Source organism: Vidua macroura, chromosome 6 (assembly GCF_024509145.1).
Source record: "Vidua macroura isolate BioBank_ID:100142 chromosome 6, ASM2450914v1, whole genome shotgun sequence".
NCBI lineage: Eukaryota > Metazoa > Chordata > Aves > Passeriformes > Viduidae > Vidua > Vidua macroura.
In genome coordinates this window covers 45,422,316-45,492,918 of record NC_071576.1, presented here as the reverse complement: position 1 = coordinate 45,492,918, position 70,603 = coordinate 45,422,316, and the positions used below count along the sequence as shown (strand labels likewise).

The following is a 70,603-nucleotide window of genomic DNA, read 5'->3' as shown; positions in this document are numbered from 1 at the left end:
GGTCAGCCAGAAAAGTGTCTTTGCCAGCTTTCCTCATTTTCTTTTTTCAGTTTTTCATCTTGAAGCCATTGAAGACCAAGATCTCCAGTTCACACAATGCTTTTGGCATCAGCAGACTCCTCCTTGCCATGCATCAAGCAACCCGGCAGCAGCATGGCAGCTCTGCATCCTGACACAATCAAGAGTGAAAGTGAAGGGACATCGAGAAAAGCAAGCTGCATGTTTGGAGCCCTTGGCTTGCCTCTCCTAGCACTGTAAGACACAGAAGTTGAAAGTTAAGCTTTGAGTTACCCGCAATTTCCACTTTGGTGCATTATTTACTTTCCTGCAGCGCTTTTATAAGCCTGTTTATAAGACAATAGACAATGGGAGAAGTTGCTGAGGCTCCCAGTGGACATAAGCTGACAATAAACCCCTGTAACAGAGGTCAAATGTGTGTTCCCAGAATAGCAGAGGGCCACTTGCTGCCTGAGGAGTGTCACACTGCAAACGAACCGATACAGAAGAGAAGTCTGATTGTTTGAGCCACTGAGTCAGCTTGGCCCAAGAAGACTAATTTTCCAGAAGATCTGATCTCTTTACTTGCTGCAAGGATGTGACAACATGTCTCTCCCATTGGTAATGCTTGTGTGTATGCAAAGGTCCCTGTAGTCATAGATATAAAGATGTTTGAAAATATTTGAAGTGTAAAGAGGCAGCACTACTCTGAATGTCATGTTCTTGACCAGGTGCCCCCGTTGGTGGAAAGCCTCTCTCCAAGTGAGACATTAGAGTGAAACAGACAACAGTTTCATGTGGGTGGGATGGCTCTGCACAGTATTGAGGGAGTGAAGAAAATATAAAATGCTTTGTCCTATTTTTAAGAAGTTGTAACTTAGCTTTACTTTTCCCTCGTATGAAGTCTCCTTGGGCAGGAAAGCATTTTTCACACATGGTTTGCAAAAACAAACAAAAAAAAAATACGGCTGACCTAGTGGAGATTTCATCTTTTGCTGGCCACTCCACCTCCTTGCAGTTGCCAAAAAGAATTCAGAGCTTCTTTTTTTCCAGTGGCTGCAGATACACTGATTGTGCTCTGATAGCCAGAGGATGGTAGGATGGCTGACTGAATAGGACAACCCATTCGTCTTTGTATCAAAGACTAATTGCTGGCAGGCAGGCTGCTCAGATTGGGTTTCATGTTTTGGGGAGCCTGTCACACCAAGCTCTCCCTGGTGCTACAGGAGCTGTGCTGTCTGCAAGGTGTTTTGAGTAGCAATGTGAGCACATATGTGAGTACTGGGACGGATGGGATGGTCTGCACAGGCTGCATAAGCATTTTGGCAAACAGAAACTCTCTCCTTGAAAAAACATGGGTGTCAATCTACAGAAAATACATCTACAAAATGATCCAAAACTGGCTGTGGGACAGGCCAAGTCTCCTCTATGTGCCATCTCCACAGCAGCAGGGAAGTGAAGTTGCTAGCATGCAATGACAACAATTGTCCTATGTTTAATGCTTATTTTTACTTTTCTTACCTCAATTTTTCCTGGCATGTGAATGGCTGAAAGCAAAGGCACTGCACCCTGGTGTAGTGAGGGATATTACAGTGGGAACACATGCCAGGGTTACAATTAGATCCTAGGTGTCCCTTGATTGCACCACAACAATTTTGTGACAAACTATGTCTTACAAGCATCCAAAGCTCTGGGCCAGTAAATAGGTGTTGGTTTCTTTTCATTCTGGAACCCTTTAGTGAGCAGCAAGCAGTGGAGATTGGAAGCAGCTGCGCTGTAAAGGTCTTGTTGGTGGGCTAAATACATTCTCTTTTTCAAAATATGGTGTTGCTAAAGCCAGTGGAGTCATTTAAAGACCCTGAGACATGTAAACTAGGACCACATGGCCAAGCTAGCAGAGGACACTGCATCCTGGCCAATCCCTCATGCTGTTGCAAGGCTACATTCCATTCAACTTGCAGACTGTGCCTCTAGTTCATCAGGATGTGAAGAGTGACGGGGTAATGATACCTAGCAGAGAAACTGGAGGGATAGTGTCTCCAACCAAACGTGTGACTTCAGTATTTCCTAACCAAAATATTGGTTCTTCCTGGTTATTGAATTTCTGCAGCCAAATTCACAGCTCACCCATCCAGCTCAGTACACTGACCTCTTCACAGCAAATGGCTCATTTTGAGCAAAGCTCCTTGAGGGTTTTTTTAAAATTATTTTCAACTGTCTGGCTTAGAATATATAGGTAATAAAATAATGATTGCATACCTAGAAATATGTATTTGTTTGTGGAAATCTTCTTATACCTTCATGAATTCCATTGCCAGTGGTAAGTTTTGCCTAAAAAAAGGAAGCTAGCAGTGACAATCATGACTTGGACATCCCTTTGCTGGCATAGTAACACCCTGAAGGTCTTGCTGAAGGAACCATTTATTTAGGTCTTTTAAATTATCTACATGTCTGTTTGATGGGGTCATTCACTTTCTTGAAGGTTTTGCTGTCCAGACACATAACACACTTCTCCACTCTGTGCAATCCATGGGAGAGGAAAACTTTTATGATGCCATGCAGTCTAGTTACAGCAGGTAACTGACAAGTCTTCACATCCTCCTTAGTTTTTATGTCAAATCCTTCACAAAAATGCCAGAATTCTAGGAGGAGTGGGAAAAGTACCTGTTAGAAGGTCAAACAAAGTAAGTAAATTAGCATAGAAGGTAAATACCAACTGAAGATCCAGCTAAAACAATGTCCTGAAAAGGGGTTACCCATCTTCATATTGTCTGAGTTGGAAATAATATTGAGATGTTTCTTCTCCATTCCCTAGTAAAGAGGTAGCAATGAAAATGTTTTGCAGTTATTTAGACATTAATAACCTAGAGAATAATAGAATCGTAGAATGGCTTTTGTTGGAAGAGACCTTAAAGATCATCTAGTTCCAAATCCCCCTGCTGTGGACAGGGGCTCCTTCCACTAGAGCAGGGTGCTCAGAATCCATCTAACCTGGCCTTAAACACTTGTAGAGATGGAGCTGGAAGTGAAGCACCATCAACAACTTCTCCACAACTTCTCTGTGCTTTTCCAGTGTCTCACTATCCCCCAAGTAAACAATTTTTTGCTAATATCTAATGTAAACCTGCTCTCTTTAAGTTTGAAGTCATTACCCCTTGTCCTGTCTCTACATTCTCTTCTAGCAAGTCCCTTTCCATCTTTCCTGTAGGCTCCCTTCAGGTACTGGAAGGCTGAAATTATTCAACCCAAAGCCTTCTCCTTTTCAGATTGAACAACCCAAATTTTCTCAGCTTTTCCTCATAGGAGAGATCCTCCATCCCTCTAATAAACTTGGTGGCCCTCATTTGCACTTGTTTCAGTGAGTCCAAGTCCTTTCCTGTCCTGGGGACCCCAGAGCTGGATGCAACACTGCAGGTGAGGTCTCACCAGAGCAGAGGGGAAGAATCACCTGCCTCACCCTCCTGGCCATGATTATCTTGATGCATCCCAGAACACAATCCCTTCACCTGTGTCATTAATGAAGATATTAAATAACCTTGTCTCCATAGAGACCCCTGAGGGGCATTACTTGCCACTATGTCCATTGGGACTCTGAGCCATTGATGCAACCATACAGTCATCTTCTTATCCATCTAACAGTCCACTCATCAAATCCATCTTTCTCCAGTGTAAAGAGAAGGATGTTGTGGGGGACTGTATCAAAGGCTTTACAGAAACCCAGGTAAATGACACCTGTATCCCTTCCCTTGTCCAGTCACTCTCCATCATAGAAGGCCACTATGTTGGTCAGGCAGGAGTTCCCCTTGGAGAAGCCATGCTGGCTGTCTTGATCACCTCCCTGTTCCCCATGTACCTTAGCATTTTCAGCATGGAGTTTGGAATTTCTTTGCAACCATCTTGGAGGGGAGAGGTGAGCGAAGAAAAGAAAATCGGTAAAATCAGCACAGCATCATCTACTTTAGCCACAAGCATTACACTCGCAGGTCTCTCTTCTCACATCCAAAATGGACTCCACAGATATTTTTGTTTCTGGGACACTGCTGTGGACAGAAAGTGTCCCACCAAAGCTACTGATTCAGTTGCCTCGTTGGCTGAGCTGTCCTGTAAATGAGAAAAGCAAAATCTTCCTCTACCCCACCAACGCTTTATAAAGTTGCTCAGGAAAATGTGAAATGCAAGAGGCAGCAGCAGTCTCATGTTAACTCACAGACACAGATATTATACAACCTGAAGCTTTCCTTGCTACCCTCAATAATTGCTCCCTACACTCACACATCGAACATTGTTGCACACATGTGCAAAATCGAAGGTCATTTAGCCTTTATTTTATCAAAATGGAATGTTTGATTTGCAATCAGCTAGGAAAAAAGTAGTTGCTCCTGACAGTAGCAATTACTTCAAACCCAGATCACAGGACTCTGATATTCAGTCTCTTGGAGAAGAGGCAGAGGGGCCTGGTGTTAGTGAACGCCTTGCTGAAAACCAGCTTTGTCCACCACTGGTCAAGACTGAATATAAGTATGCCATTCAGCAGTGACCAGTGACCTCACCTTCAGCTGCCTATTTGAATTTTGCTTAAGAAAACACAATTCTTGGTTTGCTCAGTTTAGATGCTCCAGTACTTTTAATGTAAATTAGCTGATCTGTACCCATCTATGTCATATCATCCCAAAACCTCTGTAGCTAGTCATGATAAGGTGATCCTCCCCAGCTGATCAGACTAAGCTGTTCCTCTTTTCTTCTCCTCTATTAGTAGTGGAGAAAGTGAGGAAGATGATGGGTAAGGCTTTATTGCACTTATCAAGTGAATATGAAATATTATTTCTTGAGGAGTTTTGCAGTTTGAACATCCTAAGTTCTGGCCTAAGCTGGTTCTGCATTGCCTCTCATGGGAGTAGCTAAACCTTGATTAAAGCAGATTCTCCTTCCAGGAAACTGAGCTGGCAGCAAGTTTTCCACAGATGGAAACTGGAATGCTTCATGGTCCATGAGCCATGATATATTTGGGTGAACTTGTTCCTACTTGTTCTTTTGCAGCTGTCTTAAAATCGTCTAGTTGCCTGCTGTGTTAGTTAGCATTTGGCTGAAGGCATCAGCCCTTCTATTCTGTCCTCACCTGCATCTCACCATTGTCTGCTGGAAGTTATTATCCTTTTTGATGTCTGAACTGCCTGGGCGGTTGCTTTCTGAGCTACTTTCAGTTCCTTGCCAACCAATCTGAAGGGGCAGCATCCTGCAGCAGGAGAGTGGTTCAAGATAGTAAGTTGTCCAGCTGGCTCAGTTGCTTTTGGAAGATGTGTGATCATGCTGTAAATAGAACCATTTCCTGTGCTTTTCCTCCCAGACTTTATCTTGTTTATTCATGTGAAAGGTACCTGGGAATAGCTGTGCCTGGCCTTGGCTTTAATTTGTCTGTAATTCAGCAGTGTCATGTCTACATTGGTGCAATATCAGAGCTGGAGGAAATTCATGTGGGTGACCTATTCTTGATAGCCCTTTAAGTGTGGCCAGATGGAGCATGACCTGCTGGTGGCCACACATTGCACAGTGAGGAGCAAAAGTTACTGTGCGTGGCCCGGAATGTATCAGAACTCTCATCACAGCTTGCTTAATAGAGGGTTTGAAGCATAAGGCAGAGCAACCAGCTAAAGAGCTGTAGGGTGTTTCTTGGAGGTCTCTGGCACCCTGATCAAGTGAGGAGCTGCCCTCTGCCTCCTTTCTTCCAGAGATGTTTGGGGAGCCTTAGGTTAAGCAGATGAGCTACAAGCATGACCCTCTATGGCAGCATCTGCAGTGTGGCTGCATGAGCATGGAATTTCTGCTCTACTTTCTTGTGCCCAGTCATTGTGGCTTTGGAAAACTGCATTTGACTGTGCCAGTTCCCCATGTGTCACCTGTAGCACTTGGAGCAAGAAGTAGCCTTGCATAGCCATATCTAAGGCACCCACTTAATTAGCATCTTTCCCAGAAGGATCTCAAAACACTTAATACAGGGAAATTTTCTCAGGTTTTGCCAAAGAGCTGCCTAGAGCTAAAGGACAAAGTGATCTTTACAGGAACACTTTCAAACCAAGCTTCCTGAATGCTTTTCCAGGACCTGTTAAGGAATAGTGCTTGCATCCATCAGTCTCATCTAGTTCTAGTTCTTGTGGCCACTAAATATTTTTTCAGTGTGTGACTGAGAACCCTCCACTTTAGGACTTAGGAGAACACTTAACTCATTACTGCTTCCATGTCACTGTGTATCACCATTAAGTCAAGGCAGTACAGGAAGAAAATTTTCTGAGCCACTCAGATGGTTAAGTGGGAAGCTTCACCAAATATTTAACAGGGGCAACCCAAAGAGCCAAAGGATGGCCACCACCCACTTTGGGAGGCAGCAGTGGGGTAGTGAAATGCCCAGAGCTGCTGAAAGGTGCCCCAGTACTGAGGCAGTCAGGAATGCCTTCACCTTCACCCAATATTAGAGGCTCAGGGTTAGAAGCAGGCTGGTTTATGGGGGTGGTCCTTGTGAGCATGAGACACGAGATAGACTTGGAGCACTGTTTCCCATTTCATTACCACCTCATATAAAATGTTTTTAAAGAAAACCTAGTTTTCTCACAGCCATTTAATAAAGCTGTAGAAAGGAAGATAGAGTCCTGCAGCATGCTGGGGAGATGGGATTAGCTGATATCCAACCACTCCAGCAATCCACTTGGCTCAACACCTCTCACAGCCTTACATGATTTCCAGGGCCTGAAGATCTCCTGCAGCTAGACCTATCATAGAGGCTTGTCCCAGGTGATTGTAGCAAAACACAATTTCACTTTCTAGGATTAAACTCCACTATTTCCTTGGTCTTAAACAAGTTGCAGCTCTCTGAGGTCAGCAGCAACTCGGCCAGATCCTGCTTTCAATTGCATACAGATGTAAAATGCAGGGTAACGTGGTGCTCTGCTATTCCCCCTGGCTGAGCTGCTCTGCTGGATGCTGTGCCTTTCCCCACCCATTGGGAAGCCAGGCAGATTCCCTCAAAACAGCACAGTGACCCACTCCCCAGTGTTGCACTGGGACACTGTGCACCTCCATGCTGTCTGGCCCTTCCACGGCTGGGAAAGACTTTGGATGGAATTCATTCATTGCAATCAAACCCAACAAGTACTGGAAGAAAGTTCAAATGTATGTGAAATAGCTTGTCCAAAAAGCTGGCAAAGGCAGCTTATTTTTCCTGTCTTACAAGAAGTTATGCAATCAAGTGATTAATTACCCGTGGCACAGTCTGAGGGGTGAAAGATTAATATTCCTGGAGACTGCTGCTGTTGACCTTGTGTTATACCCAGCATGGGAATAGCCTGAGCTTCCCAGCAGAGTAAACCTTGCCCAATGGTGAGATTGTCTTCTCACTGTAGTTGAGTGAAGAGGTTGAAGTTTAATTTTTCTTCTAAATTCTGTCCATCCAGCAGGAAATAGTACCATCAAAAGTCTCACACCCATCTCCTGGAGAAAAAATAAAGCTCAAGTCTTTTATAATTCCAGGGCCGTGCCTCAGCCAGCTGCAGCAGTGGAGGGGGAGCCCAGCCTTGGACATGGGCGCAGTTGGGAAGTGTTGAAGCAGCATTGTATGTGTTAACCAGTGTCCAGACAACGCTGGGAACCATTGCAACTGGTTGCAGTTAGTCCTGGGGGGACGAACCTCAAATTCAGTCACAATTGTAAACACTGCTTCTTGCCTGCACAGAATACTCATCAATGCACATTGTAATATTACTTCTTTCCTGGGGGAAGAAATCCTGGGATGTGACAGAAGTTAAATCTGTGTGTCGTTGCAGCACTCATTCATTCATTGCTGCTTGTCATGTGCAGCCCAAGGGTGCCATGTTTCTGTGGCATAGGAGGATGTGCCTTCTCCAGCACATTGCTCATTCCACCTTTCTTCCTCTACGCAAGCCCATGTGCAGCAATCACTTTCTGCTGGAAATCCTGCACTGGCTTGCTGTCAGCAATCTTAGCTTACACCAAAAGTTATCTGGTACTTTTCCTAAAAGGTTGCTTTTCAGTAGCTTTTAACTTTGCCAAACTAAGTGTTCACATCAAGATGAAGTTATTTCACCAGGGAAGGGTGCAGTAAATTGTCAGTCATTTTAGTCACTTGATGTGCAAGGAATAGAGTAGCTTTCCCTATATACAAAACCTTGTCCACTTTGTTATTAAGTGTTTTCAACACCATTCTTTGGAGTATATCTTATCATATTCTGCCTCTCATGGCTAAATTTGCAGTGTAAAACACTCTTCTAAGAAAACAAATGTTCTTTATTCAATTCTAAGCTAATCTCAATATAGAAAGAGGGAGTAAAAAAAAGAGCTTGTACAATTTTTCTTTCTCAAGTAGTGGTTTCCATCAAAGTAGCTTGGCATGTGAAAGCTCCTAGTGAAGGAGAGAACCAAGTGTAAGAAGGGAAACCAGAAAAAACAGGGCAGGGGGCAAGGGGTTACTTCATGTGCATTAAATCAAACCTCCCATAATCTTTGGTCTTGTGAAAAGATCTATAGTGCTGGTGCCAAATAATTCCTCCCAGCAGGAAGACTGGACAGCAGAGGGGCTTCTGAGGCCAGTGGGTGCCTCTCAGCTCAAACAAATGGAAGGGATGAGGCCAAAACAGTGAGATGGTGAACGGAGGCTGGGTGGAGGGCTTAGAACAGTGTTAACAGCCTCCAAAAACACTGTAAAAGACCTGACTTGGTGCAAAGTGGAGCTCACAGCTCCTCAAGTAGTCAAGGATGGTGTTGATGGTATGACTTGCGTCTTACTGTCAGTCTAGGAGAGCTTGTGCCCATGACCTCTTATCCTGCCACTGGGCATCACTGGGAATAGTCTGTCTCCATCTTTCCTCCCCCATCAGATATTTATTCATACTGATAAGATCACCCTGAGCTTTCTCTTCTCTGGGCTCAGCAGCCACAGCTCTCACAGTCCCTCCTGCACATGATAGATGTTGCAATCCCTTAATCATCTTTAGATCTTTAGGGCTCTTTGCTGGGCTTGTTCCAGCACATCCATGTTTTGTACTGAGACACCCAGAACTGGACACAGCTCTCCAGGGTTGGCAGCGGTCATCATAATGAAGCCTAGGATGTTTTTGGCATCTTTGCCATGAGGCCATGTTGCTGGTTGACAGTCAGCTTGTTGTGCACCAGGACATTAAGGTCTGTTTCTGCAGAGCTGTTTTCCAGCTGGCTGATCATCTCCCAGTCCATACTTCTGCCTGAGGTTATCCTTCTCCATGTCCAAGATATCACATTCTCCTTTAAACATTGTGAGATTCCTGTTGACCCATACCTCCAGCCTCCTGAAGTCCCTCTGAATGGCACCACAGCCATGTGCTCTGATCCCATAACTTCAGCCAGATTTCAAGCCACCTCACTATCCATTTGTGTCATCCATATTCCATCAGTTTGTCTGTAAGGATGTTATAGGAGACAGTGTTGAAAACTTTGTTAAAATTGGCATAAATAACATTTACTGCACACCGAGTCACTCATCTCTTTGTGGAAGGCTATCATGATGGCCAGGAATGATTTCAGCATATCAAATTCACCAGAGCATGAGGTTTTGAGAAACTGGAGAAAGGGAACCGCACCTCATCTGCCTCCGGCTTTGGTTTTCATAATAGTTGGAGGGAAATTGGTGTTTTAGCTTTTGTTGTAACTAAGAATGTCTGTCTCCCTTCTGGGGAGTTTTGTAGGAAAGGCAGAATTTACTGTAAAAGCTTAGTTATGTGTGCTAGAATTTTAGTCTCTGCTTTGGCATGGATTTAGAAAAATAATAATAATTTAAAAATAAACCTAGCTATTGTATTTAACCTTGGCCCCTGCAGCCAGTGATATTTTGTAAGATGTTCCAGCTATCCAAAGACTCTTTTCACCGAAGCTTCCCTTCAGGAAACAAAATAAATTAATGATACAAACAGGAAGCAGCTGTCTTTTCCTAAATAATAATTAAAATGGGGTCCCCTTAGCAGAGAGAGGAATAAGTGGGAGAGAAAAGACCTGAAGTATTGTCAGTTTAATTTTGACCAGCCTTCAGAGGACAGGCTTAGAATAATGATACAACCTTTAAGGCTGGGAGGACTTATTTTTTTATGAGCCATTTTTGGATTTGAAAAACAGATAAAGGTCTTTGCAAGGGGCAGATGGGCAAGACAAAGGAATGCTGCTCTCTCAAGGCACACAATCTGTTCTCTTTCGGTAGTATTCAAATGGAAAGAAACATTAATCATTGTAATCATCGATGCTGTTCTTCAGCGGCTTTCATCTGCTATCAGCAATCACTAGGAAATTCCAGAGTGTTCCTGGATGTGCTTTTTTTTTTTGTTGGTGGTTTTTTTTTTTGTCTTTGTCCCAGACTGTTGACTTGACACAGTTCCTTGAAATTCTACTTTAAGAAGGAAGAAGGACAAGAGAGATGGAAATTCTCGTCTCCTTCCAGCTGGCTGGGATGAGGAGGTGGTGGCAAAGACTGTGGTGGCTCCTGCTGTGGCCCCAGAGCTTGGTCTGGTCAGGGCTTCCAGATGTGGAGGGCCCCTGCCCCTGTGGGCTTAGCAGCTGAGCCTGTGGGTGACCACAGAAACATATTGGCCAGAGAAAACTATGGCCAGCAAAAGCCACAAGCAGCACAAGAGCTGCCACTTTTTATCTGTCATTACTGCTGGGTGAAGCAGTACATTGATAGAACATGGCAGTGTTGGGGAAGGTGCATTTCTTAACAAGGTGAAATCACACTTTATTAAAAATTGGGTTTGTGTTTGCCCCATCTCAGGAAATAATGTTGGTGTGTAACCATGTGACATGACTTGGGATGCACCTACACTTGGTGTTCTGCCACTGGCTTGAGTAGGTGGGACTGGGTGACAAGTGGCTCTGGTTATAAAAGGAGTGGCTTAATGCCAGTTTTTATGGCTGCAACCAGAGAACCAATGCTAGAGAAAAAACTGTTCTATAAATCCAGTGAGTTAGCCAGTGTTACTCCCAAAATAGAGAGTGGGTGGAATAAACAAGGCTTAAGATTTATTTATAAGATTTCAAGAAAGAGCCTTCTGTCCACTCCCAAACACATCATGGAGTTGCTGGATACAGCAGGGATTTACAGGTGAAAAAAGAAGATGGCAGAAAATGGGTGACATGCCTTCTGACTCCTTCTGGTATTTGAGGGTACCATCAGACCTTAGATCTTTAGAGGCATGGAAACTCCAGAAAGGCCTTGTGCCAGACGCTTTTCTCCATGAATCAGAGTTGGCACCAATTTTGACTTAATTTTTTTTAAAACTGTTTGCTTGTAAAATGGGAGGGCAATAAGACATCTGGGCCTGAAGAAGATTTTGACATGGTCTGTTTACTCTGCATTTAGCTACCCTAATATCTATGCAACTTTTCTTCCATATTTTTCTCATTGTATCTTGTCCGAGAAGCTGGTATTCTCTGAGTGAAGTGAGCAGTAGTATATGTCCATTTTTAACTGGGCACAACAATCTCCTGCCAGTCATGTCTTTGACACTAAGGGGACAGAGCTAATCTTGTGGCAAAATTGCAAATGCTTCTTTTAGCAGCACAGAACTTAAAGGGTAAGAAAGTTCAGCCAGGACTGTCCGAGACAATTAACAGCCTTCACTAGTTCACAGGGAAAACTTTTCCATGGAAAAATTTATCTTGAATTACTTTCAGATAAAGATGGTATACTCACAGTCACCAGGGAAATTCCCATCGATGTTCCCTCTGTGAGAAGGAAAACCTGTTATGGGCCTCTGAAGGAAAACATCATATTTCAGCATGAGGTTTTTGCGATTCTCTAATGGCAATACAGTCCTGTCTTTGCTGTAATATCCCGTAGTAGTTAAGATACAGACTGCATCTTTCCTGCCATGAGGCACGCTGGAAGACTAACACAAGCCAGGGATTTTCCTTCAGGTGCTCAGAAGGAAGGCAGGTGAGCTGATGTGTTATGGGCAAGCACAGCTGTTAAGACAGTAAACTTCAAGGACAACAAAAGAAGGAGTTAATATTTCCCTATTGGTATGTCAGTGCCTCCACAGGGTCCCAAGAAACTCAGCAGCTGGCAATGTGGTTGCCTTTGGTTTTGCAGATGCTTGCACATGGCACCTGCACAAGTGAGATTCCTAGTAGTGGTAAACTTCTAAAATTTGGGAGGAATTTTCAAGAAAACACATTTTAATCAATGTTTATATTCACACAGCACATACACCAAAAAAAGAATAGTATTAAAAGGAAGACATATGTCGTTTGAGGCTTCTTGACTCCCAACAGTACACGTGCCCTCATTTTTAGTTTAAACTAAATGCATCTATTAAGGTACAGGAAACCTAATTTCACATCTGACTCTTCTCAGGCAGATGCTGGAATACCAGAAAAGGCAGCTAGGTCTTTATTACAATGTACAAATCGAGGGAAGTGAGAGGTATTATTCATGTGTGACCTGATGGCCATGCTGATTCACTCTTCCACTCCAAAGCCCTCCCTGTCCTTCCTATGCCTTGCAGTCCTTGGCGCCTGCCCTTAAAAGGGTCCTTATTTGGTGAAGAGGGCTACATATTTTGGCCTACTCTCTTTCCTCCCTGTTACAAGTTATTGCTGTGGAAATGGCTCACAAAGGGGTTGGGTTTTGTCATTTTTTTTCCTTAAACATTAGGGTCCAAGCTGCTAAGAATAGCTTTTGCCATTATTTGAGCAGCAGCAAAAAGTAATAGGAGTATCAATAATGTGAATCTCACCTGAGACAAGAATCCCACTACTCCCATTGTGATAGTAGTCCACCTTTGGAGATCTTCAAGTGGTGCTTGGCTAATTTTGAAACTTCCTCAGTGGGGATCCACAGTTGGTGTGACAAAAAGGATAGCAAAATTAGGACCATAATTCTGCATCAAATAATCCCTGCAGTGCTGCAAATATGCTGATACTTGGACATCATCAACCCCAGCAAATTTTGAACTGCAAGAGAGCTAGGGTTTTTGTTTCCACAACAGATGGCTTGCTATGAAATCCCAAAAATCTTCATGTATTCATCTCAGAAGATAGTTCTTGCTGTAGCCATGCATGCTTCTCCCTCTAACTGTCTGGGAGAGAGAAGACGGTCAGCAAGCTACAGGTATACATATTTTCTCATGTTCTTCCTTTTTTTTCAGACCATTTTTTCCTAATTCCCCTTCAGAAGTAACTGCTGTTCTTCCTTTTAGTTTACAGCAATTTCTCAAAGCCATAGTGAGAGACCCAGGACAGGAGAGCAGCTGAGAAGAGGTGAAGGGAAGGCTAACAAGGCCACTTGGTTGTTATTCAAAGACCCATCTTTCAAATACTGTTTTTCAGGGAAGAGAGGGGTGAGAAAGGCTCTGACTGTTATTGCTACAAATAAAGCCTTTAAAACATATCCCAAGTAGGATGAATAAAGTCCTAAAGCAGTTCATCTGAGATATGTGCAGATTTACATGTCTTGGCAGCTTCAGCAATTTTTAACACAGATGTCAATAAGGACTCAATTTCCATACCCAAATTTGGTACCAAGTGGTGACCATAGCAGAATTATAATTCACTGCAAACAAACAGCTGAGTTCAGAATAGTTTTGAAACTCTTTGTTAAGGTGGGAACAAACAGAGCATCAAGAAGGTGAGAGAGGTAGCAGTGACCAACATTGATATTATTGCCAAACACTTGATAGCCTCAAACCCTGAGAGCAAGCGCATTTCAGGCATACAAACCTTAAGTTGTTCAAAAAATCTGTCTGCCAGCAGTCAGGATCTTCAGCTGCTCAGTCAAATGCAACCTGGAAAAAGGTGTGCACAGTGCTTGAGCTGTGGTGAACAGTGGGTGAGGGTGCTTGAGGGTGATGAGCTTTGGGAAGGAACCATGCAAGAACCCATCTTGTCTGTATATGAAGTTACATAAGGACATAAAACCAGCTCCACTGGGTCAGACTAAAGGTCTGTCTAGCCTAACATCCAGACCCCAACAAAGCCCATGAGTGGAAGCCTAGGGAAAGTAAGAACAAGGGCAAGCATATACAATACATGTGTTGTCCCAGACTCCAGCTATTTTCAGCTCAGGAACTTCCTGAGCCAGATAGAGTTTCTGTGTGTTTAGTATCTCTCAGAGGATTTCTCTTCTGTGAACTTTCCTTGAATCCATGCAAGCTTCTCATATCCACAACATCCTTTGGAAAGAAGATTCACAGATCTACTGCCTGATGCATGACGGGCCATCTCCTTCTGTTTGTTTTTCAGCCTGACTCCTACTAACTTCCTGTAATGTCGCCTGTTCTTGTACAGGAAAGGACAGCAAAGCTTGACCCATCCCTGCTCCCAGGCCACTCACAAGCTCAGAAACCTCTCTCATATACCTCCCAGCCATTCCTTTTCCAACCTGAAGATACCTGGCTGAGTTGGGAAGGACACTAAACTGTAAAGTGGAACTTGTGAAGGACTTGGGCTATTTTATTTTCCAGTCTCATTTGTCTTCAGACACCAAAGGATCTTGTTGCATCTTGCAGATGTGAATGAAAGCCTCCAACTTGCTCAGGGCTTGAGTTCTAGCTCTAATGCTGCAAGCACCATGCACTGGCAGAGCTTTGAGAATATAAATAATAGCCTGCACTCAAATTCCAGGCAGGAACTGTTCCTAACCATGCCGTACACATACACAATACACATTTTCCATGGACCCATCCTCCCTTACACCTCCTCAGTTTTGCCAGCAACCCATACTCCCATCTTCTCTTCCAGGGGTCTTGTGAGGTTATTCATGTCTACAAGCTGCACTTTGTAGACAAAATTGTGGCATTTCTGGCAGTGACCAGCAACTTATCCTTTTCTGTCATTGTGCTGGCATGTAAATCCATGGTGAGTGCCCAGGGAAACCAAGAGCCTGCCACCTGCATAAACATTACAGAATACCTACCAAAAGCATAGTGTGCTCTCCCCTCTGTGTGTATGTCACAGTGACCTCTGAGCACACCATCTAAAATAACCCCATGCATGGAACCAAAAATAGAAAGAAAGGAAGGATGCATTTAATGTAAATGTACTCAGAAAGTCTGCAAGACAAATTGCTTGAAGTGGTTTGAAAGATGAAGAAATATGACTCACTTCCAGAAGGAACTGTTTTTGCTGGGCTGGACTGAGCATAGCATTGTGTCTTAGGCATGTACATGGTTGCCGTGGGGGCTTTACTGACATCCACAGGGACAGGTTGGACACCCAAGAAACCGTGTGATGGACATGCAGAGCAGGTGTGCTTCATGAACAGGAACATGAGGGAGCTCTGCAAGCAGAGGATGCACTTGTTTATCTGCAGTGCAGATTTACACATAGTATTTCCAACCAGTGGTACTAACTTAAGGATTCTTGTCATGCTCTTGACAGAAAAAATTCTGCAAAGCACCTTTGTCTAGGCAAGCAGAAACCGCCTGAATGGTTCAGAGCAGTGCTGCATTTAATTAAACGCTGTAGAGGAAGAGGTAAACGTGTTCAGAGACTAACAAGCTGCTAGCAGAAGTCTCCTCTGCCCCCTAAGTTATCATCACTTAGCTCCCCTGAAGCATGAGGGTTTAGTGTTGTTTATCAACACTTCCCCTGCGAAACACAGCTCTGTGTACCCTTATTTGTCACACAGGCAGCATTCTCTTCCCAGTGTTTTTCTTTCACTAACTCCTTGCAGCAACGAGCGATTACACTGAATTAATCTGTGGCTGTTGACGACATTGAGTATTTTATTTCAGACCATCTCTCCTCTCCATGCGTCACTGCCTGCTGAAACCAGGGTTGCTGTTGCATGTAGGAGAGCGGAGAGAAGTTCTTCGTGTGAAGCTCCATGGAATGTCCCTGCCTCACTGTGCCAAGGGGACAGCAGGGACAGGTCCTTCTTCCCTGGCCAAGCATGCGGTTCTGGAAGCCTGTTTTGGCTCAGGTGCGTGTCTGAGCAGGACCCAGCTATTGTTAATTGCCGGCTGCCTTGAAACAGACCAGATTCTGAATTTTCCAAAGTCGTGCTTCCATCCATATCCATTGAGTACAGGAATGCAAATTCATCTGGAAACTGCTTTTCCCTTTTAAGTGAGCACATTTTTGAGCTGGTTAGGTATTTCCCATCTTTAGATGGGAAATTTTTTCCATGGACTCCCCAGGCAGCGCCAGGAGTTTTAGTGAAAGCCTAAATCCATCAGCGCACCAGGAAGTGCAGGAAGCCAAACACCTAAGCTTCTCATCCCATTTTCAGCAGAGGGGTCAGATCTGTTTCTGCCCTGTGGAGCGACGACCGATTTACCGTCATGGCTTCGGTGCCGAGACAGGAAAGCGCTCGCAGACGGACTCCATCCCCGGCGCCCCCATCCCTCGTAGGGATCCCCGCCCTGGCGCAGGCGCAGCCACCGAGCTGCAGGCGCTGCCTGTCTGAGCACGGGGGTTTTTCCTTTCCCTCTGCCACCTCTGATGATGGGTGAGCCAGGCTGTCCCGCACATGCCGGGGCCGGTGGCAGGGTGGCACAAAGCCGGCACTGTGCACGCTCGCCGCCCTAAGAGGCGAGCTAATTGTCTTTCCCAGCTCGGAGCAACAATTTGCTGGCAGCCAGACTTATGGCATTATATAACTGGAGATAGTCCGACTTGTAAACGGATCTCCAGAACACGTCTCCCCTTATTTTGGAAAAACAATAAACTCGGGGCTGGCTGACACCTTGATGCTGCTTGCAGGGTCTCTCCCTTAAAGGAAGGAATTCGTCCAGAGTATCACCTCCTCTTATCCGAGGCAATGGGAAGTCAACAGGGGAATCCCAGGAAAGGCAGGAGCTTTAAAAATAAATCTGGAGATCTGCAGGGCTCCTTCAACTGCACCTTATGCAATGCAGCAGGCTTTCCTCCGGCTGGGAAAGGAGCAGTGCAGGGAAGGCTTTCGATAACAAACCTGGAGGAGCTCAAGAGGAGGAATTTGATTTCCGTGATCACTTTCCCTCCTCTCCCTGCCCAGCTCTATCCTATGCTAACCGGCTGGCCATAAGCAGGTGAGAGAAAGACAAAAGCTATCCTCACCTACTTCCATTTGCATTTCTATGCATGACTTCCAGGATGGTGAGAAATGCCCAAAGGCATCTCCTCTCATTGCCAGAGTTGAAGCTAAAGGGCATCATGTTGTCACGGTCACTTATGCTTCTTAGGTTCCTTTTCCTCCCCCATTGTGGTTGCTCTGGACTAGTGCCTGTATCTTCCTTGGGGAAAGTAAAGAAACTGCTCTCCTTCTGAGTTTCATCTTTCTATGCTTCTGCGCATCGTGATATTGGTGGACAAAATATATACTCTGAAAAACTGTTTTTCACTGACTGCAGGAAGCAAATTAATCTTCAAGTTAACGTCAGTGGTGGGCTCCCCAAACAGCTGTTTTGCTGACTGAGCCTGAAACAGGGAATGAAGATGAGGCGTCATTATTTATTGGGCTGGAAACTCTGAATTTTCTGTGTAAAGACTAAAAAGGTTGAGAGAAAAGGGCTGCTGGAGCCTGGTCAGAGCCTGCCTGAAAGCAGGTGTCTGTGTAAGGACTGCACCTGAGCATCCCAGCACCAGAAAAGGACTATGTACTTTGTAATGATTCCTCCTTGTCACATCTTTCCCCTGCTCTCGATGCTAAAGCCTATCTCTACTGTTTCTCTCTTCTGCCTCACTTTCCCTGGTCCTCCAAAGCTCTGATCATCACATCCCTCCCCCAGAAAGAGGACAGAAAAATACTGGGAGTCTGCTGCTCTATTATAACTTGGCAGCTGCTAGCTCTGCGCGTCCATCTTCCTCCACTCTTCTCTCCCCCACTGTTTGATTCAATTTCATAAATAAATACCCTGCGTATTGACGTCAGCGTAGGCCTTGAAAAATAATACTCCTGCCGCTTTCTCTGCTACACATGGGGAACAGAGGGGACAGGGAGGAGGAAGAGAAGCAACAACGTCTTGCAAGATGAAGTCTTAATATTCTCTTAATTGCCTTCCTCCCTTTTCAGCTATGCCCCAGCTGCGAAGAAAACAAAGATTACCACTATCAGTGTGCCCTTCTGGCTTGAGACAGGACAATCAAGTATCCAAAATTCCTGTTCCTTGTGATTTTTTTTTTTTAATTTTTTTTTTTTTTTTTTTTTTTTTTTTTTTTTGGGAGTGGGGATAATGGGGAGAAATCTGTCCTAGAAGCTAGAAAACACCATAGGTCTCTGTGCTTCTCACATGGAGCTTAAGAAAAGTGTGCCCAAAATGCTGTCACCTTGGTGAAATAAAGGAGTTGGTTCCTCCATCCTGGGAGAGAAGAAAGAAGACAGGGTTGCCATTGGAATAGGTGTGATCATAGGTGGCTTCATCTGGCAATTAGGAAGTGTTTTCTCCCAGCCAGAAGTGATAAGTCACCATGGCCCTGCCAGTAGAGGCAATGAGACAAGAAACTTGGATGCTCTGGGGGAAAACATCTATTAATAAATTATTTTTCAAAATAGTATTTGTTTGCAATGACAAGCTTTGTAATAAGTTCTGGACTGCCTTTCTAAATCAGTTGCTTTCAAGTTTGACACAGCTGAAGGATGTGGTTGTGTACAGAAGGAGCACGACCTTCATTTAAACAAGCTGGTGAGGGGACAGGGAGGCAAAGAGCTTGTGCCAGTGCTTCTCCCATCGAACAGCATACAAATATATTGTTTTACATTGTAATCATTGGTATTGTTTCACCTCACAGACTTAAAATTGTGAACTATGCTCTTTATAAAGCTGGCCAGCAAAGAAACACAAGCATGTTCGAGAACAAGATGCAAAAGCATTAAAAAGTCAGCAGAAGCTGAATTAATTCCTAGTAATTTTGAAAAGTGAAACAGGTATTTTACTGCTGGTGACAGGGTGCAAGTTCTGCACTTACCTTGGTTGCTCTACCTGTGAGTTACTCAGGTATTAGAATAGTGTCTTTTTCCATCTAAAACTGTGATATCCTTAATACTTTCTGGTCAAAGCTGTGTGTCATGTTGCCCTTTGCAGAACACACATGAAGATGGATGTTCTACCATGAGGCTCTCCTCTGATCACTGTTGCATGCTGTGCCTATCCTGAAAACCCCAATCCAGAGCTGCAAGCAGCCAGATGAAGACCAGAACAGCCCATTTTGCATGTCAAGTTTGACCTCCCATGCTGCCTAAGTCAAAAAACACCCTAGTTCAGAAATCTCCTGCCTTCAGGCTCTTGCTGGTCCCTGAGCCAGAGCCTGGCAGGTTGGAAACCTCAACTTTCAGTCTGCTGTTGGCAGGTACAAGAATAAGGCAGGGAAAGAGGCTCTTGCAGGGCTCTCTGCAAACTCTGACATGATTTTAATGAGCAAGTGCATTCCTTGGGTCGTGCACAGCTGGGAGTGCAGCAGCAAAGCAGGCCAAGATTCCAGATTCCTGTGCCTTTCCAGCAGGTTGAAGTTATGTCTGCCACTGCACACTGCCTGCTGGCAGTCAGGGCATCCTTCAGCAACCTGGGGGAGGGAGAGCCAATGCTGGCACCTTGGTGGCAATGACAGACCCCTCCTAGGACATGGGATCTATTTATATTTGAAAACCAGACTTCCCTCTTTGTCTGCACTGGGATCATGGAATTGCTCTGCTATACCAGACTCAGGGTAGTTTATGACTCACCTGCTCTTCTGAAAATAAATAAAGTGGAAGGGGGAAAGTTGTCAGCTGCCAGGAGATTGTTAGAAGTGCTTTGCTTTATCGATGCTGTGTTACAAATGAAAAGCACAAAAGGTGCAGAAAGCATCTGAGTCTTGCCTACTGCTGAGTGCATGAGTAAAATAATCCATGGTTCAACAGTACCTTTCTCAGGTCTCCTCACAGCCATGTAAAAAATCAGTGGACAATTATAGATGCAACAAAGAAATCAGGCGATTTAAAAAAAAAAACAAACCTTTTTTCCCCTTTGCTTGGTGCAGGTAGGTCCTTCTTTTAGTGCAGCTAGGTACATCACTGAGAGACTTCTGAGAACAGGCAGGATTGAAAGGATGAAGTTGCTCTGGGACACAGAGGAACCAGTTTGGAGGCTCAGTCTATTATGATGGCACTAGTACAACTCACTGAAAGCTAGGTAACAGCTCATCTGCATTCTGGATTAAAAAAAAAAAACACACAAACCAAAAAACCCTAAGAAATAAAGTAAAATGGGGAAGAAAAGGGAAAAGTATCTGTTGGTTAGTGGTGCTTTTTTTCTCCTGTGTCTCCCTCTATCCAGACAAATCCAGAGACACTGATTCATATACCTTGAAAATACTGTAGCCACTTCCACACAGCAAATTGGATCTTCCCTCCTTCCCAGTATTCCTCTGGGTATCACCTGGGAAAATGCCCTCCAAAAAGATGTTTTATGCAAAAAAACATTTTCCCTTTGCTCCCCACAGAGCTACATGATAATGCAGACACCCAGGGGCCAGAGCTGGGGCTGGGCTAGGATGCAGGGTTATTTCTCCCAGTTGTTCGTGGGTCTCTAAGCAGCATTTAGGACTTCTCTGCTGAAACTATCCATTGCCTCCCCATCCTCTTGCACGTCAGCAGGACAGTGGGTGGTGGTCCCTGGGCCAGCTGGGCTGGACGTGGAGGTGCATTAAAGCTCAGACATGCCAGCTGTGCCTCCCCAGGGATCACTGCCCCTCACTGCTGCAGTCTGCCATGCTCCTGCAATCCAGCAGCTAAGAACCCAGAGCTGTGCCTGCACATAGAGGCATCATTCCAAAAGCCAGTTCTGCTCATCCATCTGAGAAAACATGGCAGGCTTGGGTTTGTTCTCAAGCATGCTGTCTGAGATTCCCAGGCTAAGCCCATGACTTATGTCCCACCTTGCAAAGAGCCTTTGCAGGCAACAGAAGATACTCGAGACAAAGAAAAGGTGCAGTTTCATCCAGACTCCCACCGTCTGGCCAGGACGACGCTCAGAGGCAGCTTCTGCCTCTCCTTGCAAGTAAAGGCAGTCCTTGACATGCCAAAAAGCAAGACGGCACATTTTGAAGTCTCTTGATATCCAAAGAAATTAGCTGCTCTGGTCTGGCCCCATGGTGACTCCTGATAGGATAAGGCAAAAGAGAGGATTTATGAAGAGCCATGCTTGGAAACATCATCACCATCATGGTGCTTCCAGCTTTGTTGCTTTCCTTCCTAGGCAACACAGCAAGATATTTAGCTGAAGATTTTCTTGCTTTTTAATCAGCTCTAAACACCCCTCATGACAGTTGCTTACACAAAAAAGAGCAGAAAAAGACCAAAGTTCCCAAAAGCAAAATTTCCATCAGTTACAACCAGAAGCCACAATTAAATCAGTCCTCACTCTTCATAGGGGCACATTTTAATATGAACAAAACCTGTGCCAGGCCTTGAAACACGGTTAGAAAGGCAGACACATCCTTTCTCCACCTGCAATAAAGTACATGTCCAGAGGAAGCAGTCAGCCCTACATCTGTGCAAAACCCTCCCTGACCAACCACAAAAATCCCAAAAGGAAAAACTGTGTGAAATTTCTGTTGTTGTTGTTTATTACAAATTTTTAAAAGAAATTGTGGGAACTGTTTTACCTACCGTTGTTCTATTACCAAAGTGGAACTTCAGTGTTCTACCTTCTATTTGCAGCAGTGCATGATGGTTGTATGTGATGAAAAGCAGATCTTTGGGATTTCTAAAAATGTAAAGAGAGGCTGTATCTACCCTGAGAAACCAGAGAAGCTCCATCTATCAGGAAACCTAACCTAGACACGCTTCTTTGTTCTTTTTGCCATCTTCAGTTCCCATCCAGCTTTCAGGTCTCTGGGAACCCAAACTGGTAAAAGCTAAGCAAAGCCCAACAGCTGCTGGGAAACAACCCCAGATCTCACCAAGAATCACTGGGCAGATGACTGGGGTCTTCAAGGGGGCATCTGCCACAGGACTGAGGTTTCGTGTTGTGTTTAAGGGTACTGCATGCTCTCCCGCAGTTTTGAGCTCCAAAATAGGAGCTGCTCCTCTACAGGGAGTGGCTCTTGGTGTGGCCTTCTTCCCACCCAGCTCTCACCCCAGGAGCAAAAATAAATGAAAAGTAAAAGAAAAAGTCAGGCTTCATATTCTGGATGGATATTTATTTGCTTTTTTGGTGGGGTTTTTTTTGGTTTTTTGGGGTTTTTTTTTGTTTGTTTGTTTTTGTTTTTGTTTTGTTTTGTTTGGTTTTTTTGTTTGTTTGGGGTTTTTTGGGGGGGGGGGGGGGTTGGTGTTTTTTGGTACAAAGCATCCAGGAAAGCTTTTACTTCTCTTTTTAAAAAATAAAAACTAAGTTTTTTTTTTTAAAAAAAAGACAGATGAAAAGGAAAAGAAAAAGTCAATTATTTGCAATTTCTCTGTTTTTATTCTGCCTTCCTACCCCACCCACTTCCCTTCTCCCCTCCCTAATTTGGACTGATTTTCATTCTTTTCCATATATATTTAATAAAATAAATAAAGTATTTTCTTTGTCGTGTATTGCAGTGCCATTTTTTTAAACAAAGGCTTCATGGCTCAACATTGCAGGGTAATAACAAACAAAAGGATTATACATTAATATCCTCCCCCTCTCAAGACTCCCCTAGCCCTCCCCTCCAAACCACGAAATAGAATACAATTCAAGTAGTCTTTTTTTTTTTTATGTTTTAAATGTATGGATATATAAGACAAAGTAAGTACAGAACTGGTTAACAGAGTGTCCCCATTTTATTAGCAAGTGAGAGTATATTAGGGAGATGTAATTGATTCCCCCCCCCTTTTACGGTTTCTAGACAGATAATATATATAATTTTAAACCCAACCTATTTTACAGCCCTCTGCCCACCTCTCAAACCCATCTGCTCATTGAGTCCCAAGCCTTGAGCCAGAGACTGGCCTTTCCCCTATCCCGTGCAGCAGTCCCAGCCCTGCGGCTGCCCAGGGAAAGGTGCAGCCCTTCCTCCTGCGCAGTGCCACGAGGAAAGCAGGGCAGGGACGCAAGGGTCCAGCGAGAAGGACGCAAAGGGCAAGAGAAGGAAAAGGCAGGGCGTGGAACTGCTGCTTCTGCAGGGGCTCGGTGTGAGGACTGCCTGCCCGCCTGCTCGCTGGACCATTGACACTCCAGCAAGGACAGGGAACAGCAAGATTCCCCTTGGCTCAGGAAGCCAAGCTCCAGGGGGTCCAGGGGGTCTCCATGGCAAGGGGGTCTGTGCAGAAGCAGGGCCTTGAGTTCTAACTGGCAGCACCTTCACCATTCAGAATAGTTCGTCTCCAGAACAGTTCCCTTTCAGTTTAAGTAGCAGTGGTTGTGTTGTTTTTGTTTTTTTTAAACAAAAAAAAAGATGTGTATCGATGTATTCTGTGTGCGTGCATCTGTTTACATGAGTAACAGCCAACTAGCTCATATGGTCATGACCAAGCTATATTTCAGAAGAGAAAAGAAACACATTTATCACACTTTTCCTAAAACGAAAAGCTAAAATTTCAAGTTCAGTATTTGCTATCTTGTCCTTCCCTCCCCACCCTCCCTTGCTATTTCTGGGTTTTTTCCCTTCCAACTTACTTTAGCACCATAACACATTTTAAACATTACAATCCCTCTTCAGATACTACACAAAATGTCCCATAAAAATAGTGCTTTTTTGCCAAAAAAGTTATATAATATATTATATATATAAATCAACTAAATCCGTGGCAAATGTGCAATGCAGACGCCTCCTCCATTTAAAGTGAGCATCAGCTCACTTTTTTTTTTTTTCTTCTTTCTCCTTTCATTTTCCTTCTCTCTTTCTTGCTTTCTCTCTCCTCTTCCTCTCTTTCTCCCGTCATCGGTGATTTCAAAAAAGGTGCAAGTTGATTTGGAATCTTGTAATGAAGCACACACACAAAAACACAGATGGGGCTCCTCGGAACTTTTTCTCAGGTACGTTTTTCTTTTAAAGGTGCAAAAGAAACTTATAAGAAAAACCAAAAGAAAAAAAATAAAACCCAAAAAAAAAAAAAAAAAAAGAAGAAAAAAGTGGGGTGGGAATGAGGCAAAAAAATTTTATCCCTCAATGTTTCTCCCCATTCTATTGTTTTTTTTCACTTTATTGTCAAGAAAGACACGGAATGGATGCTTCTCAAGAAAAAAAAAATATTAAAAAAAGGATTTGACTTCATATCCTTTTTTTCCGCTTGCTCTTTCTTTTGTCTTCTGGCGTTGGCACCGGGGATGTCATGCAGCACCCAGCAGCAAAAAGTTCAAGTGCCAGACTGTCCCTTCACAAGTACAAGTTTGGAAATACCGGGGGCGCGGGGAAACAAAACAGGTGTGGGAAAAAAAACAGCCCTCCCCCCCACCCCAAAAGGAAGATGCCGTGGGAGCAGTGCTACTCGCCACCGCCGCCGCCATCCCCTCCTTGCTGTGTCAGTTGTTTGGCTGGGGCCAGAGCAGTGTGAGGATGTCCTGCCGCCCCGCTCCTCGGCTCAGTGGCCCTGGGGACGGAGAGGCTTGGGGGTCGGGAATCACCAGTCCTCCCGCCCTCCCCCAGGAGATCAAAAATCGAGACAGCTGGTCAGGGCTCATTTCTGGGGGCCAACCGTTTCTGGGGAGGCTCGCGCCACTGGGGGCCTCTGGCTGGGCAGGGAGATGAGGGGACGGTGCAGTGCCTTGGCTTCCTCGGCCGCTTGCAGCCCCTCCGCCTGCCACCGGTACCGGCGAGCCCGCAGGATGTTGGGCGCATCCCGCTGCCGCCGCTGGGAGCTCTTCTTCTGCCACACGTCGTACTTGGAGTACTTGCCATGCGAGGGCTTCTGGAAGCTCTCCTGCAAGGAGAGGGACAGCAATATTAGCCTCCACTCAAGCCTGCCCGCTCTCCAGATGGGGATTCCCTTCTTGGACCTCCATCCCTCCCATGGAAATATTGTCTCATCCCTGGAAACAGTCACAGAAAGGTTGGACAGGGCTCTGAGCAACCTGATCCAGTAGATGCTTATTGCAGGGTGGTTGCCCTAGGTGACCTTTAAAGGTCACTTCCAACCCAAACCATGCTATGACTCTGTGACTTAGCCCACCTCTGGTTCCCCACCTTCCGAAGAGCTGACTTTTGGCAGGCTATTTGGCACGACTTGCCGGTGGTGGCTATTTCACAAAAGCTCTGCAGAAACATCACACCCTGCAGCTGGGGTTTGTTCTCTCCACCCACGGCCTTCCCATCTTTTCTCTCTCTGTTTATTTCAGAGGAAGGCCACCATCCCTGCGCAGCCTCCTCACCTTGCTGAGTGCCGGCAGGCCTGCCAGGGAGGTGGCAGAGAGGTCTCGCTCTGACTTGACAGATTTGGCGCAGTACGTTTCCAGCAGAGCCAGGTCACAGCTCCGAAAGCAGCACTCCTCCACGATCCCCCGGTTGAACCGCCGGTTATTTCGTCCCACTGGTCTACCTGCAACAGCAGAGATCTCAGCATTAGCCACCAACCTGGGCTGGACCCTCTCCCCAATTCCTTGTAGGCATCCCTCCATCACCAGCCACCAGAGACTGGTGGGCCCCATGTCCTTCAAACACAGCAGCGCTTCTCCCAGACCAGCTGATACATGCCCGCAAACCAGCCAAGTCTCACGTTAAGACTTTCCCAGACAAATGCTACTGATGCCAACACGTGCCTCCAGCAGCAGTTTAAAGGCACTTTAAATTATGGGGGTTTATCTCCCTCCTCTATCTCTGGCATGGATGGCCTTCTCGGGCTCAGCTGAGGTGAGGAAGCTCAAGCCCAGCCTGACCGCCAGCACTGTGCCGATTACTGTGACCATCTCCAATGCTGATACTGGCAAGCAAATTTTATTAGAAAGAAGCAGCACAGCTTTGTGGCTGCCAACCTCCCTCCACTGGATCAACACTCAGGCAGGTGAAGCGAACCAAGGCGGCTAAATTTTACCAGATGGGACAGCTCTGAGACAGCTGCAGAAAGAATACAAGCTCCTACAGCCACCAAGAATAGCTATTAAACTTAATCTTTTAATAAGGGTTCCTCTCCCATTTCTGCCTGCAGAAGGATGCAAAAGCCCATGTCTGGTGCAGCAATGACCAAGTGCATTTCATATCACTGCTTAATGATGGCCAATGATGGCCAATGGCTTAATGATGGCCTGCTCCAGAGGAAAAGCTTACATCAGTTTTATGGGTAAAGTTGAACTTCTGATGCAAAGCAAATTTGCTTGGGAATTGTGCCTTCCAGAATGTAAACTGGCCCAAAACAAAAGGATTTTCACCATGCTTTTGCATGTAGCATGTTATGCTCTTCTCTGTTGTGAGGTTTGCAGCCAGGCTTCTGCACACTGCCACGAGCACCTCTTCCCAGTGCAAGGTGCTCTGAGGGAGGGAAGCAGAGGCCAGCAACAGTGGGGCTTGCAAACAGGATCCAGTACCATATCCCAGCCAGAGATTTTGAGCATAGGGAAAACTGAGAGCGAGTGATATAAGTGCAATGCCTAGCACTGCTCACTGTGGCATGCTGAGCCCTCACCTCCCAGCTGGCCTGCAGGAACACACACCACTGTCCACACCAGCCCTGTGCATGACCCATGATCCACACCCCTTGCACTCCTGATGAAGCAGGCACTCCAGTCTTAGGCCTTGGTGAAGACCTAAGGCTAGTTTACATGGAGCTGACCACTTTCCCTGGAGGGTATCCCACCCTGGATGCCCACCCAAAGTGCCTCGGGACAAAGGCTGTAAAGCACAGTTCTCTATGCATACAGTGCAACCCCACATGTGAGAAGCAGCCCCAGATGTGCAACACAGATGTGCATGTGGGATGCAGTTCTGTGCATTCAATGCAGCCCCACATGTGCAGTGCAAACATGCATATTCAATACAGTTCTCCATGCACAACGGAGCCCCATGTGCACAATGCTGGCATGCAAAACACCACGAAAACACCTCGCTGCTGCCTCTGTAATAACCTGACAGCAGAGCACCTGCTCTCTGTTAAAGTCAGTCGTGTTCTCATAGGCCACGAGCCCTCTGGTCCATGCTGGTGCATTTCCACCGTGCTCAGAGGTCTCACAAACAAATGCAGCATCAGTGTGCTGCTGGATGGGGCAGCTGACCCATACCATGAGACCTGCCTATGGGAGTCATTTCAAAGGCTTTGTTGTCCACATTCGTTCCCCCTTGTGCCACCATCTTCCTTTTCTTTTTCTCTAGAAGAACTTCAGGCATGACCTTTAACCAGCTCCACAGGGAGATGACAAGATTGGTTCACCCTTGGCAAAGGTTCATTGAAGGAATCACTTTTAGGAGTTTAATTTTCTCCCTTGTGGTCACTAAATACTGGATTGGGCCCTCCCTTGAAAGGTAGGGCAGATGTATTGGGTGCCCACAGCTCAAGTGATGCCAGTCTGGGTGGTGATGGCCAAAGGAGACAGGGACAGGAGCCAGATTAGGGCCAGCTGCATGCTTTCTTCTCTGTGCATGCAATGCCCAGTGAGATACGTGGGAGAGGTGCACTCCAGCAACACCCCACACCACACTTGGCCCCTGTTTAGATCCTATCAATTCCAGTGCCCAACTGAATCCATGGCAGGCTGCTGAAGCATTAAGCTGCTCCACAAAGGCATCCTGATATGGGCAGAAGGAGAGTTCAGAAAAGAAAAAGGAAAAAATTAAAGTCACCCCCTCTTGCTAGAACATTCCCTAAGGGCTACATTCACACTCCTGCTGAACAGAAGGTTGCACAAGTGATGACACACATGGTTTGAGGAGAAGTTGAGGTTTTCAAAGGTTACATATCTCCTCTCAAAAACAGAAGTTTCCCACTTGCAGTTATGTGTTTGTTTGGAAAGAAGAGGGGAGGAGAAAAACAATAAGGAAAGTGGGACTATATTCACCACTGTGCCTTCAAGGGCAATTTCTGGTGTAGGTACGCATGGGAAGATCATGACAGCATGTGTTTGCAAATGCCCAGGTGTGACACCACCAGGGTGAGCTCCCAGCAGGGACCACCACAGTGACACAGCCTCTTCCTCCCTGACTCCTGCCCCTGCCTGGCCGTCAGGTACATGTGTGGCCCCCAGCCCCAATGTGCTGCTCTTTCTTTCCTGCACAAAGCTGCTGCAAGCCTTTCCCCTTGCCGGCACCACTGCCAGCTCCACTGTGACTCTCTGATAGGGGCACGTTTCCATTACATAATTGTCCGTACGGACCTTGCCAAATGCCACTACAATCCTCTGGGGCAGAGTTACTTTAGGAAAAAAAATAAGCAAACATAACAAACAGGGATTGTCTCAGAAAGCACCTGGAGACAACAGGACATTGCTGGCTAACAGCAATATTGCTGCTGACCTGGATTGGGAAGAGCGTTTGTTCTGTAACACAATTTACACAGGGACTAAAGGTTGAACTTCCTGGCTTTTGCCCATGGGTGGCATCTCACTGTACCACCACTGCCAAACCCAGGGAGGGTTTTACCACTCTGTCCCTTGCCCGCAGGGGAGAACTGTGTGGGCAGCAGGCTGCGGCATCGCCAGGGCACGTGAGTCATTTCCCACCACAGCAACGACCTCCTCCTCCTGAGGAAATGCGCTTCCTCTCAGCCTTCAATGAATGGCTAGGCTCCCTTTCTCCCAAAACTGTGCTTCACCGAAACCTTCTACAGCACTGCTGAGGGGACAAGCCCTGAGATGCAAAGTCCTGTGATGCAAAGCCTGGCAGTGTGAAGCCCTCCAGCTGCCTGGGGTTAGGCACAGTGCCCACTGCCATGAGGAACAGGAGGGTCCCTTCCCTAGTATGAACACCCCACTGCTCCTGGCTCCCCACCCTCACTGGGGTTGAACAGATGCTGCAGGGAGGGGTGCATGGTGTTGGTGCCACCCTGGCTGGGTCCACTCTCCTCCGGTCAATCAGGCGGTCAGCCGAGTGGAAGGGGACTTTGGGTGTAAACAGTCCCTGTGCCCCTGTCGCAGGAATGTTGGGAGCAACAAGAGGGCCTTTGTGCAGCACCAGGCCCTGTCCCAGTGCCCCCGGCCTGGCCCTCCCCCACCCCGGGACCGCACTTTCTCCCCTGCTTTTTCCTAGTATTATTTGGAGGAGCGGCGGGTGCGCAAGAATGTGCCCCGTCAGCACAAGCGGCTGCAAAGAGCTAAATTCTTATCAGCTGTTGGAAAGGAGGAAATAGGAGCTGTTGTTTACAGAGAAGTCGGCCGCCTCTCCCCCTGCAGCCCCTTCTCCTTCCCTGCCAGTGCTGCATGACAGCAACTTCAGGGCTGAGGCTTCCTCTCGACCTGCCCTGCTTTTCACTCCAGGCTGGACTCAGCATCCCTCCATGGGCTGTGCCACTGTCCCTAGGTGGGTGCTGGGGAGCAGGGGTACCAACCCTGCCACAGTGTCATGGCAGGAAGTCACCATCTTGACAGCAGCTGCCAGTCAAGCCAAAAGACATAAAAGTCACAGAGAGGAAGCATCACCAGTGCAGAGCAAAGCATGCTCAAGATTCAGCTCTAGCTTGCCCTTGCATGCCTGGGATAGAGCTGGCATAACCATGTCCACCATGTCCCATGGCTAGATAACCTCAGTGCTGCCAGCCCTGCCCCTGTTAGTGCAGCTCTTCTGCAGCCCCAGCTCTTGAAGGCAGCTTCAACATTCTCGGCCCCAAGCACCTGCCAGCTGTGGTGCCTCCCAGGACACCATCCGTGCATGCATCCCCCTTGCACTGATGAAAAGATTACTGTATTTCACAGCCAGCTTCACTAGCAAAGTGCTCTCTTGCAAGAATGCAGAGCATCACAAGTTCTTAAATAATTGCTTCAGCAAAAAAAAAAAAAAAACAACAAAAAAAAAACAATAATGGATTTTCATACCATTTTTGTTTTTTTCAATATTACCAGCCTGTCCAGCAAGCAGGCCCTCGCATATGCACAGGACAAGGCTCCCCAAGTAATTTCTTTCCTGTGTGAACAGCTGCTTTAGCACAGGCTGCTCATCAGGTCACACATCCCAGTCTGTGAGATGCTCAATACAAACCCAGGCCCACTTTTAAGATATAAACCCACAATGGTGCAACACAATTGTGACCTATTGCATCTACATGGTGGCAATAGCACAGCCATGTGGGTTTAGGAGTGAAGATGAACATGGTCAGAAATAATCACTGATGAGACCAACTGATGGAGGTAGAGAGGGAAAAATTAAGTGAAATGGGGATGTCCAAAACCTTCATCAAGCAGAGGCATTGCCCAAACATCTTCAGCCCTGCATGGCACAGGCTGGTCAGATCCTGAAAGGGTTAAAATATTGGACTGTGTTTCACCCCCAGTACCTGGTCTCACCAGAAATATTCAAAAAGGTGAAGACTGGAGAGGACAAAAAGAAGCAAAGCAAGAACCCCCTTGCAAGCACCTGACTGGCCACTTGGCACCAAGAGACTTGTCTGCCTTCAAAAGTGTTTTTATTTTGGCCTGGGCAGCTGGGTTATTTGAGGTGAAAGGTCAGTTTGACCTTAAAACAAAAGCCCCATTCCCTTTCATCCCCAGAGAGAGGGAGGAGGGAAGAGAAAGCAGGAAGGGAGACAGATGCTCCTCTACATATAGAGGGACAGGGAGAGCTGTGAGAGCAGGAGAGGCACTTGCCTCCTTGCCATGCTGGTAAGGGAAGGGGAGATGAAGAGAGGAAGGGCACCTGCCACGCAAAACCTCACTGCTTGGCTCCATCACAGCGAGGAAGTGCACCCAGGGCACCCCAAAAGCACTACCTGCCCACAGCACCCAGGCAGACACGAGAAGATCCTGCTGCTCAGCTGGGATAGGGCAGGGGGATTGCCCCCAGAGGGCTGCAAAGCCACCTGCAGCTCAACCAACTGCCCTAAACTGAACCTGTAGCCCTTCCCAACCTGAACCCTGCTGTGACTGAGTGTGGGATCCCTGCACCTCTCTCTACTCAACATCAGCAGGCAGCAGGAGACAAGTCTAGTAAAGCATCCAGGTTGAGAAGGGACATCCAGGTTGGAAAAGAACATCCAAAGTCATTCCCTAACTTTGCAGCACCACGTTGTTCCCTGCACAATCAGACTGGAACAAGAGGGAGGCTGGCTCTCAACCCTACTCCTCAAAAAAAACACCCTGTTTACTTGAAATGACTTTTTAATTCCTTTTCCCAAGGCAGGGACAAGACTGCCAAAAGCACCATGTGCAGCTGGTATCTCCATCCTCTTCCCCTCTATTTGGCTTTTCATCTTTCCTGTTGATAGTCACCCTGTGGCTCAGTCCTCAGTGGGGAGCAAGATACAGTGTCTTCCCACTCCCAGGCAGAGCAGGGCACTGAAACACCAAAACAAGGTTATCACACTCGAGGCACCTTTGCCCATAGATTACTGAGCATCCATTGTCACTAGTTTACTCCTCATCCTCCCTGTTTACCAGCTAATCCATTGTACTGCCAATGGTCCAAAGACCCAAAGCATCCTGGTAGAAAGTCCGCTGCAGTCAGCTGGTCTGAAGCCATCTGCACGCTGCACACAACAGCTGTGCTGCATTTTTTTGCATTAGCTGCCCTGCAAAGGGGTAAGACATCACTCTTCAGCAACAACTTCACCAGTGGTAGCTCGGAGGTCACAAAGCTTTGTCACAAAGTTTTGGGAGCAGCCTAGAATGTACTGCTATACCCAAGCAAAGCCTACCCGCGAGGGGAGAGCGCTCAGCTTCCTGCCTGCTGTCAGGATGCAATGCTTAGGCAGCAAAGTTTCAAAATAAACTGGGACCCAAGCTCAGCAGAGCACTGGCTGCAGACATCCTCGTTATTGTAATGACTTGCCCTTGTCTCACTGGTGAACCAGCCACATATGGTTCCCCAGAGACATTTGACTATCCTGAGCATCATATGTGGGACCCAGCTTCCCCATGGTACCAGACAGTCGTTAAAACCAGTGCCAAGTGCATGTCACCTTGAGCATGTCCATTTTCTTGCTCCTCTCCTGGCCTACTGCCATATACAAAGAAATCAGGAAAAGCATCAAGCTGGGAAACCCTTCCTTTCCCTCCCAGCCTGGCTCTGCTGAGGCAAGGTGTGGGGTGGGGGCAGCCTCCTGCCCGTTGCTGGCAGCTGCCCAGCACTTACTGAAGTAGAAGCCCCTGTCCCCGCAGACGAACTGCAGCGTGTCCACCAGCTCCCCGCCACAGAGGGTCTCCGCCGTGCCATAGGCGGCAGCCGAGTCCAGCGCATAGGCCAGGAAAGCCAGGAGCAGCAGCAGCATCCGCCTCGCCGCGCACATCTTCTGCACCTGGGGACAGAGGCACAGCGTTAGCACCGTGGGACAAACCCCTCTCTGCCACCTCCCCCGCCCATGCCCCCCGTCCGCAACACACCGTGGAGGTGATGCCCAGCCACATCGGGATGCTGCTGCTGCAGGGAAGGAGCAGCAGCGCTGCGACAGCCACTGGGGCAAAGCCAGCTCCCTGCTCTTGGCCCACCCGGCAGCAGCTCCAGGCACGCAAGGTTTGCATTGAAGCAGTTTTTTCATTGGAAAATCCCACTTCAGCCTACCTCTTAAAGGCTTTTATTGCCCCCGCTTTTTCAAAATGTGATGTTTTTTTCCCCCTTTTAAAAGGGAATTCATTCAAATTATTATCAGTAGGTGTTTTTTTTCCTCTTCTGAGGACAAGTTTTTGTGTCCTGTCTGAAAATCTGTCCATGCAAAACTAAATCAAGTGAAGCTTCAACCTGTCCTAGAGCTGCTTTTGAGGAAAGCTGGGAAGAAGAGCTTTTCTCCCGAGCATGTGAGAGAGATAAGGCTCAAGCAATCAAAAGGCTCAAGCTGTGTTTGCTGACAAGCGCTGGGACTGAGAAGACATCCCTCAGGAATAATATGGTCCCATGGGAAACACACCTGAGGCATCACTGGGGAGAGTAAAGGCAGTGTCAGACAGTACAGAGCATTAAAAAAGAAGCTCCCTGGATATTTGCTAACTAGCTCAAAGACTCGGCTCCAGCAAATAGCTTTACCTCCATGTCAGCCTCTGCAGGTGTAAAGCAAGGGTGCTATCGCCCCACTGGATGGGGCAAAACCCATGAATGGCTCAAGGCTTTATAGTCCCTCAGTGAGCCTCACAGTACACATACAGCCAAATAACGCTGGGTTTTGACCAGACAGGTAAGCTCAAAATGTACATCAAAATAGCAGACAGTGGGTAGCAACCCTAATCTCAAGCAGAGTACCCTCTCTCCTTGCTAATAATATTCAACCAAGACACTAGGTCTCACATCCACCTTTCATCACCATAGCATCTGAGCAACTCGAGAATAATATCAGTTAATGAATATTACCTCACCCCCCCCAGGATGTTCGGAGATGGAGCCAAAGCCCAGGATAGATTAAATGACTCACCCAAGGTCACAGGGGAAGTCTGCAGCACAGCCAGGAAATTAGCGCAGGTCCCCCGAGGCCCTTGCTATGGTCCTGCCAGCAATAAAGACACCCTTGCTCCCGAATTTTTAGTAGCACGTAACTCAAATTGTCACTGCTATAAATGCATCATGCTTACAAGTCATGAGCTCTACTGAGCAGCAGGAGGACAGGGATCAGCAGCAGGAAAAGCCAAAATAGAGGTTTCAAGGTCTGGGTGGGCTGTGGGGGATGTTCCTCCTGCTTGAGTTTTGATGGCCATAGTATTGCTCAGCCTGTGCTGGCAGAGATCAGCAAGACTGGCAGAAGCCCTTGAAAGCTCTAGACAAGAGAGACAGCAGCCCTAGGAACAAGCCGGTCTCAAATCAGCAAGTGATGGGACCAGGACCAGCTTTTCCAGTCGCAATGGTCCCTTCAGCACACTGCAGGGACTTTGTTCTGTATTACAGTAGGAGCAGAGGGATGGCACCAGGCTCTGACACCATGCTGCCAAGCTGCAGTGTTTTACCACCAGCACCTTTTCACCTCAATTTTTTTTTTTTTAAATCAAGTGGCCCACAGTTGTTTATTGGGCCTCTCCAACATGAACACAGCATCACTTTCACTGCTGGAGTCATGCCTCTGTTGCTGCAGCATCAGGAGCCAGACAACAGACCAGCCACCCTGTTCCTGTCCCTTTTTCAGCCCTTTTTTTACATGCAGATCCCAATTGCTTGTGTCGCCAGGTCTCAGGTACTGCCAGCGCTCATTGCCGGGGTGACAGATCTGCCACCAGCCAGTGTTGCCATCAAAGGCATCATATGGGACTTCAGGATACCCACATGATCCCGTGCCCCCAGTTAGGCTCATGCTGGCTGTGGGCACTGCGGCTAATGAGCAGGCTGCATGCTGGCCTCCCCAAGCCAGAGCCAGACCCGACACAAAGGGGTTCATTGGTGGCACAGGTGACAAACACCATTTTCCCTCCACATTCAGTCTAAAGTAAAGGGTGAGATGATCTGAAGCAAGGGGAGAGTGAGATTTTGTCAGCAGGTGATATTTGATGCTGGGGAGACCTGAAACCTTCTGTGGAAAAACACTTGTGCTCCTCAGAAAATACTTGCTCCTGCACAAGCTGCACTGCAAGCCCCTGGCAACCTTCCCTGCCTCCACTGCAAGCTCTTTCCAGGTGCCATACGCCCCATAACTCCGGCCAGGAAATGCCCCTGAAGCAGCAGGAACAGGGAGCACCCCAGTGCTGTCATCCGGAGCATAGCTAATGTGGAGGCGTGAAATGCAACTAAGTCCACCTTTGCCCACGCACCAGCCACCAGCCCTTCCCTCTGTCACCTTGGCATCTCCCTGCTCCTTCCAGTAGCTGTGTAATGAGAAACCAGGCATTAAAGCAAAGAGCATCTTTACTTACTACCCAGTGCTGCAGTTTCCCTCCAGCTTGATGGAGCTGCAACCCAACTCAACCCCATAAACCCTTCCCTGTCCCTTTGGCCCTAATGACTCTGCAAATAAAAAACCCCCAGACTTCACACAAAGGCTACAGAAGCTCCCAGGGTGCCATCACTGGCTCAAGATGTCCCAATAACCTTTCAATTGATCCTCCCCTCCCACAAGCAGGGATGAGCAGACCCATGCAGGAAAGCTTGCACCCGCCTCGCCATGGCTGCCAGAGCAGTTGCACCCAAAAGAGGGTGTCATGGCACAGCTGGGTACCTGCAGCCCAAGACCTGGTTGGTGCAAGCACCAGACCAGCTGCACCGGTGGCTGGAACTGAATGGCTGCTCAGCATGATGAGTCTAAGCCCTGTGAATACCTCCAAGACTTCATTCTCCACTGGAAACATGAGACAGAACAGCTTTCGGTTTCTAGTCCCAAGCATTAGGATAGGCATGGAATCCTCAGCTGTTGAACATGAGCAAATTCACACCAATGGTTGGAAGAACCTTCATATTTTATTATAAAGCCTTTCTTAAATGAAATGGAACAAGAATAAAGCAGCACAAAGGAAGTGGGACACCTCCCAAAAGGACAAGGTCCTATCTCTGCTAAAAGAGAGGCTTTCTTGCCAAAGCAGGTTCAACCAGCCATGCTGACTGCTATTGCTCCTCATGTGTCCAGGTAGAGCTCAAAGGCTTTAGGATGAAGTGGGATGGCAGTGTGAGATATGCCAGATGCCCAAAAACCTGAGCACCAAATTCCTCCTGAGGAGGGCTTGGACCCCACACAGCGTGCAGGAGGACAATGCAGGAGGAATCTCTTGGCTGCACAGGTGACTTGTACCACCCTTAAATCACACCTGAAGCTCCTCTGAGTAACTCACATCTGAAGCAGTATGATCAGTGCAGAACAGGTTCAGACAAGGTATCAGCACACACTGCTGGCCTCTCCCTCCCTGGAGAGGGTCTGCTTTGCTCTCTATCCTTCATGCTCCTCTCATGCCTTTCCTGGCATCCCCAGCACCACACACAAAGCCAGGCTGCCACTGGAACCAGTTCAGCTGCAGGCTGCCATGTGCAGGATGTTCCTACCTTGGAACTCCTGTGTAATCCTGCCTTGTGGCACTGCACCCACAGCCAGGGACCCCCAAACACCTCTTGGCAGCCCCTAGCCAGCAGAAAGGTCCAGCACAGAGGGTTCTCTCTGAGTGGCTGTGGTGTGCTGGGAGTGGGCCCGAGGGCAGGTCTGCAGTGCAGTCACCCTCCCACCTGAGACTGTTAAAGGATTTTTTGAGGATCTGCTGCTGAATCAGCTGCATCGACAGTTTATGTCCAGCTGCTGGGGAGTCGGGGGCCAAGAGGCCACAATGTGCTAAAAGGCCCAGTTGCCAAGTCTCAGAGTACAGCTCAGGCATCCCTTGCATCCAGGCTTGTGCTGAGCAAACCAAACCATGATGCCTCTTGGGCAACAAATATCTCCCCAAAAACAGAGATAAAACCTCCTGTCTGACCTAATTCCTTCTTCAGTCTGGCCTTCATTGCAATTTAATATGAACAGAACAATGTAGGAGGGAATTGACAGATGGCCCAGTCTGTAAAATTTGGATAGCAAAAAGAAAAAAAAAAAAAATCTTGCTTCTTTGTGCAGCAGTGCAGCATTTAAAAGGGAGCATGGCAAAAGAAAAGTCAACAGCCCAAACCCAGTGGCACATGTCAGAAGGGAAAACCCCAGTTTACACATCCCAGCACCCCTCATACTCCACCCCTTCAAAAAAAAGGGCAGACTGATGTTTCGCTACTCTGATGATTACCTGTGAGAGATGCTGAACATCTGCCTCTCTGCATTATTCCTCTCCGTGGACAGCCCCAGGAGAGTGGGGAGCTGACCTGGTTCTGAGTGTGGCAATCCCAAAGGAGCAGGATGTGGGCATGTGCCAACCTCTCAAGCACCAAGTGAATGCTGCCCCTGCCCACGGGGGCAGCCCAACCTCGCACAGGGTGCTGGGCCATGATGCCCTGAGGTGCCAAGGAGCAAAGGCATAATGGAAGCCAGTGTGAGAGGCAGGTGCCTTGGCAGCTGAAAATCGCCCAGGAACCGCATCTTGGGCAGAGGCACAGGGATGAGGTGCCCAGCAGTACCTGAAGGCAGAGGAATCACCTCATGCTGTGCCACAGAAGAGCCTCTCTTTTCATCTGAAAGAGAAAGGATATTTCCAACCACTCACAGCTTGGAAGAAGCAAGCTTCAAAACACAAAACTTTTGACCACTGAGTTGTCAGACAAATAAGAACTACTTAGGAGGACCAGGGGTTTTGCTGTTTAGCTCAAGCTCAAAAAAAATAAAATACCTTCTGATTCTTGGCACCTGGCTTGCAGGACATTCATATGGCTGAGGCTGGCAATACTGCTGCTATTTTTAGCCCTCACTTTTTTTGTCTTCACTGCTCGTCCCCATCAGCAGCCCACTCTGCCCCACACTGTGGGGGGTCACCTTTCTGCCTTCCATGCCGAGAGGCACCTGCCTCCTCTGCCTGTGGGACAGGGGCCGGGGCAGGTAGGGAAGTGCTGCCTGCACCGCATGTCTATATGTGCTGCAGGAGAACTACTGTGCCTGTGGAAAAATCAAGTTGAAAAAGGTGAATGAGGTATTCAGTACCATTTACTCACCCCACTGGGGAGTAAGAGTGTATTGCATAAATTTTGGTATGCAGCCCAGAAATATTTGATTTATTGTATTAAAAAAAAAAAAAAAGGGAAATGCAATCTTGCTTAACTCTTCTAAAGACAGCTGGCAGGACCCAGTGAAGGGATTTAAGTCTGTTTTAGTAGCCTCACTTAACTCCTTTCTTTATTGTTCCTCTCTCCTTTCTGCATTCCCTTCCAAAACCTGGAGTATATCAGGGAAAGTTAACAGCAAGTTAAGCTGTTAAATCAGGAACTGTGGTGACTGGAGTCTACTGGCAAATGATATTCCCACAACACGTTGAACTTGCTTTATGTCTTGGCAGAGCAACTTTAACCCCTTTAGAGCCAGGCTGTAACACCAAGGCAGACTTCCTCCCCTGGTGCCCCCCACCTCTCCTGACCCCTCACACAACCATGCCGAGGGAGGCCAATATTGCTTTCCCTGCTAAGACGCTCATCAGCTTTTAAAAGCAAAGACAATCCAAAGAAGGATCGGAGAGGTCAGCCCCAGGACACAAGCTGGGAGAGGGTGGGCCACTTACAGTGCTCGTATGCACTGCTGGAAACACACCAACTCCTCAGTCCCTCTAAAAATAAGACTTCACCTGCTGTGTTTGCTTTATTTAAAAAAAGAAAAGTACAGAAATGCTTTTCTCTGGTGCTCCGTGAGACAAGCTGGACTCGTGCTGAAGCCTATAGGAATTAAGGGGAAGACACACACTGACAAGTCTGGGTTGACTGGTCAGAGCAGCAGCCCTCCAGCCAGGCTGAAAAACAGATCACCTGTCAGAAAGAGCACTGGGACACACACACAGACACATTTTGGCTCTCAAATTTCATGCAGTGGTGGGAGGGGACCTGTGGTGTCAAACCTTTTATCCCTTAATGAATTTTCACAGGAGCTGGGATAGCCCCTTTGAAAGGCTGAGTGAACTTGTGTGGGTGTCAACAACATGGAACAAGATTTACAGCTCTGACCTATTCACCCCCACCAAAACTGTCAAGTTGGGTCCAAAACAGCACAGTGGAAGTCAAATCAGAAGCGTCAGTCAGTTTTATACCTCCAGATGTCCTTAGCACAAAGTCATCCTTAACAAAACCCCACGACCCAGGCTCCTCAACTCCACTCTAAAATCAAGGCAAGAGGAGGAATAAAAATCCCAACACATTGAACCCTGCAAAGTAAAAGGAAAAAAAAAAAAGCCTCCCACATACACACACAATCTGACAATAAACAAACCCAAATAAAAACATGCCTCAGTCTTCCAAGCACATCCCAGCATATCCCAGCATTTGGAAGAAAACTACTGATTTTGTATAGGAAGCCTGGGTTGAAAGCAGAGGCTCTCCCGAGGTGTCTGTTTAAAACCACCCACACAAACCTTGTTTTTACACTTGATTGCTCCACACCACCCTAGCGAGACCTGGCGTATCAGCAACCGTGCTGAAGTACCCTTGGCTGGAGGGGAGGCAGCCACATCTGCTGGTACAGTTACGCTAAATCCGAGTTCCCTCATGTGCCCCAATTCCCTACTGCTCAACTGAGTGCTAAAACCTTTCCAAGTTGCGCTCTTAAAACAATTACTGTAAGGAAAAGCATAGGGAAGGAAGAAGGAAAAAAAAAATTAAAATCACAGAAAGTCGAAGACTGCACGCCAACCATTAACTCTCACTCAATTTTGGCTTCACTTTCTTGTTTTTCCTCTCTGTATTTTTATCCCTCCCGAGACCAAACACACCGCAGTGTTTTTCAGAAGAGAGTTTAATAATCTCCCCGGTCTCCGAAGCTGGAGAACCGCCGGTCCCTTCCCCGCGCGTCTCCGCGCTCCCGCAGCCGCCCCGCGCGGAGGGAGCGCCGCGGGCAGCAGGGGGCCGCTCAGCCCTGAGTGACCTCGCATAGCCCCGGCCTGGCCCCCGCACGGCCGCGGCCGCCCGCACACACGCGCTGCCGTCCCTCCGCCGCTCCCCACGCGGGACCGCGCGGGCGGCTCCGCCGGCAGCATCCCCGCCGGCAGCATCCCCGCCGGGGGGCGCGGGCGGCGGGAGGGACCCCCGGGGATACCCCGCGCACCCCACCGCAGCGGGGCCGCCCCGCCGGCCGCGGCTGGGCCGGCGCTCGGGGTCCCTCTAGTGACACGCGTGGGGACGGCGGAGCGGCGCGACTCGGGATGGCTCGGCGGTGCCCGGCACGGCGGCACGGTGCGGCACGGCTCTGCCCGCCACGGCGCGGGAAATCCCACCGTGTTCTGCCCGCGGAGGGCCAGCGCGGAGCGGCGCTTACCTTGGCACTGCCGCTGCTACTCTCAACTTCTTGCGGCGGCGGCGGGCCGGGGAGGAAGGCGGGCTGCCGGCAGCGCTCATCCTTATGTGCCCCGGCGCTTGACATGCTGCTTTCCTGCCCTGGCAGCGATCGCGGCTTTGGCTTGCCTTCCTCGATCCCTGGCACGTTCTCCTCGCCTTGCCTTTTTGGTATGTCAAGTCCCTGTTGGATTTTGTCTGAAGGATGTTATTTTGTTACGATCAGGTATTCTGTTATTCTAGAGAAAGAGCGAGCGAGCGCTTTCTTTTCCCCTCCTTTTTTTTTTTTTTTTCTTTTTTTTTCCTTTTTTTTTTTTTTTTTTCCCTGGGTTGTTTTTCGCCCTTTTTTTTTTTTTTTTCCTTTTTTTTTTTTTTCCTTTTCTTTTTCTTCCCTTCTCTTTCTCTCCTGCTTTGGCTGCCCCTTGGGTGGCTCTCACTTTTGTGTTTACTGAGTGCGTCCCTTTGGTCGGGGCGAAGGGGCCGGCTACCTCGCTACCCGCGGCTACCGGCTGCTGCCCCACGAGCGAGAGGACAAGCGGGGCGCTCCGGCTTTTATACCTTTTATACCCACCCCACCCCCCCCCCCCCCCAAATGGGCATGCTCTCCCGGCGAGCACCAGCCCGGCCACGCAGCCAATAATGTTGCAGAGCGGTCTAACCCCCTCTCTTCCCTCCCTCCCTTCCTTTCTTCCCTCCTTCTCCCTCGTAACCCTCCGGAGTCCAGCTCGGGAGGGAAGAGGGGACAAAAGTTTTTGCTGCACGGTTTCTTTGCGTACTGCTACCCGGGATGGGAGCTTTACCCCTTCTGCCGGCCCCGGGTGGAAGGGGGGCTACGCGCATCCGCGGCCGCCCCGCAGGTGAGGGGAAGAGCTGAGGGTCCGCACTCCGAGCCCCTGCCCAAAATACTGGAGGGCGCCCCTAGTCTCGGCGGGGTGGGAGAAGGGAGATCGCCGAGTCCGTCCTCTCTCGGGTCCCCCTCTAGGTGCACACGGGCACAGGTGTCGGCGCCAGCCGCCGCGCGGCTCGGAGGAGCTCCCCGGCAAAGGCACGGGCGTTCCCGCCCTGCCGCCCCGGCCGCCGTGCCTGCCCTGCTGCGGGCAGCGAGCCCCGCCTGGGCGGCAGCGAGCCCCCGCGGCCACCCCTGCGTGTCCGTGTGGACAACATGGACGCTGCCCCTCTGCACCCGGATCTTGCAGCTAGCAGAGCCCCTTCCCGCCGCGGCTCCCGCTGGCTGGGTCGCCTCTGCTTCCCGCCGGCTGCTGCAGGCGAGCACTGCTGTCTCTAAGCCAAAGGGACTTTTCCCAGGCTTTGCCGTGCGTGTGCAGCAGCGCGGGCACAACGCGCTCCCGCTGCTCTGCGCTGCTGCCTGGCAGGCATACCGGGCTGCATCGGCTCCCGAAGATCTGCCTTCCAAGTCTCGCCCGGGAAGGATCCCCGCTGGCTTTCAAAGGCAGCCCCCAGGCAGCCGCCGATGCCCGCGCCCTCACCGCTGCCCCGAAGGGTGCCCCTCTGCAGGGGCACGCGTATCAGCAGCCTCCGCCACAGGCGCGCTCTCTTGTTGGGGAGCAGAGAGGAGCAGGGCTACCTGAGACTTGAGCGGCAGGTTGGCCCACCTCAGGTAGCGCTTGCCATAGCTAGTGTTGCGAAAGGGCAAAGATGCAGCAGTCCTCACCCCAGCATGCAATAAAAAAACCTTTTCTTTTTTTTGCTTTTTTCAAGTCTGTACTTTATTTTTCCCTCCAAGGATGGGAGGTTTGCTGCATCTCTCAGCAGTCAGAATTGCCCTAAACGTGCCCAAGAAAACGTGGGCAGGATTATCCTTTCTCACTAGGTTTTGGGCATCCCTTCCATTCCTCCCTAGCATTCTTCTGTTTGCTGCTGTTCTCTGGGATGTGTCGGTGCACATCACAACCAGCAGTCCTGGTGTCAGGGCTGTAGGTAGGTTGCAACCGAAACATCGGCACATCTGGGAGGTGCTGAGGAAGCAGTTCCGTGCACATGAGACTCAACCACAGGCATCAATTCTCAGCTCCTACACTGATATTTAAACACGTAAAGTGACCTGGCCGTCAACGAGATCTGCCGGCGTGTGCCAGGGCTCCAGATTTCTCCTTACCTTGGGCTTTTGGAGTTTCTCCTAGATGCCCAGGACTTAGTAAATCCGAGTTGTGGGTCCTCGCAAACTGCTCAGCAGAGGTGGTCTTAACAAAGAGCAAGCCACCTTTCCTCCCTGCAAATCAGAACCCCATCAAAGGAAAGGACCCAACCTTGGCAGGGGGGTCAGCAGGGCTGTAAGCTACTGTTAATAGCTGAAGGAGCCCAGCTCCCTTCCCCCAGCTCACCGCAAGGACCTCCGGAGACTAGACAAAAGAAAGCTTGGAGGGTTAATCTCCCTGAGAAAAACAAGTGATTTTCCAGTAAACAACTGCAATAGCAAACAATGGGGGTGAAAAATAGCGATCATAAAAAAAGTCGGTTTGGAGGAAGAGGCGACCCAGTAAGATAGGTGTCCTTTGGCTGGGAGAAAAACACGGCAGCAGTTTGATGAAGATTTAGCAGCAGCAGCAACCACAGCAAAATAAACCCCACAAGTTGCCACTGGATCTACTTGTGTTTGTGCCTTTTGATCTTTTAATTGCTTCTTAGTTATCCTTCAGTGCAAATAAATAGTGCATTGTGTCAAGAAAGAGGAGGGGGGCGGGGAAGGGAAGAAAGAGAGACAAAAGAAAGAGCTGTCTCCCAGAAGAGAAAAGGAACAGGTTCTTTCCCCCCACCTTTAAAGGAGTGAATATATCTGTACTGGGGGAGAGGAAGGGGATAGGATTAGAAATCAAAGCAAAATTGGAGAGAAGCACATTAAGCCTCGGGCATCCTTACAGTAGGAAAGAAAGAGTGAGGTGGTAAAACCCTCAGGGAGTTTATTCGGTGAGTTATGAGAGGATCAACGAGTGTAATATTGTTAAAGGTCAGCCGAAGCCTAATTTAAACTAGGGATGTGTGACCTCCGCCCTTCATTTAATACAGTCATAAGGAACATTACACTGCAGATAGCTGGAACAATAGCTGCCTCCACCCCAAACTCCAGCCCTTGGCATTGCCTGCGAGGAGGGCCGGCAAGGGGGAGCAGGAGAAGAACCAATAAAGCCAAGGATGCAGCAAACCTGAAGACAGGGAGGCAGAAAGAGAGGGATAGAAAGGCCTCTAGAGCACGGCACTGACCACCAAGGGATTTGCAAAATCCCAGGAAGTATTTTGGTTCGAAAGTGGATGGGGCTGCAGCAAAGCATCACCTAAAAACGTTGAAAATACATAAAAATAAACCACTGCCTTTTGAATTTGTCTGCCTCTGTGGTCATCAGCGCAGCTCAGGAGAGAAATTACAGTTGTGAGTTCCCATTAAATTTTCAAGGGGCGAGGACAGTGTTCACAAAGCAAAGTCAACCAAAGTAAGCTGAAACTAAGTAAGTAAGCTAAAGACGGAACTGAAATAAAAGCAATATCTGAAAGGTGCCCTGAAACGACTAGGGGATGTCGGGGACTCAGAGGGAAAACCTCTGCTGCTGCAGCAGCTCGGAACTGCAAAGCCTCCTGGCGGCACTGCCTATCTGAGCTGATCAAAGCGTCTCGTGGGTGGCCACCAACACGAGCCAGAAAGCTTTCCAGGGACAGGGGGAAAAACCGGAAACCTTGGGCCAGCCTGGACCTCGCAGACAGGGATGTGTGCTTCAGCAAAGGCAGAGGAATGTAAATAACTGCAGAAATGCAGCGGTCCAGGGCCAGGATGGATGTTAGAGATGCTACTAGAAAGGTGAGCCAAGCAGATACCTTCAGGGAAGGAAGCATTTACATGACTTTTCCCTTCCTCTCCCACCTAGAATCCAAAGAGGGAAGAGGTCACCTAATCCCAGCCCAACCAAGGCACTCTGTGATGCTAGTTTGGTTTATTTCACAATTACAGCCCAAATGACAAGGTGGGCAGAGCGGGGATTTGCAGTACGTGGTTCAGGTGCTGTGCCTGCAGCACTACAGAGGTGTGTTCTTCCCCTGTTTGTGTTCTCATATGGCCCCCTAAATTCTCCTATGCCAAGAGTGAGGACAGTCAGGAGAAACCAGACTGCTTTACTGACATGCCCCACAGATCTGGGTTGAGATGTCCAAGATGAGCCAAAAGGAAGGTGAGGGTGGGCTGTGGGTCACTTCTTCACTAGAAGAAGTCATCTGTAGTGAGAGTGGAGAGGGATTAGCCAGAGTCCTATATGCAGCTGTTTAATGGCTGAGAAGTAACCGTACTTGGCCCAGGGCATCTTTCAGTGGCTTTAAGAAAGTGATACCTTTTGCTTTGTACAACCCAGGAACCTGACAATAACACTGTGTCCTTGCATGCTGAGATATATTGATCCCAGGGCACACTAAACTGTTAGAACGGGAAAGATTCACTGGCAAAGAGGGATGTGATATGTTGAAGGTCCCTGCAAAAAAATTGGAGTCAAAGAACTAAGAATGAGAGAAATAATTCACTTGGGGCCTCTGGTCAACAAGGAACAAACAAAAGCAGAAGCCAGGCAGGTGTGTTTTAGGACTCCTGGCACCCCTGGGTAGCAAGAACATTTTGAGGCCATGCTCCCAGCCCAGAAGGTTTCTGCTGCAGGATTGTTTTATGGGCAGTAAAAAAGCCAGTTGCCCTTAGGCAACAGCAGGGCACCTTTTTTGGCATGTTCAGAGAGAAAGAGGGACTCTTATATCAACTCCTTCCCAGACCTACCGATGTCTTGGAGCACTTACTGGACTAAGGTGTTCAGGAGAGGTGTTGGCATTTGCTTCCTAAGGACCTGGAGGTTGCTGAGCAAAGCAAAAATGAAGTTATTCCACTGTAAGTTATTGCACCGTGGCAGAGGAATTTGTGACAGTGGTAAAAGGCACTGTCAGTGAAAACAGGGTAGTGTTTTCAACCCTGTTTATATGGAGGACAAACTATGCATTTTTTTAATGGGCTGGACAGACTTGATATTCCTGTAATGTCTTTTAAAATTCAATATCCCCAGTGACTAGAGAAAAGCTCCAGTGTGAGCAGCCTCACATGGCTCTAGAGGCTGTGGGAAGGAGAATGTAGGGTAGAGAGGTGTCCCTGTGGCCAGTTGTGAGGGAGGAATTGAAAAAGCACAAAGGATTCAGCGAGTGAAGCTCAGCAGGTCTGTTTGTTGGGATGCTGTCTGCAGAATGGCCCAAAAGGAGGAGGATAAGGGGTGCCAGGGTCAGATGATCCCAGAAAGGGAGAAAAGTGTCTCCCTTCTCCTCATCATCTGTGGAACAGCAAACATCTCTTGGTTATCCTTGGTTGCCAAGGAGGACTCCAGCTCGGCTAACAGCTTCCCAAAAGGAATTTCCAAGAAGGGTAGAATAGGGTAAAAAGGGAGAAATGCTTGCCCTCACCCCAGCTTCTTTTCATTGCAGAGGGAACCCAGAAGGCTCCAAGTTTTGTCTGATTATTTGTGTCAAAAATGTGCAACAAACAGAGTAGCAGAGAAGTAAGATGTGTCTGTGCCTATATTAACAGCTAAGCACATCACTATTTCCTGTTTTCCTTTTTTTTTAAGTATTGCCATCAAAATACCCATTGGAATGTCATGGGGAAGAAGTGATCCAAGGTTGTTTAATGACCAATAAAAGCACTAGCAGGTACAATTAGTTCTTCCAAGCACCAGGGGATGAAGTTGGCTCTTTACAGCATTGTACAAATATGGGTCTGTCTACAGAGCAAGCTCAGAGTCAAAACATTCTGCAAGTGAAACATGTTACAGGAGACAGCAGGAAGCCCTTTGGACCAGGAATTCTTTGAGGTGAAGACAGTGACCCATCACTGTGTCCCTGCAGAGATGGCCCAATGAGAATGTTCTGGGAAGGCAGCTCTAGTGGGAGGCATGCCTGTATTTCCCAGGGAGGAGCTGAAGAGTGAGAAGGTGATGTGCAGGGATGCCACCTGCCTCTGAGCAGGAGCACACCATGTCCTCTCAGGGTGTTGGTGTCTCATCTTCCAGCAAGGCACCCTCATACACACCACTTTGCTCTGTTTGCACTTGGAAAACTCAGGGATCACCCTTAAAAATGCTTTATCCTGCTCACAGGAGTATCAGTATGAACTGGTCGGTCTGGCTGCATATTGCTGGATTCATGAGAGAAAACAAATGAGCTTTTAGTAAGGTCTTTTCCAGAAAATAAGACACAGCAGCTGTTTCTGAGATCCTCTCCAGCAGCTCCAACAGAACAGCCATCACTGTGTGGCTGGTAGCAATGCCAGTGATGGGCCATGCCTGAGGTGATTGCAGTCCTTATGTGCACCAGTATTACCTTGGTGCAGCTTCTTGAAGACCTTTCCCTTGGCCTCGTTGTGCAACCAGCTCAGAAAAGCTGCCCAGGTGATCAGGGTGGGATTTATAACCCTCTGTCCCTATGGATGCAGCTCATGCATTTCAGATGCACCCTTTCAATACTCTGCAGAAAATCAGACACAAGAGCCAGCTGCAAATACCACCATGGAATGGGTTATTTTTACAAGTGCCCAAGGGAGCTGATGGCATGGAGTACGGAAGGTGACGGATTTTAGACAATATATGTGGGGCCCTTATTTGCCACAGAGAGGTGGAGTGGTGCAGATATGTCTCTGTTGTGTAATTAATGGCTTTGAAAAAAAAAAACCCAAACCTGTTGGCTAAGCCCAAATACCTCTGAGGGGTTCTGGAATCCCAGGTATGTATCTTTCAGGCGTTTCTTCCTCTTTTTTTTTTTTTTTTTTTTTTTTTTTTGGTCTTTTTTTTTTGTCTTTTTTTTTTCCCTTTTCTTTTTGCATTGCTGCCGTGCTTCAGTGCTGGTCTTTGCTTGCAGCTCTCATTGTCTTCAGTCAGAGGGTTGGGCGGCAGCATCTCCTCCAGGCCCAGGCTTCACACCTTATCAGGGATCATTTCTTCAGACCGGGGCTTTTTGGGCAGGAAAAATGTGCTGCCAGGCCTAACAACTGATGCTCTCCTGTCTGAGCTGAGCAGTGAAGACCCAAAGTAGGATGTAGGGCTGGGGTCCCATGGGCAAGTGTCTGTGGGCATGGGGACAAGGGGCAGCATGGGGCTCATACAGAGCCTTCCGCTGCCACTGCATCCACACATCACCTTGGGCAAGCCACTTAATTTCCCTCTGGTTTTCATCCCCATGCACCAGTTCATGACAGGGATAAGTCTGTCCCATGTGGTCTTGTTGCCTTTGAGGCTGGGACTTCCAGCACCTACAGCTGGCAGGGGCTGTAGGGGAGTTTGCAATAACTTAGGCCCTCACCTCATCCCCATTCCCGATGGCAGCAACACAGGGACACCTTGTGCCCACCCATGCTGCCAGCATCCCCTCCAGACCACACTGCCCTTGCCCTGGGTGATGGATGCCCAATGGGGAGGGAGAAGGTGTGGACAATTTGTTTTCTCGCTTAAACAGAACTCTCTCTCATAATCATAGTGAAGGAGGGGAGGCAACAGCTCTTGGCAAAGCAGCTCACACTAAGTGCACTTCACTAGAAATGTTTATATTCTGCTGCTGAAAAATTCACTGAGCGTGGCTATAGTGTGGTGCGGTGCTGGCAGAGCCAAGCTGGGTATTGTGCCCTGAGCTAGGTCCCAGCCAGGGTGGGCCTGGGGATGTCACCAGCTCATAGCTATTTCACTTTTAAGGACAGGTGTATAGCTGGGGTTGGCATCTCTGATTAGTGTCACAGGATAAGTAGGTATAACACAGTCCTTTGTGATGGGGAGGAGGTTTTTTTATGGTGCCAGCTGTGTTTCATAAAGGCTCTAGTGAGAGAAGCAAGGATTTTCCCGAGATCCCAGCACTGCTGGAGCAGGAGACCTCACACAGGGTAGGACCCTTGAGACTCCTAAGCTAATTACTAATTGCTTGGAAGGTAACTCTCCCCAAAATCCCATGCACGTAAGCTTTTCAAAACAGCAGGTGGTATGCTTGCGTAGCACGTGCAGGCGTGTGTGTGTGTGTGTGTGTGTGTGTCCCTAAATTATGTATTTTTGGGCTGAGGGGGAAGCGACTGCTTGTCTGAGTAGGTAGAGCCAAATGGCAGGTGATTCAGATGCTACACCCTATTTCCGGCACCACTCCAGTGGTGTCACTTGGGTCCCTGTCTCTTCATCAACCAGAGATAATGGGCTCCAGAGAGGCCCTCTGTGAAGCCAGCATGCAAAGGGTTAACTGAATTCCCAAGGCAGGTGGGAGCTCAAGTCAGACTGGGTGATATCACAGACATGTTATTTGAAAAGCTAAGAAATTGTGGAATTCCTCACCTAATCCAACTTCCCCACAGTTTAAAGAAAACTGCAGTGAAAGATATCACCACAGCCAAGGGAGACCCCCCACGAACGTTTCTCTGCATAATCCATGTGTGGACACGCTCCGTCAGCCACCTCCTGTGGCACTGGGATCCTAACCTCAGTGTGTGTGTCCCGGCAGAGCTCATGGGATGCACACCCTCAGTGCCTCGACCTGTATGAGCTGGAGCTGACTGCCCGCCTGCCTGTGACACTGCTGGTGTGCAAGGCCCTCCCTAGCCCTGTGACAGCCCCTCTGCCTTTATCTGAGCCCATTGCAAGGGTGTGCTGATGAGGCAGTGGTAGCAGAGAGTAATTAAAACACCTCCATCAGCAAATGTTCAATGAGGCAACACAAAACTTATTGAAAATTATGCTTTTGACTTCAGCTGGTCCCAGTTTAGGGCATCCCTAATTATGAGAGGTGGCTGTAGTGAGCCCTTGTCGCTATGCAAATACCTGGACATATCTAATGATCAGCAAGTGTAATGACAATGATGGAAATAGTGTTTCTATTCCAAGTCTGTCCACCTCTCCTCCCTTCATTTCTCCAGGTGGATCTCTTGCTGAGCCATCTCAGTCCACCAGGTAGATCTTCATGCCAAAGAAATTTTTGTTTTGCCTGAAAGTAAGTTGCAGAGATTTTTGTTTAGATTTTTTTTTTTTTTTTTGCATTAAAGACAACCATTTCAAATATGTAGAGATCACATGGATGTTTTTTAGTCAAAACAAGCACAGTAATCACAAGAGGTGCCAGACTGGAACAATATCTTCTCCATGAACCTAATCCATAGCAGAAAAAAAATGAAAATATGTTTTCCAGAGATAGAATTAATTCCTTTGTCTTTACATGTGATACAAGAAGAGAGAAAAATCCTGCAATGGATAGCAGGCATCCCCTTTCCTTTTAGTGGAAAATTGCTCTCCCTCCAAGAAATCCCAGTGACGGAGGTAGGGAATTGTTTCAGGCCAGACCTGCTGGGTCCCACTCAGGGCTCCTGTCATTCGAGAGGATGAGTGCCTGCAACTGCTGATTCCTATGAGCTGCTTCAGTATCCCTTTCTGGGGGAACTTCACTGTGAGTCAGCCCAGGAGCTTCGGGCTCATTTGGGCAGGCTGAGTCCTACCCTCGTTCACTAATTAACTTACGTGAGCATCATATCATATTTGTCTGAGTCACTGGGGTGTTTCAACAGCTCCCATGCCAATCCATGGAGATCCCACTCATGTAGGGCAGTAGATCCTGCCAGCTCTAAGCCAGAACTGTCTTGGGGAGGGTGATATCTCTGGGGGTGTCTCACTGATCCCCCCACATGCAGCAGTGCAGTTGGGGTGCAAACCCACTCTGGGCTGATGCTTCGTGGCCGCTTTCTGGCACCCACGGTCGCCCTTGCCGTTCCCAGAGACCCACATGAGAGCAGTAATAGCACTGCCGGGGTATACAAAGTAAAAGATGATTCACTGCTAAGCCTTTGCTCCCACCTTCGAGAGGCAACCAGATAGGGAGTAATCTCCTGGGGAAGGGGGGTGGAATTTAAGTCAGACTGATTTTTTTCCTGAAAACCTTTCATTTAGTCTAAACAACCAGCTTGGGATGTTGGCACTTGGCTTTTAAATTAAGCATGCTTTTCTGGGCATGATTCTGCCAGAATAGCCATGGCTGAAGCCAGGTTCTGGTCATGAGAGTGGAAACAGTCCCAGATCCCTGCAATAAAATGGAAAACAGCCCTTGAGCTTTAGTAACTGCTTTGAAGGGTCTGCCCTGGCTGATGGGTAACCCATGGTGGGGTGAGATCCAGGGAATGGTGATAGTTTGCAAGTGGGCTACGTGACCTGCACATGGCCACCGAGAAAGCTGGGACTGAGGAAGCCACTTCCGCCATGCCTGGAGGGTTTTGGTGCTAGTTCCCATCTTGTGGGCTGCTCTTATCCCTGCCACTACCACATGACCTCTGGTTACCAACATGCCAGCCTCTGTGTCCTACCTCTCTCTGTTCACCGGTTTCCAGCACCAGGATTGATCCTGCAGTGCTTTTGCAAGATCATCTGATGGGGGCAAGAATCTCCTGAGGTCTTAAGCCCAGATGGTGGATGGAGCTCCCTTGTAGTCTGCAGCATCTCTGCATCCCAAATTCAGCTGCTCCAGGCATAGAGTTTTAGGCATGGGGTGGGAGTTGGAGGTACAGGAGACTGCAAGAGCCACTCAGATCAAACACTGCCACGGAGTGTGAGCACTTCACTTGGTTCAACCTGGCTGTGCTCTACCTGGCTCCAATGTTCAACACCTGCCTGAGAAGACACTGCTAACACAGATTTACCCAAACAGCATCTGCTTTCCCACCTGCCTCTTCTCTGGTGTGGCCACAGCAGAAGCTGTGGGGAGCCAGCTTCCCAGACACAGCCTTTTTTCATAATGCAGGCTGCTCCAGGGCTCTCTGACAGACAACCCTTGCCCCCACGGGCTGCTCCTGAACTCTGCCACCCTGCTGCCGTTTGTGACTTTGTCAGGAAAGGTAGAGCAAAGCATGCAAGCCCCAGCTCCCAGATGGAGTGGGGAAGAACAGCTCTGCCATGAAGCTGGGAGACCTGCGGCCCTGATGAGAAGTTTCTGTCAGGAAAGCCCTGGTGTGTTGAACCTCACTGTGCCCCAGTGAGTGCCCAAGCTGGAGCCCACATCTCTACTGGACTGCCCAGAGGATGCTCTCTTTGGCATTCAGATATAAAATCTGAATGAAATTGTTTGCAGCACAGGTTGCAGGGGCAGGGTGTGGCAGTCAAGGGGAAAGACCCCACATCAGAGTTCCCACCACTCTGCAGGATGGAGTTTTCTCCTGCCTCTACACCGGCCATCAGGTGTTGTCAAAAAGGGGATTTGCAGTAGCACATGTGGAGGATATTACCATCTAAGACTGATTTTAGAGGGCTGTTCATATATAAAATGGATTTGCTGACAAAACCTTGCTGATTTCAAGTTAATCATAATGAAAGTCCAAATGAATCACTGCTTGAGCCATTTTGCATTGCCTTTTTTTCCTATTCCTTCACTGAACCTATCACAGGACTGGCCTTTCCATCTTCATGAAGGCTTCCCAGTCCCAGTTTGCTGGGAGACAGGCTCAGCTTTTGACGGAGTCATCCACATCACAAGCAAGTGCTGTCTTTCCTCTCAGACTTGAGCTGGAAATACCAGGCTGTCTTGGGTCAAGGCATCTCTCCACCTAAAAGCTGGGACCAACTCACAGCACATGACAGAGTTTGTGAGACAGACAGTGTCTTCTGCTGCAGAGCTGCATGAGATTTCTCCTGACCAGGGAGGAAGATTGAATTGGAAAGCAAATGCAGGTAGGAGGAAGCATTTCCTTCCTATGGATTTATTTTCCTCATTTGATCCTGGCTTTGAGAAGGCAATAGTAAGATCAACAGACTGTCTGGGCTGGTGGCAGGGCTCATTGCCCCATCTCAGCTGTAATGGGGTATGGCTGCAAAAGAGGAGGATTTCAAGCAGAGATGTCCTCTGGCCTTGGCTCTGTTCCACTGAACATGTGTCATCTTCCATTGATTCAAACCCTACAAATCTTTCCTGCTGATAGCTGGACTATCCCTCTGAGTAGTTGCCTCTTGGCCACCAAATGCCACTCCAGACGGGCGTAACTTCACCTTCTAGACATTAAATCTCAGAAGGCATTTGGCCACTGTACACCACCAGGACCCTTCTCAGAACCATCAGCTTGGTTGCTACCAAGTCTCTCTCAACTTTTTTTTTTAGATATGTAGAGCAAGCTTCCTCACTCTCCAGTAGAAAGGCAGGTTTCAGGCAGGTCAGGTCATTTCTGGTGCTCTTTTCTGCTTCCTACCCCAACTCCCAGGTCCCTTTAATCCCTGATGTATTTAGTGGTGAAAATGTGTCCCATTGTCTTTTATCAGGCTTGCAATAGGGTTTGCATGCAGTGTTAATCAGCCCACGGTGGAGCTCACCATGTACAACACCTTCCCAACACTCACTGCTAGGCTTTCCCCACTTAAACCTCACCTTGCAGGTGATTTAATGGCATTTATCTCATCCACATCAGAATCCTCTCATGAGCTTGTCCTAACACAATCCAGAGACACCTGACTTCATTACATTGCTGTTAGTTATTGATCTGCTTAGAGACAGTTGCAAAATTGCCCATTGGTGCTTGAAAGGCCTTAATTTAAAAGTCTGGGGAATCCACATGGTTAGGAAAGGAGCAGGCATGAGTCTTTGATGGTGTGCATTTGGGAATTAATTGTATTTCTAATACTGTGTGTGAGTGGAGAGCCCCCGCCACCACTGAGGCATTTCCTGGAGAATAATTTAAGGGACTGTTATAGACATTGCTAGATGTTAAGTCTTTAATACACTAAACTAATACAAATTGCTCTGTTTGGCCTAAAATCACATGAAGATCTGCTTAAAATATTTGTTTGGTGGGCAGAGCCAAGACTAAGCTTTCCACAACTCCCAGCCCTCAGACTGCCTCCTGATTCCAGCACCTATGTGAGGCACAAGGACAATTGCTTTGGAAATAAAATGCTATAGGAATGTCTCCTTACTAATTGAGATGCAGCAACGACTTCATTTGGAAAGCCCAGAGCCCAAAGTTAAGAGCCCAAAGCCAGAATTGAATGAATGGGCGCATTTCACTTGGCACTTTAGAACAGGCTCTGCAAAATTCCTCAAGTCTAAGAGGCTCAAGCATGTCTCTCATTGTGGATCCTGATCTCTGGCTCATCTGGTACCCGAGATTTCCAGGAGGGTTCATGGCAGATCCATTTCCCCGTCCTGAACCTCACCAGGCTGGCATCTGAGCCAGGGAGAACCTCTGTTTCAGCACCCCATCACTCCTGCTTTGGGTTTAGTACTTTTTCTCGGCACTTCCCAAGCTGTCCCTGTGCATCCTGAAGCTCTGAGCACTCCCTCTGCTGGCTGTAGCATAATTTCATAATCCTCATTAGGGCCTCATCCTCCATGAGGAGGTGCTGGCTGGGGTAATGGCTGTCCCCAACAGCAGAGTAGCTGGTCAAAGCTGTGTCATGGCCAAGGATGAGGACCATGATCCCGTAAAATGTGATGTGTGGGAGTGAGGATTTGAGCACCAACCCTGTGGCAAAGCTGGGTGGGGAGATGTCCCAGTTTGAATCTGTAATATTTCATTCAGGACAGGTATCTATGGTCTGGCAGCCCTTCAGTGCCAGGGCGAGCCACAAGAGCCCAGGGTGCTGCTGCACAGCACAGGTTCTTTGCAGCTGGAGGTTATTGCAGACCTAAACCTTGGTCTGCTCAAAAAAGGTGATTTGTGACTTGAAACACAGGCCCACACAACCCAAAACAGGTCATAGGTCTCTGCTACATCAGAGGAAATATTGGGCAGAGTGCACAGAAAGCAGGTGAGCTCCAGGGTGACAATGAACTGGTGCTGAGGGTGCCCTGGACTGTGAGAGCCAGGCTGGCAGTCCCAGCTCCAAGGAGGCTCAGAAAGGCAACCAAAATCTTCCTTGAAGGAAAACAACCTTTAAACAAAGACAAAAGCAAGAGCAGCATCAGCGACCTAGCCCATCCTCACTGCAGGTCTCTGGCCATGCCAGGAGCTGCCTGTGGGTTGACAGGCAGTTTGTTTTCATTGCTCCAGCCATCCCCTTTGCTGCCCCAGCTCTGCTTGTCCCGTGGCCTCGGTGCAAAGCCTTACTCCAGTATCACATCTCCAGGGAGTTCCTCTCCAACACTGTCTGTATTTATCAGTTTTTATCACCTATTTGTATGGGTCCCTGGTGGCCGTGCCACTGTGCCCTGCCCTGGACGGTGCTGCCAGGCAGCTGCAGGCAGGGGTGTGGATCCAGTTGTGGGCTGACCTGCACTCCATCCCCTGGCAGCAGCTGGGACTACAGGGGAAGGGAAAGCCGTCGCAGGAATCTGGCTTTAACAGATTCCCAACATTTTTTGTGTTGCCCTATATCAGTGACAGAGCCACGGATAACTGCTTTGCTCTGAACAGATATATGAAACCTCGGGATCTTTTCCAGGTTGTGAGGATTGTAAAGCCCAACAGGAGAGGATGAATTCATCAGGAAAGGTTCCAGAAACTAAAACTGCACACAGGCTAAAGGGAGAAAATGGGATGTTAAAGTCTTTTTGGAGATTAAGAAAGCAGTGATGTGAGGTTAGCAAGGTACAAGGCAACTGGCTTGGAAGTTACTCCCAGTCCTGTGTTCTTAAATGGGATGCACAGAGAAACGGGGCAGTCAAAGCAACAGCTCCACAGGGTGAGGAAGGGCAAGCATACTGAGAATGATATGCAGGCTCTGTAGTCAAAACCATAAAGGAAAAACGGGCATGATGTCAGTGCTCAGTGCTGCTCACTGTTCCTGAGGTGAGCTCAGGGATCTTTCAGGGCAAAGGAGCTGCTGCAGGAAGAGTGCTTAACAAGAGGGACTTCAGCCTTTGGTGGTCCTCTCACAGGCTTAAGGCATAAGCTAGGCTGTGCCAGATGACCCCTCTGCACCCTGGATGCAGGGACTGAAGGGTGACCTCATCCCCTCCCTGTCATAGCTCCCACACCTGAGAGAAGCACCCATGGTTTGGTGAGCCAAAATGCCGTGGGAGCACAGGTTTGCACATTGAACACCTGCTTCAGAACATCTGCACCAGGACTAAGACTGAAAAATAATCTCTCCACATTTCATCAGAATTTCATGGGGGCAGGTTATTTTCCTTATTTGGGGTTGAAATTCATCATTTTGAGACAAGGTGCCAGCTTTTGGAAAAAATGTGGCCAGGTTTAGGCTGCAGATGTACTGAAAAAAACAACTTCAGGAACAGGAGAGGAGCAGGCTGTGGTGTGCAACCTGGATGTGCTTTGATTAGGTCTTTTTCACTTGGTGATTTCTTTTTCTTGCCACAGAAATCAGTAGAAGTCCAGGAGCCAAGACAGCATTTATTTGGGATAAATTTTTAAAAATCTCCCAAAACACATAGGAAAAGCTTGAAACTTGGGTGTGCAAGACCCACTGGCAGGCAAGTCTGCAGAGCCAGCACCCTGCTGGGTCTCAGTCTCCAAAGTGGAGGAGGTTTCTGATAAGGAGAAAAAAGGGTAGAATTTTTTCCATTGAAACTTCCACAGAATGGTTTATCGTCAGTATACGGTGGGTGGTGTCACTTATACTTGATTTTCCGTTTTCTGATTAGAAAAGAGGAAGCTGCATTATTTTCTGACAAAAAGTTACATTTCAGAAGTTGGCAGTTATGTGAAACATCCGCACTGCCAAAATCCAGCATTACAAAGCCCAAACAGCAACAAACAACAACAACCTGGAAATCAAAAGCCAAATTTATTTCTGTTATCCATTTTCTTCCAAAATCTGAAAACATTTGTGGGAAATTTTACTGTGAGCAACCACATGCATTCTGCAGATCCTGGCACTCCTGGCATGTACCACACATGAAAAAAAAAATAAACTGGTATTTTGGCTGTCTCTTTTCAGCAACAGAAAGGAAGTTGGAGGAGTTCAGGAGGTTTGTCCACCTTTTCCTGACAGCCCTGAAGACGACTGGGAATGGAGGAAAAGGATTGAGGGATGGAGGGAAAAGATTGAGGCTCAGATCATTTCCTTGTGTGCTCCTATGGGCTTGCTTCGCTTCCCGTTATTATCCTGGATCTGCTCCTGCCTGCTCTGCCCAACAGGACTGGGGGGCATGTGAGAGCCAGCCTGGCATTGGGCTTGGAAAAAACCAGCCTCCTTCCTCCCCACAGCATGCAGGAATAATTCAGCCAGCGACAATGCACCGGCAGTGACTTTCCAGATCAATTTATAGCCTGACCTAAAGTTTTCTTCCTGCCCAGTGAGGTTGGTCAGAGTGAATTTGAGGTCTTAACACTGAATCTGCTCAGTGCATGCTTTCCAACTCAAGTCATTACTGCAAATCTGTTATTAGGAATCACTCTGCAGATAAGGAGAGAGGCTGTAAGCAGGTTTAAAATTTCCTAAAATGCTGATAAGATGGTTAAAAATAAATAAATAAATCCCAAAATATAGTCTGACTATTTCTTGAAGTGGATCTTTTAAATTCCCAGTGTAACAGAGAGCTCTCTGTCTGTGGTTTCCTGGAAAGAAAATAATACAGTTGGATTAGCTCTGGAAAAGTGGCAGCCTTCCCTTCCTCTCCAGACAAGCTGGAGCAGCAGAGCCCATCTAGCAACCTGGAGAACATGATCTGATCCCCAACCACCAGGGACCCCAATGGCCAGTGCCCTGCAGAGGCTCCCCTCATTCCCATTTCTGTGCATATCACCCCCTTTTCCTCGAAACCATAGCGCTGCCCTTTTGGATGAGGGTTCATGCATGTGGCAGACAGGGGACACTTTGGTCCTTTCTTTTCTAGGCAGTGTTAATGACTCAGCAGCCCAAAGAATTTGCCTTGCAATCCCCTCTGCGGCTCAGCTTTCTATTCTCTATTCAAGAAGCATGAATGAACCAAAGCCTTTATTTGCATTCTCTTCAAATTGCCCTCCACCACGAGCATGAGACCTTTGGAAGTTTGTTGCAAGAGTAGCAGAGCCAAGATATTTTAGTCAGGCATGATGCCCCACCGCTACCACAAAAAACACTTCAGAGCAACTGCTGAGTCAGAATAAAGGGGACTGGATGCATTTGCTTCCCAAAGATCACAATGCAAAGCCTGGCAAGAGCAGAATCAGGGAGGGAGGTCAATGGATGAGGCATTCCCTGTCCTTGAATCATTTATTCTGCACGAATTCCTAAGATCTGGCATGTCCCAAGCACATCTGAGAACGGGGAATGGCCTGGGCAAGGGCACAAGGACTTGAGGGAGGCTTTATAAAGAAATTCCATCCTGGACCACCATTAAAGATGTCAGGAAGGACCTTTAGGACACCCACTCTTGAGTTTGGATGGGGTAGGGGGCTAAAGCTGCCTCTCCTGCCACAACACAGGGTCAGCAAGCCAGCAGCAGCACGTTTGCAAACCAGGGATCCATGTGCTCCATTGTGGAAAATGCATAGGGTTGCCTTCAGGCTTTCTTCCCTGGAGTTCCAGAAAAAGGGGGAAAAGTACCTTTGTTCTCCTTTGGCCTTCACCTTACTGCATGCAGCTTTTAAAAAGTGAAGAGCTGGCCCTTTATGTTGTTTTCAGTTCTGGAAAGAAAAAGTGTATAATTTTTTTTTTTTTTTAGGCTTTCTACAGTTTTAAAATTGATGCATTATTTTCTCCTGCACCTTCTGGAGAGCAGTGTAGCTCACCATAGGCCACTCATCTCCAGGACAGTTCTTGCTTTGGGGAGGAAGGATAAAACAACATCTTCATGTGCTCTGCAGAGAGCTCAGACAGCTTGGACATGGGGCCATCTGTCCTTCCCTGACCTGGGTGGTCACCTTCTGGAATCCTTCAGCAAAAGCAAAAGTATCCACCCTTGGGTAGCCCAGAGCATGGTGATGGCTTGTGGTCTTGGGCAACTGGATGCAGAGGATGAAGAGCATCACCTAAACCTTCTATGTCTCTTCATTCTTTCAAACCCTGCCTTGCTAAAACCAGTCCGGTCCTGCGGGGTGTGCTGACTTGATGAATCAACATTTTCCAGCAGAAAAAGTGGCATTTGCAATTTCCCAACAAGTCCTAATTGAGAGCATTCAGAAAAAGCAAACAAACAAAGGATCAGACCAAACAATGGCAGAGGGCAGGAAATGAGCTGGGCATCTCTGAAGAGCTGTCCTCACCCCAGCAGAGCATCGCTGCCAGGGTAGGAGTGCCAGCAGATATACAGAGCTGTGCCAGATGGAAGAACCACCATGGCTGGTTGTCCTTTCCCTCAAGAACGTCCAAGCAGACCTGAATATCTGCCTTTTGGATCAGGGTGGTATCTCCTGGACGGATGGCATTGCTGATGCTTGGCTGCATGCCTGAATATAGTGGTGGCCTTAAAATAAGCAATAGCTCTGCTTTTTTATTTTCTTGCTTTTTTTTTTTTTTTTCAGTAACACTTGCCCTGATCTCATGGTTCACCAGGACAGGTAGGAGAATTGCTTCTAGGGAGTCCTCTCTAGAAACCACTGGAGCTATACACTGTGAGATTTGGTGGGAGCCAAGTAGCTCAGGAACAGAATATATCTTGCCGTGCTTTCATAACCACATGATTTTGGCCTGAAGCTGCTTGTCAGAGTTGAAAGCTCTGCTGCTGGCAATATTCAGTGGGGCCCAGCAGAAAGGGTGAGGGAGAGGGATGAAAAGATGGTCAGGGAGAGCAGGACTGGCTGAGTAGCACTGCAGCACTGGTGTGGCATCTGCAGGAGGAGGCCCCTGTCTTGGGCTTTTGGCTGCATCAAGGGAATTTGTATGGGAAGTCACCATGAGGAATCATGAGTGCTTTCTGATTCTATTTTTTATGTCTGTATCTTCTTTTCAGCAGCTCATCCAGCTGCTCTTCCAGCCTTTCAGTTTGTAGTGGTTTGGCCAGTTTTGTGCTTGTGGTAGGATTGGGAGTAATGCATCCTGGCAGGGATGAGATGGCAGCTTCCATCTGTGCAGCTCCACTGGAGGCAGTTGGAACTGGTTTGGGAAATGAGGCTGTTAAAACCACAGGCTCCTCTCAGACCAACTTTCAAAATCTGTCACCAGCAGCCCTGGCTGCTGCTGTCACCTCTGCCAGGCTGAGCCCATCCCACAGAGCCCCTCTGCATGGCTTTCAGTAGACTGCCACAGGAGTCCCTCGGCAGAGGGAACGCAGCCCTTCCCTTCACTCTGGGACACTCTGGCCAGCTGGCACTGCTGGGCAGATATTCCTCACAGAAAGGGGCAATTTTGGGACCAGATACTTGAAAGAGGATTGCAGCACCAGGAGCAAGGATACTGCCCAGCACATGGCCAATAGATTCAAAACTCCTTCTTGGATTAAATCTATTTTCAGTACACAGCTTGTGATATCCTTGTGAACAACAAGCACATCCCACAGCAGGGACTCTCCCTGGGCTTCCCACAAGCACAAGTAGGAAGTAGACACACTTTCTGAATTGGCCATGGTGGTCATCCATTATTTTTCTGAGTACAATGAATAGGTGACATAATTATTTGCCTAATCTTTACTGTTTCCATTATGTAGCTGAGGAAGTTCAGTCTCCAGCTGCCTGGCTATATTTGGGTTGTGAACTGCAGGAAGTTGATCAGCATGACATTGTTACAGATGTAATGTTTCCCTAGCAAGAGAAGTCTTGTTCAAACCTCTCTGCCTTCTCCTTCTGGTTCTCCTAGCACTGGGTGTGCTGGATGCTCCATATACCTGCTCCAAAGCTGTGTAATACCCTTCCCCTCCCTCGCTCCCACAGAATTCATTTGTGTTACAGAAAGATAATTTGAAGTGATGGCTGAAAAGTGATTTACCCAAGCATGGACACTGACACTCTAAAGCAGACAAAAAGATGTGGATACATGAACCAGCACAGTCTTTCCAATAGATCCACAACATTTATTCATTTGCTTTGAAGGTGCAGTAGCATAAGTGCATGTTTCTGCCCACGGCCCATGAGCTCCCCAGCGCCAGCCCTGCCGCTAATTGCAGTAGTTTTCCAGCTGGTAGAGGGAGCAGGTGTTGTGACAGCATTGCTCAACGATCCCTCGCTTCACTTTCTCAAACTCCTCCTGCTGGAAGGGCAGCTCTCCCAGCTCACCATGCAAAGGACCACTCACTGCAGGGGAGAAGAAGAGAAGTTGTAGGATATCATACAGCATCAGCCCTGGCTCTTGAGCCCTTCAGACATCCCCTTAGCAGGCACCGAATTTTTAATCCAGAGTTGGCTGGAAAATGGGAAGGAAGTTGCACAGGTTTCCCCAGGTTGATGATGCTTGTAGCACCTTCAGGCTCCCTGATTTCTCTCTCAAAATAATCCTGTGGTGTTCAGAAGATGCCAAGCTGAGTGACTATGAGCAGTGTGAGGGATAAAGGGATACAGGGGCTTTATTGGGGAAGCTGTGTGGAGAAGAAGAGAAATCCTGAGCCCTCCCTGGGGTGAGCAACTAGTAAGTGAGATGTAAAAATGGGATTGTCTGCTCTATAGAGAAGAGTTTGGGACTGCAGAGCCCTTTAGGCAGTTACCCACTCTCTTGGGAGCCTGGGCAGACAACTGGGATGTTCACAGGATTGCAGGGATAGTCCAGTTCTGAGGCTGGGTGCATTTCCCAGCTGTTCCCGAACAGCCTGATTCAGTTGGATGCTGGGATATAGCCCCAAGTTGACAGAAAAAGCCTTTGTGTGTGTCTGTGTTCACAGCTGGGGGCAAGTTTTTAGAAGCAATGATAAATTAGGGTATTTGGACACAGATAACGCTCAACAGAATGATTATTTGCTGGTGAGAACTTGAAAACTTGTGCACAGATCTGTTCAGGTTTTAGTTGCCCAATGAAAATATGGAAAATGGCAAATAAATCAGTGAGTTTTTCCTGCAGGAAGAAAAGTGCCCTTAACAGCAAAGAGAAAATGCCTGGAAAGTGAGAATGAGATGTGGTTTCTAGGGCAATACAAGAACAGTACAAGATGCAAGATCCCCAAGCCCCCAAAGCATGAGGCAATGAACAAGGCACAAGAGTAACACAAAATCATTATGCTAGTGTGCTAGAAGGGAAATTTGGGAAAAATTTGGTCCAATGTTAAGTAGAAGAGGAAATAGCTAGTCAAAGTTTTGTGATTTACTTGTCTTCATCCTTCAAGCCAGCTGTGAGCAGACTGTAAACATAACCAGATTGTGTGACAAAGAGATGGTGGCTCAGGCAAAAGTACTGAAAAAAAAGGTAGAAAATCCTCAAATACTTGCATTCTTGTTGGCACAATTAAAATTCTCTGTACAGTATTTAAGTAGTTTGGCGAATGAAACCTCCAATCCATTCATGGTGGTCTCCAGAAAACAATAATCAGAGAATGGGCAAATGACATCCCAAACAATTCATGGGCAAACCCTCTGCTAGGGCATTATCTTGTTTCACCTTACAAAGACTATTTCACAGGACGGTTACATACACAGGAGAGGGAATTGGATATGAATGAAAACAGTATGTGATGGGAAGACAGATGGTGGGAGAGATGTATTGTAGTCAGGGGATGTTAAGTGAAGGTTGATCTTGAAATTAATGGATTGAAATGGATGCAATTTGGACAGGCGTCTCTTCTTCATCTATTCACAGTCTTGATTAGAAGCTTGGGAGACAGAATGTTCAATGTGCTTCTCTAGGCCTCACCAGCCAGCAAGGATGTGGACAAATGCAGAGTTGCATGTTTAGAGATCTAGAAAATATGACCTAGGAAGGCAGTAGGGTTGTGTAGCTAGGAGAGGTCAAAACTAGACATGGAAACAGTAATCAAATATTTTGAAAAGCAATCATAAAGATGAAAGGACTAGGCTCTTCCCCATGTCCACTATTGAGGAGACAAGAAATAATTTACAGCAAGGGATGTTCAGGTTAGATATTGGGAAAAAACACTCAAGAAGAAGGTCAGTTAAGCTTGGGAATGGGCATCTCCAGAAGGCAGAGGAAGCTTTCTCTCTGGAGGTTTTAATGAACATACGAGACAAACATGGCTAAGAAATGGAATGGGGACAACTGATCCTGTCTTGGGGCAGAAAGAGGCTTCTTCATTTCCTCCCACCTTTATTTTCTATGAATACTCCCAGGCTGGTGTAACAACCATGCAAAGAAATATACGAGTTTGAGCTTTCAGGCACAATTCCTTTTGCCTCATAAATCCTCTCTCCCTGCCTGCCCTCTCATCTGCCTTTTTAACCTGAAGAGCTTTTCACTGGCAATGTGATGCTGTCGGTATGCCGAAGGTATTCCTGGCATTCCCCACAAAGGACATTCCTGGTGTCACTGTCAGAGATAGCTGGTTGTTGCATCTCTTGCATGGTCAGCCTGACTTACCTAGAGGCTGCTCAATATCCCGCCGGGCTTTGGGCTGGTAGAAGAAGCCTCGCTCCCCACACACCAGGTACAGAGCTTCCACCAAGTGGGAGCCGCAGAGGTGCTGGTTGACAGCCGCATGGCTGCTCCCAGCGCCAGAGAGGGCCAGGAGGGCCAGGAGAGGCAGAGATCGGATCCAGAGAGCCATGGTGGGCAGGCTGAGGCCTAGGGTTAAGAGTCAGAGGAGACACAGGAAAGTCTAGGAGGTAAAAATAGGTTGTAATCAAGCATCTTGCATCTTTCAGCTCCTCTGGCAAGGAAATGAGACTAAAGTAGGAGACGGACCTTCTAGTTTGAGAAGGAAGGAGAGGTTTCTGCACCAGGATTTACAAGTGTCAGTAAATGACTACTGACTATAACCATAAGTCCATCTCCATCTTCGTGCTCTATCAGTCTCAGGCTCCCTTCTGTCTTGCCTCAAAAGGTTGGGAGAGCCATCCCACCAAGCCCTATAGTGTACATGCCCTGGAGAGCCATGATCAGCAGATCCCTTCAGAGGAAAAACGCTCTGCCCATTCAGAAGGGGCTGTAATGTGTGATGATGGCCCAAAACCAGGCCAGTGTCCTCAAAGACCTAAAGAGGCCTCATTTTCTTGGGTCAACAAGCCACAATTGCCACGGCCTGCTTTAACTTAAAAAGACAGGTCTGCACAACAGATAGAAAGTAAAAGGGAAGCAATCCAACTTACCCCAGAGATGGCAGCAAGAGATGGAGAGAAGTTCACTCTGATGGTTGGTAGTAATGTCCCCATTCTCTCTTTCCCATATTTATATGCTTTACATGAGCCCAAGTGACACAAGAGCTACCAAGAGCTCCTCCTCCTTGATGACACCCCAGCCAAAATTTTTGCTACTTGTGCAAATTAATTTCTCTTTGCGTAGCATCCACAGGTCTTTATGCAAGTTAAGACAGAAGCAACTGTTTGCAGTTTCCATCTCATTTAGTCTGCTCTTTTTGGTTCACCTAAGCTCTGTCCTAAGCCATCAGTGACCCTTTTAGTAGGAGATAATGGTGCTATCACAGCTGCAATGACTACTAATGACACTAATGCTGGCAATAGACACTGTTGGCATTGAGGTGGTTCAACACCTGCTTCTAAAATGTAAAATTAAAAGCAAACTTGTTAATCTGTTTGATTTATATCACCTTGGAAAGTATGCAGCAGTGGGACCAAGTGGTTGGTGAAATCATGCTCCTGTCAGGTGTTAGGAGAAGGAAAACACATTATTGTGCTCAGGCTCACTGGCCACGCGGTGCACAGAGAGAGACACGTGTCCACAGCTTGGGCAGGGGGAGGAATAATATCTGCATTTTGCAGGAGACCTTGGGTGGTCATTTTGGCTCAGCACAGGACCAGAGTTTGCGCATTTGAAATTGTGTCTGTGAAAAAAAGTAAGCCTTTTCCCCTTCTCCCACTGAAAGACAAGTTCCCTCTTTCACCTGTCCCTTCAAATACCTGTTTGGGATTAAGCAGAGTAAAGGCTCAGTCTCTGCCATGTGCAGCTGGGAGCTTTGAATATCTCAGCTCTTCTCTCTGGGGCTCTCTCCAAAATGGTGTCTTCACCACCAAGAAACATTTCTGATTAATCCCAGTGAAAACCAGAAGATATCTGATTATCTACATTCTGGCTGGTTTGCTTTTAAAAGGAGATAGATGGTGGGTCAGCAGCGGTCCACTGGCTTTTATGGGTCTGATTTTGCCAATAGAGCTGGCTCTTGTTCTTTTTCACAACATTATCCAATTTTTGAGTACCTTTGTGCTCAACATTTCTGCCACCAATAGCGAGCTTGTACTTTTTTCTGCTTAAAGTATACTTTTTCTTTTCTCCTTTCATTTTTTTTTTCTCCCTGAAAAGGCCCATTTTAAATGCTGGGGATGAGATCATCTCCAAACTTCACATTGCTCTGACTTTTGAGACTGCAAGTGCTCAGGACCACTGAGTAGGAGACATTTTCATCTGTTTGAACTCTCTTGCTTGTTTAACTTAGAATAAGCCTGATTCTCCATACACAGGACAAATCAGAAGGGAGTTCACCGAAATCAACGCAAGGCCTTGAGATTCAAACCAGGCCTTTGATTCCTTGAATAGTCAAAGAATTCCATCCATCAACATTTAGGAGGTAGGAAGTGCCATATGCCCCTATCGTGGCTGTGAGTGTGAAGTATCATATATTTGCTAAATGACTGTGATTGCAAAAAAGCTCGTGAGAAGTGCTAAATCTCTGATGAGCACACAGGGACAGGACCCATTTGCTCAAATGGATGCAAGACAAGGTTATCAGTTACATCCCCTGCCACGTAGGTCTCTCAGCCCCCTGCTAATAAATTCAAGTTGTGATGCTCAACTACAGCTAATAGCATTTCCGCACAATGTGTAACACTATCTCTGCCTCTCTTCCCCTCAAAAAAGATATTAGATGTACTTGAATGACCTAGTGGTATACCCATGGAGAGGGGCTCAGGTTTCAGCAAGATAGGAGTTCAGGGAATTCACTTACTGAGACCTTCTTACTACTGGGTAAATTAGTGGGGAATTAGCAGCTGCATAGGATAAAACCTGGCATTTTACCCCAACTGAAGTAGGTTGCCAGAGCCAAGAGCAGAAGTCTTGTCTGACTCATGCTTCCTCCACAGCAGGGATTTTGCACCTGGAATCTCAAACAGAGAGGACAACCATCAGAACAGCCCTCCAGATCCCCTTGGCAATCATTTGCCTGCAGTCATCAGGCACTGCTGGCTACAGTTTCAACTGCTCCAGGTTCAACAGACCTCAGTCAAGTAGATTGCCTTGGAAAGGCTCCTGAGCAGGGTGTTCCCCAGGTTAATCACATGCTGAGATTTGCCATTTAGGGCTTTCCTGCTTGCACTTTTGAGTGTTACCTGAGCTCACCCGAACTCAAGTTTTGTTGACAGAGGGACTTTGTAAGGAGACTCCTCCATCCACTATTGTCTCCCTTCTAGGCAGCTTCCCTGCCGGACTAGCCCCTTCCCTGAGGCTTGCACCACTGATGTCACAAAAGAAGCTGCTTTCTTTTGCTTTGAAAGTGCCATGTTCTTATCCTCATCCTTCTCTTACTCTTGGCTAACCAAATCCTGGAGGTAGCTTCAAAAGCTCGTGGCATTCCTGCAGCATGCCATAGCAGGGGAAGGGCTGACTGTACCTGAGCGTTCAGGAATTCCTCTTGGCTCACAGTAGTTTGGGTACAGAAATAAGCCAGAAGATTTATTGGAACGAAAAAAGATATCATGCTGGCTCAATGTTCAGCACAAGCCAATTTTTTTTCCCCAAGGTTTCCTACTACAATTTTTTCCCTTTCCCAAAAATGATCACTTTGATTATTTATTGGAAAACGTATTTTCTTACCATAAATGGTCCTCTGGAATATGAAAAATGCTAGCAGTCATATAAATGGATATAAAAGGGATACAAACTGCGGAAAGTTTTGTCTTAGAGGGAAAACTCCTGTGTCAGCAGTGAACTGAGAGAGGGGGCCAACAGGGGAGCCCATTTCTAGATGGAAAAGCTTTTTCTACAGAAAAATTTCCGCTTACTCCTTCCAGGCTGGGCTTCCCCATGATTTTCATGTCATTAGGCAGTGATGGGCCAAGCACTCATGCTTTGTTTCAGGTATGCATAGTTCCTGTGATCCCCCAGACCCTCAGGTCCACATTGGGCTCACTTGTCTGAAGGGTGGGAGCAGCTGAGTGGGAGTGGGCTGCTCCTGCCCTTCACGCTAAAGCACCTCCAGAGTGACTCAAAACCACCTCCCTTCCTCACATCCCCCCCAAGCCTGAGCAGTTCCATCAGTGGGAACAAGGTTTAGGCAATCCCCAGTGTCATGTAATCAAGTTTTACAGTCCGCTGCCAGCACAATAAAATCTTTACTACTGTAGATGTCTCGCATTTTCAAACCTCGTCCCAAAAAAATAACAAGCACACTACAGGGAAACTAGTTAACAATTACAAGTTTGTGCAAGTCTTAGTGACAGCAAAGGTCAGGGCTGGAGGCAAGTGAGTTCTCAGCACTCAGGGACCCCAAAATGCCACCCACATCCCCCTTGATGCTCTGATGCCCTGTGGTCACTGCCACTGTCCTTCCCATGCCTGTGTGTGCATTGTCCCAGAGGAGCAGCAGGGATCCACACAGCAGTGACCACATGACTCCTCTTCCCTGTGGGGTGAATTCAGTGGCTTTTGAATCAAATAGCCCCAGTGCTCATCTGCACTGTGCCAGCAGCCTGCTGGAGCACAGCTCCAGTTACCCTGACTGGTGTGCACTCCCAAGAACAGGCTTTGGGGGTGACCAGCATCCTTGGTGCTCCCATGTGGGAGCAAACTTGTTTCCATGTGGTTTCCAGCTGCTTTGCTCCCAGGGACGTGTCCAAGCACATGTGCAGTGGCACGGGTGTGAGATGAACGGCAGGGAGGTGAACCTGGCACTGAGGAGGGGGATTAATTCTGGGAATACTTGCAAAGATGCCTGCAAAGGTACGTTGCCTTGGGGAGAGAAGGGGTTGCTGTAGCAAAGGGTGAGGCTTTGGCTTACCGGTTGTGTCACAATGAGAGATGTCCTTGCTTCAGAGGGGGTATTGTGCAAGCAGAGCAGGGAGGTGCTCGCTTCGATACAAGTAATCTCGGCTGCTTCCATAAACTAATCTGGGTGGCTGCCTGGCTGGTGGCCGTGTGAGCCACCCCCATTCCCCCACTGGCCAACAGGCTCAAGCAAGATGCTCCTGCTGGACTGTGGACTTGACAATTTTCCAGGCTCTTCCAGGCCAGAGATATTATCCTGCTGCTTAGAGCACAAATGATGGGTTTGTAAAACAGCAGGGGGTGTCCCAAAGCTCACTGTAGCCAACCAGGTCTGATCCATCAATTCCCATCAGCTCTGGGCTGGCTGCAAAGAGCAGAGAGGGCTGTGAGCACAGGCATACCCCTGGAGATGCAGCTCACTGGCAGAAGATGCAATTGGCAATTCCAAAGAGCCAGTAGCTTTCCTTAGAGAACAAGGGAGGTTCCCAGGTGTGCTGTAGCTCTGAGAACAGCCTCCTGAGGCTCAAACCCACTGGCCACCCCTCCTGAGTACAGAATGCCTCTCACAGGGAAATGGTGACCTTTGGCAAGCCCAGGTCACCAGGGACCACTGAATTTGCAAATTAGTTTGGCTGCACCTTGTTCAAGTCCCGTCGGCCTCTGCAGGCTCAAACCTCACCACAAATGCAGCTACTCAAGTAAGCTCAACTGAATTTAATGATCTCCAGAGTAAAGCTCCCAAAATCTTTCCTGTCCACTTTGGGAAGAGCATATGCAAGGTTATAAATAGAGACGGAAAAAACAGCTATGCTTCTTTTAACCCTGTGAAAATATTAGCAGCCACATGTTTTTTGAGAAGGTAAAGAAGAAAATAGCACCTAAGAGCTGTTATTAGTTCCTAGAAACAGCTATTAGCAGACACAGCAGAACAAATTAGTTTGTTTATCAATGAGGAGAAAATTAAATCTGTGGCTATTAATGGCCCAAAAGTAATCCTTGGTGGAGATGGAGAAACATTAGAAGAGGTGATGACACCCTGCCAGAGAACAAGTACTGAGAAATAAAAGTAACAAATAACTTCCAGTGAGTGGAGGAGCACTAGAAAAGTAGCCTGATCAGCACCAATCTAAAAATACCCATTTTCAGCACTGATACCATATCTGTCCTTTGTGTCGTCGAGTCCATGAGAACAAATAGAGAGGATCTTGACCCAGCCCTCAGGAAACAGCCATGAGAGGGGCCATTGAGTCTGTCAGGGAGTTTTCTCCAGTGCCCAAAATTGTAGGCACTAAAGTCTCATAGTGCCACCACCATGGCTTCCACAGCAGGTGGCATCTCAGGTACCTTTTGGACCTGGAGAAGCCTTTGGTGAAACAGAGGAGAGGATGGTCCTTGGTCATGGTGCTGGAAAAGATGGGCAGAGACAGCAGAAAGTGCTGGGTGCTACAACTGGGTGCTATAAGCAGTCAAAGCAGCAAGTGGGTAAGGAGGGAAATGCCAAAAAACAAAGGAATGTGTTTTACTGGCTCAGACTGGATCTGTCACAGCTGTAAAGTGGTCTCATGGACTGAAAATAAATTGTTGTGTCACATCCATCTGTGTTTTTGGCCACTGTATATTGACCTAAAACCCCATTTTCCTCCATGGCTTCTGGAGGTGCTGCTTGCTCCTTCACTTTCACAGGGTATACCTCAAGCTTCAGCACTTCAGGTTCCTCCGGCTGGGTTGGGACCTGAGACAGGAGCTGTGATTTTTTCCTCCTTCCCCCTCACTCCAACAGCATCATCCATGTGGCATTTGGTGTTTTGCCGACTGGCACAGCTCTGTGCCAAAGCACCTTTCCCAACACTGCATCTGGCAGTGAATAACATCCCAGCTCACCATTGCTCTTATGAAGTGCTTCCAGGCATCCATCTTCCTGGCACTGTCACGCCTCACTCCCAGGATGCTCCACTGGGGCCTCGAGGTGCTGAGGACTTGCAGAAGGGCTGCCCCTTTTCCTGCTTGTTGTTGGTCCAACCCCACTGTAAGGTGTCCTGATCTCCCCTGGCAGGGAACGGGAACTCCCAGGTCCATACCATTAATTATCACTGGGTAAGTGGATTGTTTTGAGCACTTAAAGCTACTTTAGGGATTTGGATGTACATCGGTGACTAGTCCATAGGCTTTCCTATGGGTTACTAGACAAGGAGGTGTAAATCCTGCTGATAAGGCTTGCTAGTGATAGGGGGCTGGGGAGGGGAAGAAGGGGGGGGTGTTTGGAGCCAGGCACAGGGATCTCCAGGGCTGGGAGGGTTAAGCCCACTGCTGCAGTCCCCTCCTGCTGCCGGAGAGTCCCTGGCTGCGGGGAGGCACTGGGGTGCTGCGGGCAGTCGGGGTCAGGCTGATTTACAGCGGCAGAGGAACCGGGGCTGTTAATTCAAAGTTGCCGCTTATCGGTGTTTAGAAAGCAAGCTCTGATCTGTTGGTTAGCGATTTGGCCTTTGCTGTAAATAGAGGGGCCCCGTGCTTTGCTCTGACATTTTTGTCTTATTATCTTGTCTCAGCCTCTGAGGGAGGTGGGAGAGTTATTTAAGGCTGACCTTAGTGGAAGGAAAATGAACAACTCCCTTACCCCACCCTGTTTTTCTCTCACAGCTCTTGGTAACAACTGTTGCATTGAAATATCTGTGCAAGATACTTAATCCCCTACCATTCCTGAAAATATTTTGTAGATCAATTCACCCTGCTGTGCCCAGAGAAAATAATCACAAAGATACCAAGTAGAACTAATGTCAGGAGTAAAAAAAAAGATTTTCTGTCATTATTCCTCCAGAAAAATCAATGAGGATGGGCCTTGAACCCATCAGGGAATGGAGTTCACCACTTAGCCTGTTCAGTCTTGCATTGCCGTAGTTCAGATTTAATTCAAATCTTTGTATCACGAGTTTGAAAAGCAGTTGCTTCATCCCAAGTAACTAAAGATAAACCTCTGAACATAATATAAGTGGCTGGTTGGAGCTGCAGAGGTTATTTTAGATTTGGGAAAATTTAGATTTGAGACACAAACCTTCTACAGCTCTGGAGCAGAGCGTTCAGGGGATGCACAAGGAGTCTGTGTAGGTCCCATCCATCCTTGTTGGGATGTGCATGGGTTTTGGGAGTTTTGCTGTGTACAGAAGTAAACATGTGCATGTACTACAGCTGCCCTGAGTGATTCACACCTCACACAAGATGTTCAAAGTGTATTGGTTAAGAGACACAGGAATAAATCCTCGTCTATTTGGAGCACAGCACTTGCTAGACTCAAAAACATCTAATCTCCAAACGCTTGTTTTATTGTTCTGTCACCGCCAAGCCCGCCAGCTGCACAACGAGAGTACTGCAAAGCTACAGTAGCACATCTGGGGTGCAGACACGTGGGGTTTTTCAATCCCTTACCTAATCTTTGCAAACCTCTCTATTCAGTTAAAAACAACAACAAAACCAGGACAAAACAAAAAATAAAATCACCACCCAAAACCCCCTCCTGATAAGTTTTCAAGACATTTCAGACACTTTCTGCTTTCAGCCGTGCCAGAAAAATGTCAAAAGATCATCTCTCCACCTAGGAAACCTAGCATTCTTCCAAACATTGTAATGAACAAGTGTCAGAAAACTGAAAACAAATTCCTTGCAGTGGAAAGTGCAGTATCCATTCTGGTCCCTGGGAAAAAAAAAAAAAAAAAAAAAAAAAAAAAAAAAAAAAAAAAAAAAAAAAAAAAAAAAAAAAAAAACCAAGTCTGATTTGAGCTGGATTAGCAGCACGAATGACAGCTCAGGTCAGCCACAGCCTCATCCGAATCAGTTCCCCTCTCCAGGGAGGTGGTGCGTGTGTGCACGCAGACCTGGGGCTATACGATTTGTAAATAATTGAGTTCTTCTGATCCCTACCACCACAGCAGAAGAAGGAAGATTTGGTCCTGAGGGGGCTGACA

General features: G+C 47.6%; 2 protein-coding genes across 2 annotated transcripts; both read right to left on the bottom strand.

Annotated features, from left to right (window-relative positions):
• Nucleotides 1-22,707: 22,707 nt before the first annotated feature.
• Nucleotides 22,708-40,098, bottom strand: IGF2 (insulin like growth factor 2). The gene is made up of 4 exons (XM_053981448.1): nucleotides 39,770-40,098; nucleotides 32,089-32,251; nucleotides 25,257-25,423; nucleotides 22,708-24,808 (listed from the first exon to the last, which is right to left on the bottom strand). The coding sequence occupies exons 1-4, from the start codon at nucleotides 39,872-39,874 to the stop codon at nucleotides 24,566-24,568; spliced, it is 678 nt and encodes a 225-aa protein (XP_053837423.1). The 5' UTR covers nucleotides 39,875-40,098; the 3' UTR covers nucleotides 22,708-24,565.
• Nucleotides 40,099-59,711: 19,613 nt separating this feature from the next.
• Nucleotides 59,712-62,274, bottom strand: INS (insulin). Its single transcript, XM_053981212.1, has 2 exons — nucleotides 62,073-62,274; nucleotides 59,712-59,848 (listed from the first exon to the last, which is right to left on the bottom strand). Exons 1-2 carry the CDS (start codon nucleotides 62,257-62,259, stop codon nucleotides 59,712-59,714), a joined length of 324 nt encoding a protein of 107 aa, XP_053837187.1. The 5' UTR covers nucleotides 62,260-62,274.
• Nucleotides 62,275-70,603: the final 8,329 nt, after the last annotated feature.

Excerpts from the sequence above, each read along its gene's own strand:
- IGF2 (XM_053981448.1), bottom strand. The coding sequence starts at position 39,874 with ATGTCAAGCGCCGGGGCACATAAGGATGAGCGCTGCCGGCAGCCCGCC. Across the intron at positions 32,252-39,769 it reads GTAGCAGCGGCAGTGCCAAG|GTGCAGAAGATGTGCGCGGC; the intron begins GTAAGCGCCGCT and ends CTCTGTCCCCAG. Across the intron at positions 24,809-25,256 it reads GCCTGCCGGCACTCAGCAAG|GAGAGCTTCCAGAAGCCCTC; the intron begins GTGAGGAGGCTG and ends CTCTCCTTGCAG.
- INS (XM_053981212.1), bottom strand. The coding sequence starts at position 62,259 with ATGGCTCTCTGGATCCGATCTCTGCCTCTCCTGGCCCTCCTGGCCCTC. Across the intron at positions 59,849-62,072 it reads GGATATTGAGCAGCCTCTAG|TGAGTGGTCCTTTGCATGGT; the intron begins GTAAGTCAGGCT and ends TCTCCCCTGCAG.